Raw genomic sequence first — 72,089 nt, forward strand, 5'->3', positions numbered from 1 at the left:
ATACATGAGTGGGGAAAAAAATCCCAAACCCACAAAAAGTGAGAAAAAAAAAACATAATACAGTTTTTGAAGTGAAGTTTAGTTGCAAGGGAGCCAAAAGGGGGAAAAAATCTGTTAAAATAAGGAGTGAAATGAGGCTTGAGGGAAAGCTAATGCCGGGCTACTGAGGGATCTTCCCTGGAGGCTCAGAAATGCGCCATGTGTTGGAGCCACTCTGGAGCATCGCCTCTCACTCCATAAAACTGCCCGCCTGCACTGTCCGCTGCCTCCTCCTTCCCTCAGGTCCCACTCCAAGGGGAGCCAGTGGGCTCAGCTCGCCAGTTTGATAATTCCCGAGTACATCCTGCATGACAATTGCCTTGGGTTTTATTTACTTCAATATAAAAAGTTCCCCTGAGCTGTTTAAATATTAACTTGAAAGGCTATGAAAAAGGAAGCAGTAGCACAGGATGCCACAAAGGAGAGTTGTGAAACCCGAATAGACAGACGCAGTACCAAACAAATTCCTCTTCTGAGAAGTGTCATCACCGATGGAGGTTTCATTCTTGTTGACTATTTGAGGTTTTCTATCTAATGAAATGCTCTTCTGGAAGTGTGACATGAAAGACAGCTGCAGTATAACTGTATCATCAACACAAAATCACTTCCTTGGAATGGGGCAATTCAGGTAATTCCGGAACTTCCTAGCAGCTCTCCATTATAATTTTTCTGAATCATTTTGAGTAAAAGTCTATCTAGACAAATCTTTTCTTAGTCTGTAACTAAAAGTACAAACGCTTGCCTGCCTGCCTTCCTTCCTTCCTTTCTCTTTCTTTCTCTTTCTTTCTCTTTCTTTCTCTTTCTTTCTCTCTTCTTCCTTCCTTCCTTCCTTCCTTCCTTCCTTCCTTCCTTCCTTCCTTCCTTCCTTCCTTCCTTCCTTCCTTCCTTCCTTCCTTCCTTCCTTCCTTCCTTCCTTCCTTCCTTCCTTCCTTCCTTCCTTCCTTCCTTCCTTCCTTCCTTCCTTCCTTCCTTCCTTCCTTCCTTCCTTCCTTCCTTTCTCATTCAAATATTTATTTGCTAACATTCCACGGCACAGAACTCTGCCTGTTTTAGATGCAAGTTTTCTATTACAAGTATCTGAACTTCTCACAGACTGGTGGTGCACTTCTGAGGTAGTGAAATCTCATTCCCATTTTACAGATACAGAAAGAAGGAAGGTAAAATGAGATCCTATGATTTTCCCAGATCTGGAAGTCTATAGAAAAGTCAGAAGCTGCACTAGGCTCCCATGACTATCTTTTATCTCTGTCAGCTCAAGAGGGATTTGGAATAGGAGTTATCCTAGATTTACAAGAGGAACAGCCGTTGTTATCCTAAATTTGGATACTCCCTGTGGTACTATAGTTCCTGAGTTCAATCCTTATTCAAGACATGCAACAGAAAGCTAAGCCCCTTATTGAGAATCATTACAGCACACTAAAATAGACCATGTCTTTTCACACACTGATGTGCCCTGTTCTACAACCTCTACAACCTCATTTGCCCTTACCCTATACCCTTTTTAAATTCTACTTTAAACACAAAAAGAAGGTGCAAAAGGTGCACTGAACTGCAGTGAAGTAGCTGCACACTTGGCTTAAACTCTTGTGTGGTTGACGAGAAAGTCTGGGGATGCTACCTTTGCGCTGCTTATCTTAATAGTCTGATGAAACAAACTTAATACATAAGTCCACCGCGTCTCACAAACAGTTAAGTCTGGAGAAGTGTCCCTCAGACAGAAGAGGAAAGAGCTGCCCACTGTGTGGACACAGGCTTCAGCACACCACCTTCTGCAGTGTGTGCAATGTTGCGTCTGCAAAACATTTCATCCAGCTGGGAAAAAAAATCGAGATAGAGTGAGTGTAAACATATTCCCGTAACACATGAAGCAGGGACAAGTGGACAAGTACTTGACTACATGAGTTTCACAGCTCACTGGGTGTCATTCCAAAAAGCATCTGTCACTGCCGCTGGCAACGATTTTTGAAAACAACTGTATTTTGCATCTCAGAGTTTAACAGGATCACACAGCCGCCAACAAACTATCAAAGCCTAAAGACCTAGTAAATGTGTGCTTTACCTCTCCAGAACTTTTCCTTGGTTATATTATCAGTGACAGGAATGACAAAGTTGTTAGGATGGTGTTAGATGGGAAAGTCACACGTGTATCTGACTTGTCAAATCAGCACTTTCTGGCTGAACTTTTGCACAATTCACTTAAGAGCAATTTCTTTTTTTTTTTTTTTTTTTCCCTGCTAAATGTGCTCTCTCTGACATTTGTAAACTTTTATTCATTTTCAGAAGAGCAAGTACAGGTTTAGAAAATCTATGGTGACTCACAAGAAACACAGAAACTTCTTGCCACTCCCATGCTGAACTACAGGTATAAGAGAGGTGTATATAAGGACTAAAAATGTAGGGGGGCAAAGATGGCAATTTGGCTGTAGTAGAAGCAGTATTCACTATTATCTATATATTACATTTAGATAGGAGAAATTATTGTACAAGTGGTTGTATTAATGCATAGAAAGATAGAACCCCATATCCTAGAAAATGTAAGGTTTAAAAAGAAAGAGATGAGAAAAGAACAAAGTAACAGAGAGGTAAATTAACTGGCTTGAGCTCCATAAAGAGTCAGAAACAAAAACTAGATTTCTCTTTTCCATCATTTATTCTTCTAAAATATATTGTTCTTCCATAAAGACCCATTCAAAGGATGTAACTGAATTGTGAGAGGAGCTGTCCCTTAGCCAGAGATAAGGTGAATAGACAGAATTTAACCATGCACAAAATTACTGCTCTAGAATTGCTATAATCTATTATGAAAAGTTAAGAATAATAGTAATTTGTACAGTAATTTGAATAGCATCTAAGCCTGTCCTCACATGTGTACCTACAGGTGTTGTGGGGAAATAATCAAGGCTGGAGTTACTGTTCTCTGTCAGAACAGTTCCGTCAGTTCCAAAAAAGAGAACTAGGACAAATGCGCACAAGAGATTTTGCTGATAAGAACATATTAGCAAGGAGTGTAAAGTGATGTAATATCATCTTGGCCACACTGTAAAAAGCCTCCTGGCTTCACATCAGAACTAATTGCATCACTCCAAGACAAAATTTTAGTATGCCAGCACAAACAAAACTTTTAATGCTGTGCTCATGCTAATGTTAACACTTTGATAAGTGCAATAGATGCATATTCTTGTACTGGTAAAACATTCATGATGCCTCCTGAGAGAGAAGCAATAGTAAATGGTGGTCCTACCCTCATTGTTTTTTGCAGAAATATAGGGAGCATTGTTGTTGCTATCATCTGCCTGGTATTATCTGGTAACCTACAAAGCTACCAGAAAAGGACAGGGGTGAATGCACAAGCTCAGGTTCATCTCACAGATGGGGAAATCCAGACAAGATATCCTGTCCTTCTATATAATACCATTCAGCACTCAAATACAACATCTAAGAGTTTGAAGGAGCAGCATGGCACATTGGATTGATTCTTACTTGCATTTCCTTGCTGCAAGCAGAGCTGCTTGGTAACAAGACAAGGCTGGGTCATAGCTTGCAAGGGCTGCAAGCTGCATATTCAAGTACACACATTTTTGTCTAGGAGGTTTATTTAGGTTGCTAATGTTTTTTCTCTTACCCACAGCGTCTTCTATTTTGATTTTGGGCCCAGATGAGAATTCAAACTTGCTATTAGAGTGTATCTTCACAAGCACCATTGTATTAGCATCGGTTTTTACTCTACAAATAGGAAAAATATAAAACTTGAATCATCTTTCCACCACATGAGTCAGAAACACATCTCTTTAAATACAGAACAGAGAATATATCTGGCTTTGTTCAACACTCTTCTTTCTGGGCTGTGAGGCATTGTAGTCCATTTAAAATATGCAGATGTTAGAAATGAAAAAAAGATTGAAAAAGATTAAATTATCTATTGGAAATCACAAAGGTGGTTCTTTTTTTTTTCTTTCTTTTTTTTTCTTTTTTCTTTTTTCTTTTTTCCCTAGCAGCTGTATAGCAAGTTAACACTTCAGTTTTTCTAAGAATATGTCTACATTTATTAGTGGTCTTTGGCTAAACTGCTGCAGAAAAGCTGTGTTAAAAAAGAATAATCTGCAGAAAGGAAAGTAATGTCTGAAGTAATTGCCTAATGATTCTTTTTTTTCTACTTCTGTGCTATGATATGGAACTTGGATTATATACATGCTTTAGGTGGGGTAGTAAATTGTCATTCTCTCTGTGGATTTACAAGATCAATCTTGGTAATTTGTTAGTTACAGTGTATGTAATGTGATATTATTGCTCATATTACACAAGAGGATTACATGGCTTACTAAATAAAGCAGTGGTCTTTACATTAGGGACCATACTTCCTTCCAGACTGATGCCTAGGCAAGTAAAATTAGGTTGGTGATCTCAGCTTTAGGACTATCTCTGGTGACTATGGACTCAGAGTCCCAAATGACTAAACACAGCATAGCCAATCACTCATCTCCATATGCTCACTCCTAACACCTGGATTCCAGATTCTTTAACGTTCATCAGCTATTGAAACACACCAGTGCTTTTCAGTGCAAGATTTACCAAGTCCCAAATTTGTACCTATACTCTAGTGAGTTTATTAGTGGTCTGTGAAAATATATTCAGGTTGTACAAAGGCACATTCAACTAGCATGCTGAACAGGCTTCATATTTTGCAGTTTGGAAATCTGTCCATATTTCCCATGTGACTTTACAGGGGGAGAAGATATCACTGTTACTGTGTTGGATGGTTGATATAAATCAGAGAGAATATAAAGAAGAAAAAACTATTAAAATTTACAGCTTCGTTGCAGTTCAAGTTTGCTCTTTACAGTACTTCTGTTGTTGAAAGTTCTTTCTTTAATATTCTGATGTTCATCCTAAAAACCTTTTTGTGTAATTTTCTTCACATAGATTAAATCCTTTTCATCTGTCCATAAAGTTTACCCTTTTTATCATTTGTAGTCGTCTGTGCATAGATGTCTTACCACTCCATGATTAATTTTAACATAGCTTTGTGATCTCTGTCTTGCATTTCAATATATTTCAGGTGAAGTGGGTCCTACAATTGTGCACAATATCCCAGATGTAACTGATTAAAGTAGAATGATATTTTAGCCACTGAGGATCAGATTATTAATGTTTGTGTTCCTTTCATTGTTTTTCCCATCCTAAGACTTTCAAATAAATTTTGCCAGTCTCTGTTTATCCACAGAAGGGTAAAGCTCAGCATTGCTCTGTCAGTCAGAAATGAGAGATCACTATCTGCGACTGGGGGTCTTGTATTTAAGTGAACTCAGCCATTTTTGACACAGGTAACTTTTGATAACTCTCAAGAATACTCCATACTTTTGCATTGTAAAATCAGTGAAGAAATGAAAAAGTCAGATTTTCAAAACACTTATGTACTCCAAAATATATAGGGCACATTTAGAATAAGCAGTAGCCACGAGGACAAGCTAAATACCATACCCATCACCCATTTCTACAACAAGCCTCCTAAAATGGCTCCCAGCAGTAAGCTGCTGGTGGCCAGGCCTGGAGGGGTAGGTAAGAAGTCCATCCACCAGTACCAAAGACTCCCTCTTTTAATAGTTACACCTACCTCAGGCTGGTTGCTAAATTCCCAGCAAGTGGAATTTTTGATATAATTTGTTACGTTCATTTGAAAAAAGCCCACACATTTTTTCTGCAGGTCCACACATATTTCTGAAGAGTCTCATTACACACATAAATAACAATGGGCTCTCAGTCCCTTAAGGCCTTTTTGCTGAGAAGGGTAACTGGGTGCCATTTATTTATGCGGTTGATGCTTTTTCAAGGAGGCAGTTGAACTATGAGAAACAGAGCCATGACTGCCTATTCATTTTAAGTAGACAACTTTTAGTAAGTCACTAAGTTCTGGTTACTGCTGACCAAGACTACTTACACAAATAACCCGTAGGTGAAAGTATCTGCATCCCATTACCAAGCTCTGAAAGCCGCTAAATTGCTCCACCACAAATACTGCAGCTGCCATGCAATGTGGCACAGACAGCTCTAACGAGCAGTTTCAGAAGCTCTGGTTTGGCTTTGCCTTTTGCAAGGACACAGGCATGCTAATATGTGAGGGATGGATAACACGAGGGACATTTTCTGCAATTTTTGTTGCTGTTAAAATAGAACGAAGACTTGCTGTCATTCTAATCAGCAGAAGCAACACCAACACATTGGGCAGAGATACATGTGGCTGGGTTGCATCTCAAGAGTCGTGCTAGTTAATTGTGGCTGTGCCATCAAAATATGCCTCTATATTAGCCAACACATGAGGGGCAGAGGCCTGAATCCAAATGGGAGCTGAGGAGAAATTGGAGATCTCAAAGTGTACAGTGTGACTCTGAGTCAAAAGACCTATTGTGATGCCAGTGTAGCCCATGTCCCTTTTGCCTCTCCACCTGGGGATCTTCTACAGCAATGAGCAGCAAGGTTGCAGGGCCAGCAGCTATGGCTACGAGTGGCTGCTCTGATACAATCTCAGCCACAAGCACCACTGGCCATGGTTCCTGCCAAGTAGTGGTGAGGTCAGAAGCAGTGGAGCTAAACCCCTCTTGGATATTAGCAAGACTCTTGGTGATCCCCAAACAAAACAATTTTTGAGGCAAGATGTGGGTGAATAGAAACCCACTTTCCAAATCTAGAGGATAGGTAACAGAAGCAAGTGCTCAACATATACTGCAGATGGAGCTTTCTCCCAGAGTAGACCCCACGTACTTAAAGCGCACATAACAAACAGAAGAAGAGCAAGGCCACTCTCCTAAAATTGGCACTATAAAAGGATTATTGCTTTACACAGAAGATGCATGGCACTGAGAGCAACGGAGCTCTGCTTTTTCAGATTTTTATGAGGAAGTAATGGGCATATATAATTACTGGGCTGAAGCTCATAACATAACCTACATATACACTGTCAGTACAGTTGCATCCATTCCCAGATTTTTAACTCAAATTCAGTCTTTTCTCTCTGTTCACAGGTACAAATGCCTCTGGCTTTCTGGAAAGTGACTAGAGCAGAACTGACTTGCTAGTTTTTACCCTCAGAAACTGCTGGTAGCCTACAGGTAGAAATCAAAAGCGTGTCAGTTGAGATTTGGGTAAAATAGGACTTGCACAGCATTAAGGCAGTTTAAATGCTCAGATCTGCAAATTAGCCTGCTCTTTGTACTTTTCTTGCTTTACCAAAAAATTGAAGTGAAACTTGCCAGTCTGGGTTATTTCACCATCAGTCATAAATGAGGCCTTGGGCACATACCTTCCAGATTATTTGAGACTGTTACAAAATTTTTTGCAGAGAAAGAGGCAGCTACTGATCATTTAGAAAGTGTTAATAAAAAGCAGCGTTAAGAGATGCAGTTCAAATTTGCAGATAAACACAAAAATGTATTTTTTTTCTTTTTCTGTGGAGTTTTCGTGATTAATATTTTAGGAGAGGAAGTATATTTCATAGCTCATTCATAATATTTAAATATTATCTTGATTATGAATTGTTGAGGGAAGCTTACTATGAAATTATCCACTTTTTTTTTTTTTTAAATATAATTTTTCAGTGAATACTTTTGTAAAGGCTTGGCTTAACTTTCCCAGAAATTGTAGATTTTAATTTGCGCAGCAGCAAACTCAATTCATAATATCATAGAATCACAGAATCATAGAATCACAAGGTTGGAAAGGACCGACAAGATTATCTAGTCCAACCATCCTCCCGTCACCATTACTACTACAAGCACTAAACCGTATCTCATAGCTCCTCATCCAGACACCTCTTTGAACACTGCCAGGGATGGCGACTGACTCCACCACCTCCCTGGGCAGCCATTCCAGTGCCTGACCACTCTCTGATGGAAAAAGTTTTTCTTATGCCTAATCAAAATCTCTCCTGGTGCAACCTGTGGCCATTTCCTCGGGTCCTGTTTGTGTTGAACCAACAGAGAACTTTTGTAATTGTATATATTTTTGTTTGGCAGAAACAGTTTTGGCTGGCAGAAAAAGACAGAATATTTCCTTCATGTCAAAATCTCCAGTAGCATACATCCAATAAAAAAAGCATGAAACACAGTGAGTTTTTCATGGGGTTTTTTATCTTGTCTTCCCTTCACTTGCTTTTCTGAGAGGAAATTGGGGTTTCCTCTAGGTCCCATTCTGCCTGAAGCATGTGTTGGACAGCATATATCAGTGTGGCACTGCACCTGAGGAGCAATGAGTTCATACCTGCCATATGAGCTTGAAGGAAGGCCTGTGCCCTGGCACAGGCAGAACTAGGAAGTTTGCCCCCGGTTTTAAGGCTAAATGTAACCTCCAGAATGCATGATGACGGCCACCGGCTCACCCATCCACTAAGGAAAGGCAACCAAGCCATATATGTCTCAAAGCCTCTTCAGAGTCAGCAAGATTTTTTTTTTTTTTTGATGCTATAGAAGAATATAACGTAATGATATTATAATATATAAATGCTACCATGGCTGAATAACAAAAAGTAAAAAGTAGTTTGTACTGAACCAGTTGAACTAGTTGGAAGAACTTTACAAGGACCATGTAGCTTTAGCCTCATCTCAAAAATAACTGCCAGTTTTTGGAGTTATTTTGAGAGGCATCTCAATCAAACACACTTGAATAGGTGGAGGCTTCTACTATAAAGTCTATCCTCATTTATATTAATAACCAGTTGGCTTCCATAGTGGAAAAAAATGAAGGCAGCAAAACATATCACTTAAAAGCACACTTGATTATCCGAGACAGATTTTTATGCCTGCAGATTATTACTGATTCACTTGTAAGATATCTATCTTTACCAGCAACATGCTTTATGGTTTTATTAAGAATGTCACGTATTCTTTTCCTACTTAACTGCAAATAATTCAAACAAAATGTTGGAAGTTTTCCATTACTGCTTGTTAGAAAAAAATGTTATCTATCCAAAACAGTTATTTTAGGAAAAATCCTGAATGTTTCAGATCCAGTTTCCACATTCAAGCAAAGCCCAAACCAATATGAAAATGCACTTCCATAATACACAGGGACCTTGCCGTGACAAGTTTTTGTACAATAGTCCCCACTTTTTTCATCAAGGCTCCTTGGAAAAGTCTTGGCAACAAAGCAAGTTCAGTGCCATCTGGCTGGAGAGCCTACCCCCAGAGGTAATTCTCATGCCTACAGAGCAGCAGAGGACTTAAATTCCAATCCAAATATTATCCCTTTCAGGCAAGGAATTTTAACTTTTTTGACTATCATAAATAAATAAAATACCATAAAAAGCAAATACTTTTGTGAAAGAAAGTCCCCATCGTCAGAGCTGTGTAAATGACTGGATTTTTTTTTTTTTTTTTTGTACAGAAGTAAATGAAAATATAAGTAGTCATAAAAATAATGACTTTTCAATCTAGCAAACTATTTATTTATCGTGTTTATTTCTGGAAAATAAAACCAAAGAATGTCAACATCTCCTGTTCATTGAAAACTTTGTGTTTTGACCTGCTATCTCCATAACAATTTCCATCAGTCTATGCCATGTTTAAAAATGTTATCAGAGCTTAGAAGGGTTGATCACAGACCATGGTAATTAAAAAGCTATTGCTGAAGACACCTTTTAGGTGAACTCTAGTATTCCTGAGATGTGTCCACTGTGGTTATTTTCAAGACTACTGATTGAGAAAGAACTTCTCAAATCATGCCATTCATAAAAAATAAAAATCAACTCTAAATGAATCCAAGACAAATGTTTTTATATGCAAGCTCAGATCTAGATTTTGAAATCACATAAGGCTGTTAAGTTCAATCAGCATTTACTTCATCACAAACCCCATTTTTGAGCAAGAGTCCACTTTATAAGCCTCCCAACATTCCATGACATGACTCTCAAATTATACATTTAGATTATAAGAACAAAAGCTCTGAGCTTGTAGCTTGTACTAGATTATTTACATGGAATAATTCAAATGTAATGAAAGAATGCAAATTCCAAACCTAGAGGTCAGATCTCCTTAAAGAGATCACTCAGTACTTACAGAAGCCATCTTAAAAGTACACAAGGCATCTGAATTGTTTTGCTGTCTGGTCCTCAAATGAGGCAGTGGTGGCTGGTTATTTGTATTTTAGAAGTTAATCAAAGTTTTGTGTCAGTAACTCTGAAGTGTTACCTGGTGTGCCAGGAATGAATTGTTTTCTTTTGTGAGAACGCTGCCAAGATTCTACATTACCATCATTTGCCTTTCATAACCACTCACTATTATCAGCTTCTCAGTTTCATCTGTTGGATCAGCAGCAGTTTCTTAAAAGTATTTGTTTTCTTTGCTAGCCCAGCAAAAAGCTGTCACACCACATTACATTACAGCAGCAAATGGGCCTGCTGGAGCAGTGAGACAGCTCTGGCATCCCCAGCCTTCCACTCCATTGTGGAGGCATAGGGAGTGTACAGCTAGTGCACCTAGAGGAGGGTAAGGAAGATGGGATGCAGCTTTCCATGACATATGTAGGCTTCATCTCCCCTCTCTGGCAAACCACTGCTGTCAGGGATTGTGCCCATCCTTCAGTGTTTACGAAGATGCTGCCTAGGACAATAACTTCTCACTGAACTCTACTAGGTTGTGTCAAACCACATGCAGGTATATGACATTTCCTTCAAGGAAAGATGACATCATTACCTTATAAGAAAAAGTGAAATCCTTCCCCTTCCTCATTAAGCTACAAAAAGGACAAGAGAAGATCAAAGGGATCCTGCAAACTGTACCAGACTGGGGAAGCCTTTCCTGTCCCAGCTGCAATGTCATTAGAGAGAGCTAGACTTGGCTTGAGAAGAGCAAACTGTGAAACCTGAGTTATGTCTGCCAATGCCTGGGGCAGCCTCTGCAATAGACTGTGCTGCCTGGGTGGCTGTTGTAGCTAAAGCTGCAGACCAGGTATCTGTGTTGGCATGCTCATCTCTGCCATGTGGATATCATCTGCTGCTGCCAGAAGGTGCTCTTTTCTACCACCTCTATGATGCACGTGGTTGGAACATAGGCTTGAATTAACAATCCCCATCATCAGGGATCTCACCGATCAGCAACAGAGAGGACAAATGATCATTTTACACTTCTACATGGTTGTTCTGCTAGATAAATTTCTAAGTGAAAATAAAGTCTTGAGGAGGGGCACTGCATGTCATACCAAGAATATTTCTATAACTGATGAGAAAAATCTTGAGGTTGAGTGCCTTCACCATCCTCCCTCTCTTTAAAGGGTGAGATTAGTGCTACATGCAAAAGATGTCCCAAGGTCCACATCCTTAACGCTCCCAACAGAAGACCTGTGCAGGCACAGAGAAACTTTTTACACTTTCAATAGCTTCCACACATAACACTTCAAAGAAGGTCAGAAGTCCTTTGTCTCACCGCTTCAGACTGAAGTCTGTCCCCACTGTGTGCTCTCCGTGTAGAATCAATTAGTAATAGCCAAAGTCTCTGGTGTAGAAATGGATTTTCTTCCTCTTTTAAAATACCATCAAGGTATTCTCATCAAAGGATTATGCCTATGACAAAAAAGCAGTGTAATTTAAGATAAGCAGAGAGGGGAAATGGAAAACTCCCCCATCCAAGCCTAAAGCAGGGACTGTTGTATCTGGAAACACCACTCTATAATCTCCAAAACTATTTCTCACCTCTACCTCAAAAAAAGGTAGGAAGAAGAAGAAAGGGAGAAGGGGGAGAAGGGAGGGGAGAGGAGAGGGGAAGGAAAATGGGAGAAGAGGGGAGGGAAGAGGAGAGGGGAGGGGAGGGGAGGAGAAAAAAAAAAAAGAAAAAGAAAAGAAAAAGAAAAAAAGAAAAGAAAAGAAAAAGAAGAGAAAAAAAAGCACCCCTTTTAAAACAGACTTTCCAGGGCATACATACATGTGTAAGAGGGAGAAAATAAGGCTTATGTCAGTCACATGCCCTTTACAATTGGTAATTTCCATACCTCTATTTCAGATACAGTTTTTGTAGTTGTCCTGTATAGAAAGACAAAAGATGGTACATAAGGAATTAAGATTTTCAAGATCTGTTTAGACACATTCTAGACTGTTTCAAGTTACTATAAATTAGAAGTCAATGGATCTGTGCAATTTACAGCAGTAAATTTCTGACCCACAGAGTCTAAAACAGGAAACAGGTTTATAAGATAAATGACCACAAATTCCATATTACTTGCCATATTTTTTTAAGAATATGTATTCTTTTGGCAGCATACAACAGTTATTATGGGTGCCCACATTTCTGTCATGAATATTTTAGTAAAGTAGCCTTTTTAAAATATGGTATTATTTGTGGATGACCATGGATTAGTTGATGTATGTCCACTCCTTAAATTAGTCTGCCTGATGGCAATATGCTTTTTTTCCTTTTATTTTTTTCCCTTTTGCGATCACATATTCTATTCACCAAACTAGACTATGAGAGCTGGGGAAAAGGTACTTTCTGTGCTTTCCTAACAGAAAATGGATTCCAGAAGCATTGTAGAACTATTTAGAAAGAGAGCTTGGACAACCTTCCCCATCATGGTAATTCATGTAGGCTTAAGGCTACCACTCAGACAGAGAGAGAAAGCAAATAAAAGTAGAAGAACAATTTTCTGATTGTTTACTCTTTCTGTGTGAACTTATTTTGTCTCTTAACACGCTCTCATAGAATAAAGCATTCCAGCAGAGAAAATAGACCCAATGGTTGTTTCTAGTTGGGTGTTGTTTTCTCACAATGCCCACAGTTTCATGGAAAAGTGGTCATTTTTTCTTGCTTTGCTGACTGTATATGTCTTGTGAAGTGGCTCAGCCTTTTGCAATCTGGATTTGTATGAGTTTTGGGGCGATTAAAAGGCCAGCTTTCCATAAAGCAAGGAGTTTAAGACCTATGGGAAATGTTCCTAAGCTGAAGAACAAGAACTGTGAAGAGAAGCTGAGGAGAGAGGAGGAAAATGGTGTCATGACTACACTCACCTTGTAGCAGCACTCCTACCACAGTGGTAACAGTATGGGCAGGGAGGCCACCGCAGCACCAAGAAAACAAATAACGAGAAAAATGGAAGAGCTAGCTAGCACAGATTTACAAGAATGTAAATGGGTAATGGAAGTTTTTACTATGATCAGGCAGAAAAGCAGCAGGAACAGGCTTGCTTCTGCAGCACAACCATAGCCCTCCTTATAACTCAGGCTGCTAAACTGCTGTATTGGGTTTTAAATGCCTTGCTGTTCTGAGTTACCTGGTGTCAGTCCTTTATTTGGAGAAACAGTTGCTAATGATTTGGAGCTCCTGAAGGGCTGTATTGATTTTTTGCTCTTTTACAAGTGTCTCCAGAGGAGAGCAATAAGGAAATTCTTCAGGCATTATGTTCACCTTATCTATAAGAAGAAAATACTGCGGGCAAAACAACAACAACAAACCAATTAGAAAGCCTGAGAAAATAAGGATTTGTTTTTCTTTTTAGTTCAACCTGTTCTTTTTCATATTTCCACACAAAAATAACAGCAGGGAGTGGAAAGCTCTTTCCTAGTTAGCTCCCAGAGGACTGATAGAGTTGCCTATGGTAAGGGCAAACTTGCTTGGACAGGAGACACAATTTCCTTTCCAGCCTCTACTGAGTTACAAAAAAGTTGTGTTGAACATAGGAGCCACCAGCCTTACTGGCTTTCCACTCCAGGGGTAGGACACATTACTTCAATCACACATTCATTAAAAGAAAAAAAAAAAAAGCAAAATGGCACAAAAATCACACAATGCAACAGATATAAAATGGGTCAGGGGAAAATATAAACTTGAGTACAGAGGATCTGGTTTGTTGTCTGTGAGATTTGTAGAAGTGATCAGTCCTTAGAAAATATACAACTAAAAGGACTTGGTCTAAGGGACATTCATTACCTCAGGAGCACCACAGAAAGGAAGATATGGAAGGAAAAAAAAAATAGGACAGAAACAAAAGGGGTTACAAGGTTGGCTTCATTAGAGGGCAATATGTTATTCCCATCTGGTTGTTTCAGCTCTGGGTTTTCATATTTGAGAGGCTGGATAAGCCTTGGACAAGCTCTGTACTTTTAAATACTTAGCTGAATTTTGAATTCCAAAACTCTTGAAGCTGGCCCATCTCAAACACTAACATGCAAACAGCTTCCACAAAAATATTAAATGCAGAAGGCATCATTTATAAAAACGTCACTGTGCCAAGGAATACTACTGAACCTGTCCAAAGAAGATTTTTTACATGCACCACATACTGAAAAGTTGCTTGACTTGCTCAGGGATGCTTTTAAAAGTATTTGCTACAGCTATCACTGTTACATTGGATCCCAACAGTTACTTGAGAAGCAGCGTGCAAAACTCAGCTGTTTTACTTTGCATCAGACTGTATTGGCATCTTCTTCAAACGCCAGTTCTGAGATGATAGCTTAAACAAATAAGGAGAATTCTCCTGAGGTCAGGCTATTAATATTTACTATTTATATTCAGAAGCTTAGCTAAGCTGTCTTTGTGACAGACACTTTACAATAAAATAATTTGCCTCAGTTAATGTATGAAGGTTGTTCATAAAGTAATACTTCTTCTTCTACTTTGCTGGCCCATAACATTGGAGGTGGATGTTGGTGATATGGCAGGAGAGGCTGAACCTTCCCGTCAATATTCCATTACAGCTGCAGACAGTGATTCCAAGCTGGAGTCAAAATGGCAGTCTATGTGAAATCCCCATCAAAGAAAAAGTTCAGTCCTCTGCAGATGAAGTGCTCTGTTTTTTGGGACAGAAAAGAGGCGATTCTTCTGGATTACCTTGAATGGTTTGTCTGGACAAACCATCAGCTCTGACTGCTCATCACGATGCTGACTAAGCTGAAGGCTCAAACTTCCGGAGTCAGACCAGAGAAGAAGACAATCTTTCTCTTGCAACATGATAACACCAGGCCCATACCAGTTTGAAGACCATGGAGCACATTGCCAATCTTGGCTGCACTGTCCTACCTCACCCACTGAACTGTCCTGACTTCCATCTGTTTGGGCTGATGAAAGATGGACTGCATGGGCAACATTTTCCTAACAATGACACTATCACAACAGCCATGAAACAGTAGGTCACCTCTGTCGGTGCAGATTTTTATGAGCGTGACGTGCAGGTTCTTGTTCATTGCAGGTGAAAATGCTTAGCTAATGATAGTGAATACACTCAAAAATAGTGTTTTGTAACTGTGAATTTGCTCTATCAAAGAGTGCAATTTTGTTCTTCATATCTGCTGCCGTTTCCATGGAAATAAATAGGAGGCATTACTTTCAGAGTGACCAAATGCATTCCAGCTGCACACGAGTTCAAGGTGACTTACTAGATTCACACACAACATTCACAAGGTTTCTCATTCTTCATGATATAAGTGTACTTGTAAATTACATTTCAGATGTTCTTCAAACCACCCAAAACCTACATTCCATGGAAGTACCAATAAATACAACTTTACAGGTACACTTCACTTAAAAGAAGTAATAACCATCATTATCATTTAGCAGAATGAAGAAAAACGCCTTCTGTTTGCTTTCATTATAACATTATAATGGTCTCATTAGAAAATGCTAACATAATGGTGTGTAGAACTGTCTTTTTATGCATCTGCCTTTAAGTTCAAGCACTTCATGTGGACTTTTTGCTACCAAGGATTAGACAAATTGTTGACACGCATTTATCAGTTCATTTACTCCACATTTCAACAGAATTTTCATCAGACAGAAGTTCAGTCAGCAACTTAGAAACTACAGTGATTTGAGAAGGAGAAACGCAGTTGCTGGGAGAGAGTTTGGGAACACGTATTGGCAAGATTAGGAGAAGAGGTTTTCCTCTCATTTACTGACCAGTAAAATTAAGGCTATCATAATACATTAAAGCAGATTTGTGTTTAGTTTACAGTTCTTTCTACATGTAATTATGAAAGCTGATCTTGAGAAAAAAAGGATACAGTGTGTTGTTATCCTAGAAAAGTATGGGTGAAAGAACAAGGTTCATGAAATACAGATATACACTAACCAAAGCAATTATAACTATTCCATCTATTCCACTATTCTATCAGTATTCAAAAATTATTTTTATGCTGTCAAATCTTGACTGTATATCTGAGAAAAGTCATTTGTAGCAACAATAACAACATTTAAATGCTTCAGCAATAAATATTCATATTCAAACATATTCAGGTTATCTTGTGCTTATTTGGAAGAAAAGAACTATAACTGATTTCACATTGAAACACACTGCTAGTGCCTTTAGCTAAATGTAAGATAATTTCTAAGCCTATGTTCTTAGTTTTTGAAAAAGAAGACTCATATGCTGGAATAATGCAAGACATAGTGCCAGTTTGGCATCCATAACTCTCATCCCTATGGCTTCTTGTAGCAAATAAGTAAAGCCTGAATAGCTTGCATTTCTTTCAAGAAAATTTCAATATGTTCATTTTTCTGACTTGCTAACCAGAACATTGCACTTATTTTTCTCCAACCTGCTTCCTGCTTTAAGAGGAAAAAGGGTAACTTGGTTACTGTTCACATTGCCTCCTCTCAAATGGAGCTTTCCACGTGAGCTCAGGCATCAAGTCTTTGTAGAAAACAAAAATAGGGGGCAGGAAAGTCACAAGTGCATGGCAGTAACAGGAATAAGTTACAAATGGAGAAGGACACAAAGGAATGTCTTTGTGAGGGCAGCCATTAAGCAACGTTCCTCTCAAGTATGTACGTATTGCAAATGAATATAAGACTCCAGACTTCAGTAAATGGTTGAACAAATGTACTGACATGACTCATACTATTGCTATGTCTGAACCAAATCGATTTTAGTTATTCAGTTTTGATGAATGTTAAAGTCATAACAACCATAAAAAATAAGTATGACACCTGAAAACATTAGCAACATGGAAAAAATACAGTATTGAGCTGAAAATAAACAGAAGAAATTTCAAAACAAAGGGCAAGTTTATTTGTTCTTTCTCAGAAAGGTTTCCTTTTCTCATAAAAGAAGCTTATTATTAAAGTTCCTTTGCTTCCCCAGCAACGGCATCGTGGTTCTTTAACACTGTTAGTCTGGTTAAAGCCTATGTGGGCCACAGAAACCAAGGTAATGACAGTGTTTATGAGAGCTGGAAGCAGGAATAGGGTGAGAAAGATGAGGAGAGACAATATTAGTCATCTACAAAATGAAGAGCTAGGGCAAAACTGCTGAAGGGTAGACAGAACTAGCAGTGCAGAAACACAGTGAATTTCTCCTTAATAAAAAGAAATAGAAAATTGCATTTGCTCAAAGAAAACTCCTTGAAAGTACCTGACAGCAAATTCTGACTGAAGGGGAAATAGAGATTATTTTTTTAGCAACTTAGATCCACTAAAATCTTGTTCTGTTAATCTCTTTCACTTAGTAAACTCTGTGAGAAGTTTCTGAGCTGATAAGGAATTTTAGGGACCAGGGACACATTGAATCTTTTAGGATGAGGCTTTTTTTCTTGTGAGTTCTGCTGCTGAGCATTTTAGCTAGCTGAAACCACTGTAGCTGAAACTCATGAAGTACATCTATGCCTACACTCTTTATTTTCTCCTACTCTTAGTTCTAAGTTTAAGCTGGAGTTCCACACAGGAGGTCATAATTTGGGCACCAAATGCAGTATTTTCCATCCACCAGCTAGAACCTAACAAACATTGCCTTAAATAAATTTGTGCCCATGCCAAATTCTAAATTAACTTCCCTAGCTAAGCTAGAGTGGTGGGATGAGGCCAAGGGGCCCACAAGGTCTGCTGTTGAGCTAATGGAGCAGCCTCAAGCTGCCAATCCAACAAGGGAGACTTTTTTATTTAAAATATACATTACACAGTGTGTGCAATATTTTCCACATTCAATGTGAAGACTTTATTTATAAGCTGCTGATGTAGAAATGGTCTCCTATTACAAGGAAGCAGCAAGCCAGGTTGAGCCTGAAAATGAATTCTCAGTTTCTCCTTCAGTGCAATATTCAGCGATATGTTGCCCATTCCCTTCAGAAATATTTTGCAGATGGTTTTGGTCGTTCACTGAACACGAGCCCTAGAATAATGACATACACTACCCCAATTCTTGGTCTAATTCAGCCTTCATTAGCTGCTAGAAGAGTCAGTGAAATACTGAGCTCACAGATTTTAATTGACCTCTAGAGTCACTGTGATGAAAATATACAAAGTTTCATTTTCAGCCAGAAAAGTGTCTTTCATCTCATTGTCAACGTTTCAAAAGATCTGAATATCTGTAGGTTTCATACATCTTTCTGAATCTTTTCTGTTAAAGAACCAAGTCATTTGTACACCCTTGATCTCACATCAAGTATTATTTTTTCCTACATCTTAGAACTGCGAAACAGTTTTGGGAAGTAAATCCCAGGAGAATTTTCTGAAAGGTGAATTCTTGTTCTACAGAGGCACTGTCTACCAGCTTTGAGTTATATATATGTACATTACTGAGAAATGTATTTCCCAATTTCACTGTCTTCTCACTATTTTCTACTGTTTTGCTTAAATTATTTCCAGCTCAGAGAGTACTCACATCCACTGGTAGCTGTGACACTTATTTCAGATATCTGCCTTCATTCACATAATTTATAAGGAATTTATGGTGTGATTACATAAATGAATGCATTTTTCTGTGGAAATAACAGAGATATCTCTGAACAAATCTGTTGTGTGAGAAGCAAAATTCAGGTTAATAGTCTTTTCTCCAGCTCTGGTTTAACTTTCTCCACTCCAGGAGAGAGCAGCTTCCACCCTAACAGTTGAGGCATATATTTGTTTAACAGAAGACATGCACTGACCTAAGCAACTGGTACATAGTTATTGAAAAGTTCTATAAAACAGATTTTGGCTAACTAGTCTCTCTCTGTCTCTCTCTGACTGATCAGAAAAGAGGGACTAAAAATGAAAAGCATTAATTAGTAGCCTAGGACCCCTGGAAACAGACCTCTAGAGGAAAGTCTTTGTCAACACCAAACAAAATCACAGAGTAGGCATTTAAAGCTAGAAAGATTTCAGGGAAGCTTTAAAATGAAAGACTGTGGAAAGAGCATATATTGAAATGACTCACCCTATTCTGGGAAAGTTATAAAAAGTTGCTAACCTTTAAAAAAAACACAAACTAAGTCAGGAGACAATAACATTCTGATAGGAAACAATGACATCTCAACAGCACACAGAACAGGCGACAAGACCACAGTATTAGTAAATATTTCCTTCTTTCCATACAAATATTAGAAGTCTCACCTAGGATGTTTGAGTTTAAACCCTAGCAGCAAGACATCTCCAAAGCTTGGTAAAATAAAATGGGACAACCTCTTCAAGAGGTTGATGGTGACATGCTGAATGTGATCAGAGCATCCTGAGAGGTAGAAAACACAGAAATCACACATAGATGAGCAACAGTTGCTTCATGCAGTAACTATGCTTTTGTATGCTGCAATTCTTGAGGAAACTTGCCAGAGAACTTCCAAAAATAAAGACTGTTGATAGATTGATTTCTGAACCCAGCAGAGATTCTGACTCAAAATGCTACTTTTGAAAATAGTGATCATGATGTATTTATAATCTACCTTCTTGGCATAGTTAAAAAAGCCCAGACTGAAAAATCTAACCCAGGAAAACTTAACTGGTGGGTTAGAAAAGGGAAAAAAATGTTACATACAAGTGGTACAGAAATGTCTACAGATGACATTCTAGACACTCAGCAAATCGTATGTGACCGTTAAGAGGTTTTGAGGCAACTAAAATAAAAGTTGGCAGAATTAAGCATCAGAGTACAAAGGAATATTAGAAATGAGAAGGCACGATTCAAAAAGTGATCATCTACAATAAAAAAAAATAGAAAACTGTATAATCTAAAGTGAGTCAGAAATAACATTAGAATAAAAAGACAGAAGTGTCTGTGAAAAACAACTTTCTACAGGAAGAAAAAAAAAAAAAAAAAAATCTTCCTCAAAAACATCACAAGCAGAAAGCCTGCCAGAGAGTCTCTAAGGCTGATAAAATATCACAGCCTAATTGGAGCATTTGCAGAAGATAGACTTATAGAAAAGTAGCTACTTGATTCTAGTGAGAAACTTATTGAGCATTTGTCCTTTTCAAGGGGGAGCTGGAAGAACTTTCTCAATCTGAAATGTCAGGAGAAAAAGCTGTAGAATAAATCACTAAAACAGAAACAAATTGTCAGGGGGAGGTGACTTTCACTCAGAGATACTAAAGAAACTCAGACAAGAAATTTTCAAACAAGTGTCACTTATATGACTTATACTGCTTGAATCTCTGTCAGTACAATCCAAGGAAGATGCATGACATGACTGGGTTTTTTTGTTTGTTTGTTTGTTTTTGAGGAGGTGGAATAGCAGCTCGGGAAAGTATTGATCAGGAAGTCTGACTTGTTTATCACACAGCTCAGTTGAAACCTGTTTGGAATGCTAGCAAGGAGTTGTACACGTATAGTTTAATGGGAGGTCAGCCTAGGTCCCTTTGGCAGATGAAAGCCACACAGCACAAATCTATTCAGATTGTTTGAAAAACAAAATGAGCTGGAACCTGTGTTATCTGATTGATTTACAGAAGTAAGTAATAAAGTTATGAGGCTTGGTGATGACAGCAAAATATTCATCAAGTCAAGATTGCAAAGAATTGCAAAAGAATCATGCAAAAAAAATGCCAGCTAAAATTCAATAAGAATAAACATAAATGAATCTATGAAGAAGGAAAAAAACATCTACATTTATGGCTGTTGATTACTCACCACAACACAGGAAATGATTCTGGAGTTTTTGTGGATACATCCATCAGACAGTGTTGCTCAATATGGGCAAAACAAGTAAATGGAATTTTTAGAATGACTAAGAAATAAACAGAGAACAATGTAGTGACACAATATCAAGCTGTGGCTCAATCTCTTGGCCCACCTCTATTTTGTGTGTTGTGCACACCTTTACTTCCTACATCTCAGAAATCAGCAGAGCAGAAAGAGAGAAAAACAAGAGGAGGGAAGAGTATGGAATGATATTTAGAAAAGAAAAGGAGAAATAAACTCTGATTCTTCAGCTTTGAAAAGAAATGATTAATGGAAGATAAAGACTTCAAACTGTGACTGAAATATAGAAAGGTTAATATTTGCTAATTACTTGTTATTTCTTCTGAAATAAGACCCCCGGCATACCAAAGCAAACTTTTAGGCAGCAGCTGTAAAGCAAATGAAAAGAAGCATTTTTTTTTTACCCAATGGATTTATAGTAAACCGATTACCATGCAATGTTGTGAATGAAAAAAAATGTATTACTCTATAAATACGTTCAAAAAACAATTTGACATAATAGAAGGGGGGAAACAAAAGTACACCAAGGATGAATATGGATGTAGGCTTGAGCAAATTATGGATAAAGACTTCAGCAAACTACAGAATCAGTCTTCAGGTCAGAAAGAACATTGGAGTATATGACATGACTCTGGTGGAGAGACCTGTAATAGGTAAGCTAAGATTGGAAGGATGGAAAACAGAGGTATACTCAAGTGTGAAAGTGCCAGAAAAAAGAGTAGAAGACAGTGCATAAAAATGGCAGGCATTGATGACACCCAGATTAGCAGGCACACAAGTTCCCAGCACATCTACTAGCAACTCCCCATGAGAAAACAAGGAAGAGCTGAGAAGAAGGGACAGACCACAAAGACAAGGCAGACTCATATCACTTAGAAATGATGGCAGGGAGATAAAGAGCTGGAGCTTTAAGACACCAGATGAGGAGGAAAGTGGATAAATACAGAGAAAGGTGGGATAGAATGGAGGGATGAAAGATCATAGTCATGGTCAAAGCTAGCATTTAGTTAGTAACCTAAGTATAACAGTAGAGATGATAAGGTCTCAATAGTTTTTCAGGTTGAACAGTGCCAATTCTCTCAGCTGCTACACGTAAGTTAGATGCCCCAGTCATTTAATCACTGCTCTTTTGACAAGGTTTCACACTGAACTTTGGTGCATCATTCTTAAAATGATATCAGAGCTGAATTTTCTCTGGGTTTACCTAATTCTTACACTCTTTCCTGCAGTGTCTGCTTCCAGACCCAGATCTAGCTTTGTCCAGATCCAGTAGAGCTGCTCATAGGTGCTTTCGCCTTTCTGCATGTTTAGATTACTTCTCTACTGCTCACAATCCCTATGCTGGTCAAACAGGTGTCTTAAGTACAATGGACTCACCATATCACAGCTTTCCACACCCCTAAGAGCAAACACAGTTGAGTTCAACATAAATACTATTACAAAGAAAGGCTTGCAGACCTTTTTCTGAACTAATTGTGAAATACATTGGTACTGCCTCCCAGGATACAATCCTGCATTCCAACGGTGGAAGCCATGGGGGCTCAACTAGGAAAAGCAGAAAGGTCTAACCATGTTATATTTATTGCAGCCCACACAAGAGCAGCAAATAGAAGATCCAGCAATGGGGAACTGTGACTGAACATCAAGTTCCAGTGACATGGCTGGATAATTGATTCCCTACTTTTGTAGTAGGGAAACAGTCTTCATAAATCTCTCATTTTGATGCCAGAAGTTTGTTTCTCATAATGGTTTACCCCATTATATGGAGCCATATAACTAAGAATACAGAATGAATTATTTGCAACATCACGGAATGAGTTTTTTTACACTTGGACAGTAGGAGGTTTTAAATTCACACTGCAATTTGGTCATGAGTTATTTACACTGGGAAAATCTTTTCAAACTTCAGACAAAAAGTGAGATTTGTTATATATTGTGCAAAAGCTACCAACCCATATACATGACATCAAATCATATATTACAGATTTGAAGCCTTTCACGTTTTACTGAATGTCATAAGGTTTGCAGTTCCCACATTGTGTTTTAGTATTTCTGCCAAAATTGCCAGCAAAGAACGTGTCTTTAACTTTTCTGACCCTATTGTGTCAAAAACATCTCTCATGCACCCCATACTGAATCTTTTAGACCTACTCAGTGCTCATTTCTGAAATTTCAGAAATTCTCAATAGGAAAACCTCAGAACATACAATACAGCTTCCTTACTCACATCTGGAACTATACATCAAAAATTATGCCTACGAACAAATGTTCTGCAACGTTTTTCTTACAGCATTAATGAAAGGACTACTAATATTTCCAACAAAATAAGCTGGGTCTTGTAAAAGCCTGAAGAGTAGCAACTGAGCTGATATAAAATGAAATTATTTTTGCCATTTAACTCTTCAGTAGGCATTAAATATGTAGCAAAAATAAAAGACAGAACTCAAATTCTAATAGAAAAATAAGATACATAGTTTTAAAAATTGTTATTTCATATTGATTAGCGAATCATTCACCACATTTTCTATTTTGATCCAATTTTACAGCTTTTCTTATGACACTTTCCTCTCATTTAGCAAGCATGATTAAAAATACGTGATTTACTCTATGTATGTAAAAGCTCACTAATGTTTAACCTTTACCTCACCTCAGTAAAATAAAGTATTAACCAAGTTCTTCCCTCAACTTGTTAGTTGATGTTAGTTAATGCATTTTCCCACTCCTATTTTCTTAGATCAGTCTTGTGTCTTCTTGAGGATGAACAATACTGACTGTTTCCTTTAGGCAGTCTTCCACTGGTTGGATCTCCCAAGGTTGACTTCTCCATATACGTACCTATCAACACAAAAACTCCATTGAGAAGGTACATGCTTGTCTTTAATTCACAGGTTAGCTGTGAAAAAGGCATAGAAATAGGGAATATTAGCTATAGTTTGTACAGTGCACTGAAGGTTGAACACATGGATTGTTATTGCTACTGTGTAGTTAAGAAATGAATTTCTATAATCTAGAGATTTTTAAAATACACTATAGCAGTTAGTTTTTTTTCCTGTTTTGTTTTGATTTGCTTTTTTGTTTGTTTGTTTTGCTTTGTTTGTTTGTTGTGGCAAAATACCACATACATAATTTTCAGAAATGGAAATCGGTGAGTTACAGTGAGTTGCCTTTGCTCCCATCAAAAAAGGCTTATGGGGTGGTGGTTACTTTTGTTTTGTTTTCCTGGACCTTGAATTTCAAATATCTGTTTAATTCATTTACAGTAAGCCACTGTTCTTGTAGTTCTTAAACCATTATTTCTCAGCTGTAAATTTCTTGCAGACTATATCTCCATAGATTCCAGCTTGTCTTTTCTTGAATTTTATTGACATGGGCTATATAGTTAGTATGAGTAATCTGTAAAGACTGAAACCTCATTACTTTCTCACAAACCCTTAGAGCTTATAAATTACCCAAATTAAATATTACTCAACCAGTATCAAAGCTTTGGCCAGCTTATGTAAAACAATCATAAACCCCACTATTCTGTAAGCCAGAAAAAGAAATAATGGTGAATATAGCAAAAAGGAAGAATTATCCAGAGTGAGCAAGGTAGAGAGGAGGTAAAGAATAAAACCTCATGTAAGATAAGTGCCTCAGTAAATCAGGCAAAGAGGAAAGAACAGAAGATACCTAGCCCTTCTGATAGGGACAGAATCAGTACTATGGAAGAACATGATTATCTTAGCATAACACTGAGATTGCCTAAACCCAATATCCCCAGAACATCATTTGTGCTGAACACAGGCTTTTCTGAAGTTTATTGAGCCATAGGTAGTACCAATAGATGGAGGAATTCCTCCATGGTTAAACAGAAAAAGAGGATGCTGAAGAAACACTGCTTGCAGAAATAAAGTACTGAAGAAAGTTCTCTTTTATTCCTTTCACCAACAAAGAGTCTGTGGAAGAATAAGAGATCTGATGTAGAAGTTGGCACTTCTGTTTGCTTATTCCTCGGTACATGTGTTGAAACACGTTAACAATTTAGGAAACCTTAAGCAGTAAATGGCAAGGACACTGCTTTATGTTAACCAGAGCTTAACAGTCCAGAGCACTTTGTGCCACTAACAACTTGCTAAGGCGTGCAATGACTATTCAGTGAATCTGATCATATAATGAACACTGGCTGAGGAGCCTTTAGACACCTGTAAATGTATTTTCCTTAGCAGCTGATAAGACAGAGAACATCAACCATTTGTGGGCACAAAAATCTCTCATCCAGAATGTCAGCCCCAACCATGTCAGACCAATTTCTTTGCCTCTGTGGTGCAGTACACAGTGTTGTAGAGATAGTTCTGGTTAGAGGCAGACATGACGTGACAATCACAACCCATCAGCAGTACTTACTGTATTCTACTGCATTGAAGAAAAGAGTATGTACACAAATAATGAACTTCTGCATTAACAAAAGAACATTATACAGTGCAACCTGGCATAGCTCAGAAGAAAATTCATGGTTCAACTGTGCACAGTTGTTCGATATCAAGCAGTGCAGCTATTTAATCCTTGACAGTGAACCAAATTCAATCAATTTTTCAAATGCAATGCATTTAGACAACCTGTGTTTCAATTCCTGTTTACACAGTAGCAACAGCACTTAAGCCCATTAACAGAAAAAATTCAAGACACAAGGATGACTTGCCTAGCAGTTTTCTAACTTCTTCCTTCATGGGGTCACAGGTGCAATGCCAAGAGTGAAATTTGTTTCAGAGTCTATTTCTGTGACAAATTTGTGCATCCAGGTTTTATAACCTTCATTGGATCCTACGCACTCCCAGGAAGAACTTCTTCCTAGGTATTCAACAAAGCAGCTGAAGACAACATTTTGATTACCCACAGAAGCCAAGAGCTAAATGAGCTTAAACACTTGAAGAAATATTTTGGCTTTTGCACAAAGAATTCACTAATAAATGAACTAGTATATAAACCAGCTCATTCTCTGTACCAATGTTGTCTATGCTATCCAAGCTGAATCAAACATTCCTTAGTATTTAAGCTGTCTGTGAATCTTTTTCCACTATTTCCACGAGTTAGCCCAAGACCTGTCATGGAAATGCAATTACAGTGAATGCACCAATACTCAAGCCTTGGTAAGTAAGTTTATAATATAGTAATTATTAATAATCCTAAAAAAGAGACTATAGCAAGCAGGCATTTCTGGTTGTAATACATACTTGTATGTAAACTTTCAAATTTAACACAGAAATAAAGACTGGTTTGCCTTCTGTTAGGAGTTTCTCTGCTCGTATACTGACGATCTTCATTTAATAAAACCCTGGTTATTCCTCACACAAATGAAGATGGGTATGCAAAACATCTGCTGATCATCATCAGGCAGAGAAAATTAAATCCCACTGTATTAGTGAGAAGCTTTTCTAACAGTTCTGTGTTCAGGAATTTTCCTTCTCTATTGGAAGTCCCACTGTACAGTCCTACACATGTGATAGTGTCAGACAATATGCTGGATGAGCCTGAACAAGTATGTTCCTGGATGTAGCTCCTGAGTACCAGCTACTGTATGTGCTCTGGTGGACAGGGAGAAAAAGAACACTCCTGTCTATCAGACAGGCAATACAATTTTGTTTGTTATACTAAATAAAAGGCTCTGTATTATGGGAGGGAGACTGAACCTCTCTGCAAATAGTGCTGTAGCTGTCCACCTGGGCTCTGTCTCATGTTGCATGCAAGCAGGGTTCCCAGCATCTGAACAATCATAAAATTTACCCTCTACCTACATTTTTGTCTTCCTATTTTTATAATCTTTAAAGCAATTTAATTTCATTATTTGTAGTTGTATGCCTTTTTTACTGAGATCCATAAAGAATCATACATCCCCTCTGGTGCAGATCATGTCATGGCCCAACAAACTGGCAACTATTGGGATACTACATAATTTCTTATGGAGTCTTAGCTGAGGCATACCTTGGAAAATGCTTTTTCTGAAATCTGAGTCCAAATTGCTAAACCTCTCTACCTCAACCACCTAGATGTGGAGATAAGATAAAAATGTCTCTCTCTGTGAAACATCTTTGAGATATTTCAGTACAAGTCCCTGTATAAATGTATGGCATTAGACTATAGGTATAATTTCTGATGGGGCTTTTGTCTTCCATTTTATTCTGAAATCAGTAAGCATAATACTTCTCATTTTCCACTGTGTGGTTTGCTTTGTCGGCTGAAACCTGATATCTGCCTCCCTATTAATATCATCACACTGTCTGAATATATTTTAAGAGCTTACGAAACTTTGCACTGAGTGGATTTGATTTTGTTATTGTTGGGTCAGAATGCAGTGTATTTTATTTAAACGTTAGCACAAGATAGGTTTTATCTGATCAAGAAACCAAGCAATTGTAGGAAGGGGCATATTTCCTTTAAAAAACAGACACCACTGCATATATTTTCAATGCCAAAGATTTTCATCTATTTGAATGACAGCCACATATTCCCATTGCACTAACTAGAAACCAATAATGAGAAAAGGGAAGCTGGACAATGATACAAAAGCAGATTTTTTGGCAGCTGTATATAGCGCATTTGAACTTGTGAATGAAAGATTGTGACATGCCTACAGCTCAACTCAAAAGTACTTTCAAAGGCAAAAGAGTTGTTAAAACATACTTGCAGAACAATGTCAAGAAAACAATCGAAAATTATCCTTGTATTTTTACTGTGACACCAAGAAGAAATGTGGGACTTTCCTTGCCCATGTTACTAGTTAATGGAATAGGTCTATTGGAAACCAGCTGCTCTGATCAGTAGTCACCATCATGTCAGCCCACAGAAGCATTCCCAGCATCCACCAGTGCCCAAACTTACCATGGCTATGTGGGGCTACCGACTGCTTTGCTCCTGCCCAAACACTGCTTACATGCTCCTGAAAGCAGGGCCCAACCTTCCTTTTACATCTGATTATATTTGACATTTCATTCAGTAAAGGAAAGAGCATATGCAATAACTTCACCAAAAGTTGGAAGTTTGTAACAGTTTTATTGATAGTGACAGCAGCATCTGGGTTTTCAGAATGTACACCTCAATGTGGTCACATATTTCTGTGAAAAGTCACCATTGCGGAATTAAAGCTCTTATGTTTAATGCTAACCTTTGAATTGTTCTATGCCTGACATGGTTACCTGGACATGGCTTGTTTATTTAAAAAGAAAAAAATTAAATATGCATTTCCTTCTTTCATTTCTTTTTTCCCTCCATGACAAGTGGCATATGTTGACTCACCCAAGCTTTAACAGCAATGTTATATATACTGAGATTCTATCTCGATGAGAAATGAACAGAAATATTATACACAGCTAAATAAGAAAACACAGATTATTGCATGAGCCCCCGAAGGCCTACTTTGTCTGTGCAACAGTTTGTTTTACTTTTCATAAAATTTATTTTGGCTGCAGTCAGATTGATGGTGATTATATTTGAAATCCCTCCCACAAATCTGTCACATAAACACATCATTAATTTAAGATTTTTTAACTTATTTGGATAATGAAAGTGTTTTCCTATTCATTAGTAAATACCGGCCATCTCTATCACATCAGCAAACAATCAGATGCCCCTTGTGCTGGCCACTTTCATTTGCTGCAGCATGCTACTCCTCTAAATGCATTCACAGGAGTTAGAAACCTACACAGATTTGGAAAAAAAGCACCCAGCCCAACTTCAAGTAATATCAGATGTCTTATTAGCCTAGAAAGATCAATCTATATGACCTGGGTGATGGCAACATTTCCAGGTTTTACTTTTGCTGAAGAAAAATATATAGCATCAACAAAAAAAAGCCCTTAATAAGATTTTTGAAGTTTGATCCAAAGTAAATCCTGAGCTTCCTCGGCATTTCTATTGATAATACCGCTAGATTTGATATCTTCCAGTATTAAAAGAAAAAAAAAAAGAAAAGAAAAAAGGAAAAGCAATCTTGAACCACTGTAGAAAATGGGGCAGGAAGTGCCCACTGCAGGGTCTGTGGTCCGCACAGCTTTTATTTCATGGAGACACACAGACAGCCTATTCCCTGGTGACAACTCTCTGTACTTTCCAATCCTACACAGGATTTCCTTCTGTCTGAAAGTGTAAGAGTTGCTCCAGTAAACACTCTGCATATGCGTTCCAGCTGCTGCACTCATTCTGCCAATGTAGCCTGGTGACAAGAAAAGTATTATTTCCTATTAAAACCTTCTAATCACTAGACCATACTATTTTCATCTGGCTGCTTCAGGCATCAATAGCTTGTGTTGCTTTCAGTAACTTTATCATTATTAAGAAATAAGCTTTTGTACACTAGCACGTTAGTTTTCATCTCTAGATTCTACAATAAAAATTTGTGGGCGGGTTGAATGCAGTTCCCTGGAATGCTTGCACTGATTACATAGTCTATAGGACTTATATTTTTAAAAATATTATGTACACAAATTCATATAAATGCATGAACATACATATATACTCTATGCATGTGTATTCATAATACATAAAACATACACCCACACTTGAAAGAAATGACCATCTGTACCATTTGCTGCAGTCCCTATTTATTTTGGCAGGGTCTTGCCTTTACAGGAAGAAGTTTGTTCATCGTGAAGCCTTGCACAGCTTTGCTATTCCTTTCCAGAACAACTGCATGGAACTCAGCGGAGAAAAACTATCTCAACCTGCAGTAAAGAAAATAAGACTTAAGAACAAGATTAAGGCATATCCTATTACTACCATAACAATGACTTTTTTAAAAAAAACTGGACTATCCTGTCCTTAGGGAAACTTTAGCAGATTTCTTTTTAACCCTTTATTTGGTTTTGACATCTAATCTTTCAAGTACTGCCCAAAGAACACATTTTCTGTTTAGTACGAAGACTTTTTTTGCTTTCCTTTGAGGGGAACCAGCGACAACATCCCTGCTATACTTCATGTCCATAAATTTTCTTGAAAGGTAAAACAAAACACAAGGCCCGTTTCTCATCAATTTTAATTTTTATGTTTACATATTCTATCCCTCTTCAACAAAACCAAATACCCATAAACCCCTATGCATCCACCACAGGAAGGATTCACATTGTTCAGCCCATGTGTACTTGAGCAAACAGACAGGAGAATCTTGATTCTCCAAATGAAAATTGGAGTACAGCTTCAAATAAAGGGTAAAGCTTTTCTGAACACGGAACAAAATCATCAAATGTCACCTAAGTTCAAATTCCGCAGAACATTCTTTTCTATACAGCATAGAGCAATTATATTTTGAGTCATAGCAAATATTATCATCTCTCATTTACATTTTGATTCTTATTTGGGTGTATTAGTGTAGATAAAGGAAGTGAAAGAAAAACATTTGCAAACCTGTAAACATGAAGAACAAGTTACCAGCATTCACGTTGGCATTCAATTTCTCCACTTGGTTTTGTGTTAATATGCCACTGAACATTTAAAAATGTGCATACTTACCTTTTCTGGGGGAAAAACCATGTCTTCCATAGAATATTTCATGTGAAAATATCCAAGTTTTACATCCTTCCTTTAATATTAATCAAAATATTTTGGTAGATCAATAGGTCAACTAAGTAGCTTGGCAATCTAATATCTAATGAACTGTGTTTTAATTCCCAGAACTGCTAGCTGAAATAAATGTGGAGAATGCACCACTGAACTTCACACACAGTATGAATGCACTCTTCTTCCAGAGAACTGCCTCTCTTTGAGAGCAGAGCACCAGGCAAAGGCACCTATATTTGTAGAATGCCACATAATGGCTTTTCCTATAGGACTTTTCTGCCATGGATGTGTATGCAGCAGCACTACTGTATCGTTTGCCATTAAAGCTTTTATCCAGCTCTATTGCTTAGATAAACTCATCCAGTTTAAAATCCAAATGTAAAAAGTAAATATTTTATGCCAAGATTTTGCTTCTCATTAAAAATTATTCCTTCTGGTGTCTTTAATGAGAAAAATTTGACTCAAATATTGTTTTTGAGTATCTGTCAGTGATGCTAGAACCATATTAACGTTCATGCCTAGTGCATTCACCAGTCTGTTGGTTCCTCTTAATACTTTTCCTAAATTCCTTTTTGCTAATTCTCTCCAGACAGTACCTATCAAGGGGATTACTGCACTTAATGGGTGATTAAAGCCACTCGCCCTTCAAGCCTCATGCCTGTGATGCCACCTTAGGCATACAATAATAACCTTGAGATGACTAGCTGTCATGTCTTTTGGCTTAATTATATTGTCATAAAGGAGTCCTCCTCAGAAAACATTTTAGAAACTCCAGAAGAAATAGTCTTTGGCAGTAGTTCTCTTTTCTTCAAAGGTTTTTAAAATTATTATTTTAATAATTAAAAAAAAAAAAGAAGAAGAACTTAAAGCAAACACCAACAGTCTTAAGCAAGCAAATCCAAAACTGCAGAAAGTCCCAGACCACAGACTGATCTGAGATGTCTCCCAAAAGACAGGAATCCTGTCCAGGCAGGCACATGCTGCAGCAAGGCTCAGCCCTGTGGTTGTTACAGCCTGTAATACCTGCTGTTCAGCACTGCTTTTTGAGGATACTATTTTCAGTTTAAGTGAAGGATGCAGACATAAAAGCCAGAGATTTTCCACACAGCCATATTCAATGTTTCTCACACTTTGGACACTGGGTGCCTCTCAGAGACAGCTCATAGGTTTCTCTATGGCCATAGTTTTAAGGAATTTATTGTCATCTTGTTTCACCTCGATTGATTCATGTGATTTGTAACACTGCATCAGCAGCAGCCACAGCTGTTCCAAGGAAAAGCCTTCATGTGAAAACACTGATAGAGTTTGCAGGGATTAAATGATCTCTGTCACCCCCAAGTTCAACCATATACAAATCAGTGATAACTCATTTTCATTCTTTTTTTTCTTCTTTTAACCCCAGTTCTTTCTAGTGATATTATTCACTACTGTTGGGAAAAACACCTCAGGCATTGAGTTACGTTGATCTACCTTAGCACAAGTCTTTAATAGTGCTTTCAGCCCTACTTCTTCACCAGCCCAGGGGCATGATGAAAGGAAGGATGCATGGAGCGGTTCCTTCCTCTGCACAAAGCCAGTGCCTAGAACTATTTCCTTCTCTCAGTGCTTTTTGCACATTTAGATACATACACACGCAGAGTCAAAGCTCACTTTAAATAAATATTACCAATCCCACTTCCAGTTTAAAAAAACGCCACCGGCAACAGAATAAAGGAGGAAATCTCTCTGAGTGTATTAATCATGAAATTACAAGAGTTTGACAGCTGCTCACGATAAAACATTGAAAAGTTTAACAGAGCTGTGATTTGATAGCTTCTTATTATGACAAGCTAGTCCTGTCTGTTCGTGTTTCAGTGATTAGCTCCCATCACTCTCTGTCTAGCTTTGCGCACTAATAGCAGTTTCAGCTGGGGAAACTTTCTTTGCCCTCCTGCCTGTTCGTCTGAGTGGCTGTGATGTGTCTGAGTTTGTCGTGGCAGAATCAGCAAGAGATGTAAATCTGAGAATGCAGCTTAGACTGGGCAAACCCCAAGAACACCCGCCTGCAGTGTTACTCCTCTAATCAGCTTCTACTTGCGCACTGGTCACGATGAATTTAATGTGGGTCCTTGGCTGAGTGTTCATACGCATTAGGCGCTGAAGACCTCAATTATTCTGCACTGCTGTGGGGCAACATAAGTTGCTGTTATATAGTGGTACATACACGTGATGCCAGATCGACTGTGTTTTTAGAAACTAGCAAACTGCTAATAGAAAGTACAGAGCAGATACATAAATAAGCAATATTATGCTTTAAAAGAATCATCAGACTTTCAAACACACTTTTATAGTTCAGCATTTTGAAGTGTGCAGCTGAATCATAAAAGGATGGAAATTTTAATCTGTTAAAAAATGATCCTGTTCTTTGTAATTTCCATGTGTGGAGTCAACCCAGTCCATTACAATTCAATTCACTGATTCCAACGGCAAAGAAAAGAGCCATTAGCTAGCAATCTATAAAGATTTCCTTTCTTCACATGGTTCAGAGCCTTTAATCTTTTAGCAAGCACAAGTAGCTGCTGAAGAGCATTTGTTCAGAGCTCAGTTTAACATGTGGATTAATGGAGTTGTAATACTACAGAAAATGAGGATCTTTAGCATTCTTCCTAAATGTTACAGCTTGTCTGCATTAGGGTAGATTCTTTTAAAACAGAACTACAGACATTTCTGAGAGTTGAGTGTCCAGTTATGCATCCTTTTTAGAAAAAGAATCAAAAGGCAGTTTAGCTGTAATTGCAATTTTGCTATGTAGCAACTGCTGTAATTAGAAAGTCTCAGTTTTTCAAACCTCTCATAATAACATAGAATAGCAACCATTAATGGAAATATTTTAAAAAAAATAAAAATAAAGAAAAAAAGAATAAAGAAAAATAACCACTACATCAAAAGGGAATATAGTTCTTCTTTTGGAAAAATGACTCTTAAAAAATGTCCTGAAATGGGTAACAGACCATCAGTCATTTTCAGTAATGACAACATGTAATTTATTGTCATGAGCACGCCACACAGTTAACAAAGGGGTCAGCTCTAGGTGTGTTAGCAGCAGGAATTTTTGAAATAGATGTGCAAGGAACAGTCACAGTAGTCTAAAATTTGGCAAAGATTTTCTACTTTTTGTTTTAAGCCATTCTTTATTAGAACAGCAAAACTTAGGTATTATATACACCTACACCTATAACAACAGACATTATACACATTAACAAATTACTCCCTGATGGGAATACAGAGCCTAGGCAGGATGATTAAAAAAAAAACCATGCCAAAACAACGAAAGCAAGAACAAAAAAGTCTGATAGGTTACATTCTTAAAAATTGAGTCATTTTAAGTATTCAAGAGGAGATAATCTATTAATATAGCCAGATTATCACAATTTGGGTTCAGCATTCTGTGGGAACAAGACTTTGTGAGGGGTTTCAGGAAATTCCGACAAAGGCAGGGCTTCAGGAAACGTACCTGTTGGTTCTTGTGCAGATATGTTGTGAGCCCATAAACAGGTACTGAAGTGGTCAGGTTCACGCAGTGATCAGCCCTCAGCAGGTTCCTGCGCTGCTGGAGTTCTGCATGTGAGTGTTTGTGCAACCAATGTGTCTGCTCTGCAGGCTTCCTGCCTACTTTGAGAGAAGGATCCTTTAACGACATTATTACACAGAAAACCCACAGTATGGTCATATTCAGTCTTAAAGTACAACTGCACTATTTCCACCAAAGCTGAATTGCTCTCCAAGTGAAACTAATACAGAAAGTACCTGGAAACCCAGCCGTCAGAACAATGCTTCTCATTATTATCATGAATAAAGTCATTGGAATGAATCTGGATGATTCCTAGTGGAAACCAGTTGCCAGTGTTCCCCAAAGCCTTCACTCACCTTGTGAACACCAGCTGGGATGCATAAGAAGCTGAGACTTGCTGCCTTCATAATTTCACCAGCTTGGTGACATGTTATGAATAGGAGAAATATTAGGAATAATTTTAAGCATTCCTTCTCTGATTCTCCAAATCCCTTGTTTACTTTATTGCCTGAGAGCTGTCAGATTGACCCGTGAATTGACGAGACTTGAATTTGAGTGAAGCTGTCAAACAGTGATTTGCAGTAGGCAGCCATCTCTGAAGGGTTTCAGTACACAGGAATTCTAAGAGAAATGATGATAACCTTTCAAACTCTCCCAGCTTTCTTCTGTTTGACATGCACAGAGTTTGAAGCAATGCCATTTAACACAAAGACATCAGACTTAAAGTAATTACTCAGCTGCACGGGAAGAGGTAGGAAAATACTTTCCTTTTTTTAAACAAGATTCCAGGTGGTGCTGATCTGATCGTGAAATTCAGAAAGTTTTATCAGATTTTATCAGCACTAAAGCCTGGAAAAATACAGCCATAAACAAGCTTCTATTGCAAAAACAATACAATTATAGACATCAGTCCAAATTATTAAATTCAAATCCAAGTATGAACTGACCGAAAAGTTTGAATTTGTTTGGGTCTGGAACTTTGATGAAATTTAAGCTCTCTCTCTTCCTGTATATGAACCTAGAAAACATCTACACAGTTTAGATGCTTCTTATTTACACAGAGAGAATGGTTAAACTTGATCTGGAACTTATCCACAACTTCTTACCCAGGAAGGGTCCTTCAGAATCCTCTCTGGACGTTGCATGGACTATTTCATTTTTGAACTCTGTTCTTTAAACAGCATTTTTAAGAGGGTCTTGAAGTTTGGTTAGTATTTCAGAAAAGTGCATACACTTTTCAATAATAAATCCATCATTAAATTTGGCCTCGTGGCCTGCATCTCTTAACACCTTGTGCCATTTGTATGTGCTCTGAAAGGATGCTGTGGGTTGACAGGGTTTTGTTAGCAGCTCCACATTCAAAAAGGTATAGCAAGCTTTTTTTAGTAAGCTTTGCACACACTGCTGAGTAGATATAAAAAGAAATGTATTTAGCAAGAAAGTGCTTAATCTCAATTTAGAGTCTGAGAGAGCAAAATAGCCTTGTTTGAATATACTCATGCTTACAGCAAGCATATTTGTACATACATAACAAAATTGTGTTTATGTATAAAGGCATGAATAGAGAGGAACTCCTAGTGCTTTATGAAGGTGGAAGTGTCTTTTGTAGAATATTGTACCTTTGCATGTTGTTAATTTTTAATAAAATGCACATGTGATTTATGGTCTCTGTAAAAATTTCACAAAAACAACTGTGCAGGTAATGCCTCTTTTACTAAATTAATTAAATCATCAGACAGTCTTTCTCCTTCAGGCCATAAAGAAGAGAGCAGAATTCCTTGTTACACGATTTTCTTTAAAACTGGTCTAATAGAAGGAAATTATGTTTTCAGAGTGATTGCGTGGAAGCTATAGATTCATGGTGTCCTTTCAGTTTGCAGCACTGTTATCCTCTGTGGCCTTTGGCATGATGCTGAGCCGTCTTCAGCTTACTCATAGGGGTAAAAGGGGATTCAAGTACCATTAGACATTTCAACTATATACATCTTGTTCTTTTATTTTATACAGTGCTTACAGAAGTCCACTTTAAATGAAAAGGTTTCTGGCAACACCTGATGCTACACAAATAGCAATAGCAAACCCTAATCCCTTACAGGAGAAAATCTAGTTAAAGGTAGTCCAAGCAACGTGCACTGGATGAGAACTAACACCATTCCTAGCCAGAGGAAAAGATGCAACAAAAAGTGACAGATGCTTAATATCAGTCCAGTCAGCCGGCAGGTGACTGCAAACCACTCAAGGATTGTCCCGACACAAGAATGCAGAACACAGACTACACTCCTGGCACTGTGAAAAGCAAAAATTATCAAAAGGCAGCCAAACAAAGCCAAACAAAGCACCTGCAGCATGAATTTCTGGGCTTTGGCATGAGAATTAGATCATAGGACAATTAGGAAGGGAGTTTCTAGGCTCATAATTAAAGAGTTAAGGGCTTACCAAGCCCTGAGTTGCAGATACATTACGTGCCATAAAAGGTGTCAAGAAAAGTTCAGGATAGTTGCAAAGAAGTTCTGCCAAAACTCATGCCTGAACACATTTAATAACAAAATATGTGTACATGACAAGCATGTCTGACAGTTTGGTTTTCTAGACACTACATCGTGTTTTGAAGAAACATTACATGCTGATAGATCAGCTTTTTAAATTTAGTAGTACAGATTGAAAGGAAAGAAGTGATAAACATTGCAGAACCAAACCAAAACCAAAAGTGTAGTTTCTTTCCCATAAAATCTTGGCAGCAAAACTTTTTCTTTTTTTCAAAGTAACTGACACGCAGATATTGTTATCCTGTTGTAAGAACCATGTTAGGTTGGTGAAAATTAACAGTATTCATTTCAGTTTTGGATACTGTGCTGCTTCTCCTCCAGCTCCATATTTGTTACTTGTCGAAACAAGTGATGAACTTTCAGTCCACCACAGCTGCTAAAAATGTCATGTTTTTAGTGTGCTTCATCCCATACTGTTTGTGGTGATGGTAAGCAGAGGGGATCCACTCCTTCCAATGCGCATGCATAAAGGTCTCTGTACCCCAGCAGCAACCCTGAAACATGAGAATCTTTGGTGTGAGTGCTGGGATTGTTCAACAATCTGCTGAACAATCAACTGCTTGAAATCCATGTATACATACTTGCAGACATACTTGCGGATATTATACAAACAAGCCTGTGGCATTTAGTCTCAGTGCTGGTGGTGCTCTCACATGCAAGCCCAGGGCCTCTTACAATATGACACATACCATAGGCATAATATAATCTTGTATCCCCAGCTGGAGTAACTGGTTTGAAGGGAGCAAAGCTATACTTGTGATTTGGTGAGCGCAGCGTTGGGAAAAGGTTAACACTGAGAGCACACTAAGAAGGCTAACAGGATTGAGTTGTGAGCATATTTTCCCAAGAAAAGCAAAGTAAAAATGACATGATGTTAGAATAAGTCAGTCCAGAAAGAAAAACAGAAAATTCACCTGTAAGTAATCTCAGGAGAATGGTCAACGCTGTCTCACAAATTGCCCCATGTTTAACTTGAAGTCCATTTGTTAATTTTGTAAACACCGCTGCTTCCATTTTGCACTGACATGCTATTGACAGTGCAACTCTAATCCTGCCAGGAAGGAAGTATCAGGTTTCGGGCAGCTTCAGGGCACTTCTCAAGTCTATCTTCACCTGGAGGACCTTGCCAAAAGTTACTGACAGAAGGAAACTTCACGCAGCATAGGCTCCATGTGAATGAAAGCCACCTAACATTTTCAAGTAGGAGTTAGCAAATGTTGTGCAGTCACTGCCTGTAGTCAGCTCAAGTGGCCTTCGTGGCAGCAGGTTTGTGTCAGTCATCGTGGCATTGCCAGCATCCATGACCTGCTACGGCTTCAAGCAGGTTGGCTGGGAGACCTTCATGTCGCCCCAAGGGCTGGCACCTTCAGAATTTGCACTATGCTGCTGCCAACCACCTGCACAAGTTTGCCAGTATGATTCATAGAATCACAGAACGGCTAAGGTTGGAAGGGATCTTAAAAGATCATCAAGCTCCAACTCTGTGCAATGGGCAGGGTTGCCAATCACTAGATCAGACTGCCAAGGGCCACATCTAAACCGGCCACTTCCTCTCCTGTTTAGTGTAATGAAATGCTGGCTGAACCTGAACTGTCCTCAGTAATGCAGACACCCTGGCTTAGAGGTCGTGTGGGAGGCTATGACATCACACTTTGCTTGTTTTAAGCAAAAAGATTTCAAAGAGAAGGCCCAGTGTCATGACTTTTAAATATCTTCCCACTGGAGGATTATATTCAGATCGCTCAGGATCTGAGAAAAGAAATTCCACATCTATGATACTGGAAAACATAGGCCTATATTACATTAATAATGCAGACAGGAAGGTACCCTAGGCAACTGGTACTGAATATATACTAAATAAAGAATAAACTGGCTTCTAGCCTAAGCACTGGCAATGCTAGTCAGATCATTTAGAATTACAAATAGAAACGATTGCACACTGTTTGATTAAATACAGGCTCTTGCGAGCTTTAGTCTAGTAGGTCCATATGTTGACTTTGAAAGTTAAAATAAATGTTTTGTTCTAAAATACAGCACACAGCAATTTGACAAGAGATGGGAAACTCTTCAGACTAACGGTGTTTAGCAGGTTCTGGGCATCACTGCAAACTGTGAGCTGGCTCCAGGAGGTCTCCCATTTTGGGACAGTGATCATCCCTAACTGAATGCCTCAGACATGCAGGTGGACAGGGTTACCCAGGTCTGGGACATGGCCACAGTCACATCACAGTCAAGTCACACCAGCTGCTGAAGACAAACCTCCCATCACAGCCACCCTCTGCATTTCTCACTTCATCTTAGTGATTAGGACACGTTCTTTGAGGACTGACACACACAGCTTCTCTGTGGATTCAGCTCCAGAAAGGGGGGCCATGTGGTACATATGTCTGTGCCATGAAAATCTTTCAAGCTAGTTGGTGGCTTGCAGTCAATTTCTGAGTGTAACACAGAGGACCACATTTTCATTTCAGTACACATTTTTAAGACACAACCCCTCTTCCCTCCATTTATGTTATTTTTCTTTTAAGCCTTCCTTCTTTCCTTATTTGTACCTCAGGTATATATGGCATGAAGGACTAATCTTAAACATTTACAGCCTGAGGTTGGTTTGTGGTATTTATTTCAACTTATTATATATTATAGTATGTTTTTGATTATCTTTGACAATCAATTTGCTGGAATTTATAGCTCTCTGACTAATACGCTTTCATGTTGTACTTGCCCTTAATTTGTGGATTTTATGGAGAGTTTACTGAGGTTGTATTTCCTGCTTCTCTTCCCATTTGCATTTTCTTTTTAAATTTCTCTATGTGTGAATATATGACAGAGAGAAAAACAAAGTATATGAAAGCTTAATGGTCATAAAAAGTGCTAGATAAATGATCTCACAGAATAAAGTTCACAGAACAGCCACATAGCAGTTTTCTCTGCTCTGGTGCCATTCAGACCCTGGTTAGTGGCAATCCAATTTACCTTTGAGTTTGGACTCCTGGGCAGACATCTCTTGAACACGTGCTGGACCCAAGACAGCATCAGCAGAGGAGAAGAGGCCAAGGGCAAGAGTGGCCTTGATCCAGTCCAGCAAGGTACACAGATGAATTTAACCCTTCCTGGCATAGCACCCTCAGAGATAGCATCAGTCCTCCTTTCTGCATGCTTTCTTATTTTGACAGGTTTTAGGTAACCTCCAAGCAGTTCCTGTTTGATGTTTCAGACAAGAGAAAAAAATGTTCAAGATTTTCCACAAACAGGATTTGACATAGTTCATGTCGGTGTGCTAAGACAACGAGCATCCAAAATACAGTAAATAGGCTACAAGCAGAAGAAAACTAGTGAAAGAAAGAGGCAAGAATCCTACTGTGAATGGGGCATAGAAGAAAATGCAGGGCTCTCAGACAGTCTACCCACAGGCAGTGTTTACAGAAGTGAATAACTTTGAGAAGCATGTAACAACCATGGTGTCAGAGTCTGCCTGGGGTATCCTTCTGCACAGAGATGCCTGACCTGGCTGCATGCCTTCCCCAAGCTGTCTGTCTGTGCACATCAAAGGGAGAGCAGCACAGTTACTGCTGTGAGCTCTAGCAAGGGAACGATAGGAGATGACACCTGGTAGGAGAGAGGGTGAGAGCTACTAGAGCCTGAGGCTGCACTCTGTTTCATTGCCAAAGGGTCAAGCAGACATGGAGAAGCCAAATGAGATCAAGACACAATGCATGTCCTACTCACCAGAGCAGGGGATGCTGTATCTAGCTAGATATGGAGTATGAACACTGACTTCTGCTGATCTCTCCTAAATTCTCAATTCAGAAAGCCTGGGAGCTGTACCCAAAGCCTGGCCAACAGAGGAGAAAAAAAAAAAAAAAAAAAAAAAAAAAGGAGGAGGAGGTGTAGAAGTAATCAGAAAAGGGAAAATGTAGTCACCAAGAAGTCCAAGTCACAATAAAACTTAATGGTACTGAAATTTCATTGTTACTGAAATGCTTATTAAAACTTGACAACAAATATCTTCTGACCACAGATAGGACCCAAAATGTAAAACAGCTTAGAATTTAGCAAAGAAAACAGCCTTACTGAAGAACTCTCTAAGGGATCTCTAAAGTTAAAAATACCTTACAGGAAAAGATATGAGCTTTTTAAAAAACACATATGGATTTTTTTTTTTTTTAATTACATTTAATTAATTACGTTTCTGAAGATCTTTGCAATGGCACCAAACATGATTGGGCTTTTCCCACAGCCTTTCCAGTGCCCAGCCTCTCTGTCCAGGTTCTGCCCCTCTTTCAGGGTAATTCTGGTTTGGGATGTTGGTGTTTCGCACTAAAACACTGTGAGCTTTCTGAATAATTCATTTTTAGCATCATTCTAATTCAAACTGCATCACCTGTTCAGAGGGAGGAGGGAAAGCATTCTGATGAGGGAATTTCCAGGGGTGAACACCAATTGCTAAATGCCTTTTGGGTGTGCAGTGTGACAAGAAAAGGGAAAGCATACAGTCATTGCCCAGTATCACGGACCTTGCTTTTCCTTTTTTGATATCCTCACTGAAAAGATTATAGAAAATTACTAGACTCCACAAGGACTGTAAAATGCTTTACTTCACTCAAAAGAGGGATTAAGTGTATTTTACCTTATGACACTACAGATCTCATGACACCACAGACTGGGTGAATATTTTGGGACATCTGCACTTCTGAGCTCCTGCCTCAAGCTATTTCTCATTATTTACTGCTAACTAATGAGCAGTCAGGTGGCTGATTCTTTTAACAGAGGGCACCGTTTAGACTGCTGTATACCCTCGAGCGCCATTTACCATCTCACACTTTGGTCTGGGCTTTTCATTTAGGCAATATCTCTCTTCCCTGAAACACTGCTTGATATAACAGATAGAGAGGCAGCCATGTACCAAAATAGACATATTTCTAAACATTTCCAGCTGCCTTTAGGGCCCATATAGTATATGAGGTGAGATACTGTGAGGTTTCACCACACAGTAAAGAGCAGCCAAAGGGCATTTTCTAAACTTTTTTTCCTACTGTCTTCCATTTGATGAAAGACTTGTGGTTAAACCTTTATCTTCTATAAACATTTAAAAGTAGGTAACCTTTATTTTCACATCTCACTTTTGTTTCATTGTAAGACAGGTTATACTGCAGTAATTGAGGTGATTGATACTTTGGATCACCTTCAGAAAAGAGATGTTAATGATCTGTATCTCTGTATCCCAGCACAGATGTGCGCACAGATGTATTTGCATGCAAGATGCCCACAAAGCTGTGTTTCTTTCCAATGGCATTTTTTCCTTGCTTTTACAGAAGTTAGCTCTTGTGCATATGATATGCGTGCCTCTAGGAGCAGTGTTTCTGTGAAATAGCTCTCACTTTCCCTCCTATGTCCCACTCCTCAGCAAGAATCTCCATGTCAACTACCTAATTTTTTTAATGCTGAACTGTTGCTGTTTCTGTGGCACACATGCCGATGTGGTTTCCTATCAAGAAGTTCCACAAATGAAAAAAAAGGCTTTTCCTCTGCCTCCTTGGAGTGATTTGGCTGTAGCAGCTGTTATTCCTAAATTTTCTCCCCCGGTTCCTGCTGCAGTCTCACCACTGAGGAAAAGTAGTAGCAGGTAGCCCACAGGTAGGCAGGCATTTCCTGGCATTTTAAAAGAACAATTAACCCGTGTTTAGCACCAACCCACACCACGCAGCAGCCCAAGCAGCAGCTGTGGCTGACACCAGTAATGTCACCCTAAGCAGGGGGTGATTACATAGGGCCTCTGGAAATCATCAAATGTGAATGGCTCATGTTAGGTATTTACTATCAATAACATTGTCTCCCTTCTCCCAAAGAAGAAACCACAATGGCTGCACTTACAACACATTGAACACATGGGCTGAACAGGAAGGAGTTATCAATAACGAAGAAATGCCTAAAAAGTTTCAAAAATCAACACTGAATAAAACTGCACATCTGCATGAACATTATTTCTTCAGTAGATGATGCATAACAACTTGATAAGAAAACTGTTAATAAAACAGAAGCTCACACAGGAGAGCTGGAAATAGTAAAAAAAAAAAAAAAAAAAAAAAAAAGCCAAACAGAAAGCAACAACAGATTTCAAACCTCTCTTGTCTTCAAGTTTCATTTTTCCTTAGCAACAAGACTCAGAAGTCTAGAGATGCCAGAAAACTATGAGCTTATTTTAAATGAGCTGTGGAAATCTCCTGCTGTCCTGTGTGTCTCTGTCTGAAGTTATGACCTTCCTGTCTTAATGTCATGTGTCTGATGATATAAAGAAATAATTCATAGCACACTTCTCACATTTTACATGTTAATCAAAAGATTGAAATTACATTACATTATATCTCATTTTTGTTTAATTCTAGTCAACGCCCAATGTTGAAAAAGTTTGGGATTTTTTAAAAATGTTTGTTTGATTGTTTAGTTTTTTTCATCAGTTTTTGCACATTTGCAAAACATCAAGATGCTGACCTGGAGAAAAAGAGTTGTTGGTGCCTTCAGGAGAGAATACGTAATTAATTGGTTAAAGGAAAAGAGATAGTGCAAGCTCAAAGCTTACAGAAGTGTAGGTATTACAGAACTGTCTGAAGTATGCTTTAAACAAGAATGTCTGCTAGAAGTGTATCAAAAGAAAAAAGCAAACAAACCCCTAAGTCCTCTTGAAACCGAAGATCTGTGACTGAAATAGGTGCTTTTGTTTACAAATATTTTTCCTCAAATGAAAAAGCTTTTACATAAAAGCCATTTCCTAACCCAGGTAGTTAGGTCTGTTACAGTAACAGTTTTAACTTAAAAAGAGATTCTGTTTTGAATATATATCCTTACAACTGTGAGAAACAGATGAGCTCTTTCTTCTCAGCAATCCCCACCTCCCTTTCAGATGTTCCCTTCAGTAACACTGATGCCAGAGTAATAATTCAAATGATGGTTGATCTATAGTTAGAGAACACAGGGAAAAAATAGATGAAAAAATTAAACAGCAGCAGACAGGTGCTTCCGTGAAAGCAGCCCAGGATTTCAAACATCAGCCCTGAGAGCTGTGGCATCTTACACGAGAACATCAGTGTGTGATTAATTGATAGCACTTCAGCCTCATGAGCTTTAGTTTGAAAGTTTTTAAAAAGGGCTCTTGAGGGAAATACAGATTTCTCTACTGAAAGAAAAGGAAACTGCAGATTGTCTTCTCTGTTGCTCTTTAACTTAGTCAGTCAACTTTCTATGTTTATTAATTGATTCAGTTCATCAGCAAAATAAGTCAGGAGGGGTTTTTCCATTCATTTGAACAACATGTGAACATTGGATCTACGGGACTGCTGCTCAGGAGGGACTGAACTTGTCTTGTCATAGTTTGTAGAATGACTTGGCAGAAATAATACACTTCACAGGAATACTGTCAGGACCTTTTCCATAGCAAACAGGAAATCTTGCTATTTCAAGAAGAAAAACACCCAGGAAAAATAACACATATTTTGCTAAAGCATATGCAATAAAATGAAAGCCTGGCAATTTTAATTTCATTAGTCTGGCAGTTTATTTCTATCTGAGATAAGACAGTTTGCAAATAATTAAAAAAAGAAGAAGAAGAAGAAGAAAAGCTACCTAGTGATCTGTATCATTCACCACCAACAAAACAACAATCTTGCTACTCAACTGTATGAGTCTTGAGACATGTTGGATGAGGCCAGTGAAGAAATGCCTCCATTAACACACTCCCACATGTCTAATCCCCAACTCCCTCCCTCCTATGCTTAAGGAACACTTAAAAGTCTCCTAGCTTTACTGTGAGCACAAAGTTCCTCTCTCTCTTTTATATTTTTTTTTGGTCTCTCTCTTGGTGCTGATAACCAGTCTTGCCTCCAGATCACACATGTGAACACAGAATTATGAGTACTAGCAGCTTCCAGGCTTGGCTTTTCAATCCAAGCTTCATGGGAAGGCAGAGGAGTGTTTCTGAGCATTCCCAAACCTGCCTGGAGGAGCCAGATCACCAAGGCCCAGCCAGAGGAGAGGGGCCAGCAGTGGCTTATAAAGTTTGCTTATAAAACTGTTAGTCACTCACATTTTCTTTCTCTTGCTGTCAAATACGGATTCATAGAATCATTAAGGTGAGAAAAAGCCTCTAAGATCATCTAGTCCAACATATATTGAGTCCAGAATACATGTCCCACTCAAACACGTGATCACAGCACACTTCTGCCTAACTAAATTTGATCTTATTCTGTAGATTGTGCTGCTGTACCATCCTGAACACAAAAGCTTCACATTCAGAAGCTGTCAGACACACAGCAGTGCTGGTTCCATGCACACAGATATGAAAGTACAAAAATCTCAAATAGTTGGCCTGTCTGGTCATTACTCTTTAGCTTTAGCTTTGCTTCAGTGGCTCCCAGTGAGTTCATTCCCACAGCCATCCTAGTGCTGTTAAATGTCCAATTTCTGGTGTCAAGTAATTAATCAAATCTAAGAAGTAGTTAGTTTCCCCCCCCCCAAAAAAAGGCTTCTGCTTGGGGTCACGCTTGATCTTCTTTAATGGATAGTCTTTCTCTTTCAGCTCCCTCATTGTCATCTATCTCCTTTAAAAACAACCCGTCAAAGAAACATTTTACTAAAATAATGCAGCCTTCCTCTTTCTGCCTGTGGCTGCAGCTGAGGTTGCTGATCTTTGTTGGCTCCATGGTATGACTAGGAATTAATACTTTCTTTTCCGTGCTAAAGGAGCACATCTATAATTTTGGGGCACAGAGAAGGGAGGCTGTCACCCATGAGTAGGAAAAGCTGTTGGCAGTGGCAAGGTCAAGCAAAGGCTCCACACTGTCAGTAGGATAAGTGTTAATATTAGTCTGTTGCAAGTTATTAAACTAATTCCTTGTTTCAGACTGATATTCTGATGAAAGGCTGAATCAGCTCAATTATTAGGCCTGACAAAACTCAGAACAGTAAAGAATGCCTTGCACTGAGGAAAAGCTCTGCCACCTATTGCTGCCTTCCAGGAATAAAATATTAACTCACTGAAGGAAAACACAGATGTTGCTGCTAAGGAGATGACCCAAGTCAGACAGGCAACTGTATCCACATCTTGGGGCCAAGACTGAGGAAGAAAGTTTCCAAACTACATCACCTCTCCCCTTTAGCAATGACCCCAAGCTACATGTTACACTATTACACACTTCATATCATCTCCACTGCAAGCTGCAGCACTAAAACCCAGACACTAGAACCATGTGGCAGACATCAGTTCCTACTGTTACTCCTGTATAACCATAGACAGATTGGATGCTCTAAGACATTTGTCCTATGGCTTTGAACTTTGCCCCAGCTTACGGTGAACAGTAGTGCTGTCATTTGCTAGATAGCTAGGTAGACAGAGGACATCAGAGAACCAATCCATATTTGTGCCAAGGCAAGCTATCCTTTGTAAATTCTTAATTCAATCTAGAGCTTAAACAGCCTCCTTACAAGGCAAAGCCACCCTTGCAGGATGTGGCTGCAAGGAGATGTAGATGACATTGCTCAATAGACAGAATCCCAACCACAGCACAGCACAAATGTTCAGTCATTGCTGTCCTGGTCTACAGCCTCCTGAAGCCAAGGGGTGTTTAGGCTGCAAGTTAAATGCAAACTGTTTTATGATTTTCTAATCAAGAGAGCTTAAAGTCAGAAACAGTTTACTAAAATCACCTGAAGAAATTTCCCAATCAATTATTGATTACTGCTCATAAAATTATAAGCAGAAACATACTGTGGTCCCATGAAGCCATTCTTACGTTTTAAGACAGACTTTGACATTGAGGCTAGGAAAAATTTGTCTCATTTTGAATCAAGATTTCAAAGATTTATGCACCAACTTGCTTCCTGGAAAAAATCACATACACAAATGAAGCCATTACTTACATTCTTGCAACTGCCTGATTTTCACTCTCCTTACCTGCAGAGACAAGCACACAAGTTTTCATGTTTCTGAATGAAACCACTTGACATAATCCTTTCTGGCAAAGCTCCATCCACATACAAATAAAAAGCTCAGACTCATTATAAAGGGAGAAAAATATTGATTTTTAAGTGATTAGTAGCTTACACTACATTTAAAAGCACAAGTTCGGATTACATTTGTAAGATGTTATATCTGCAGCGTAATGAGGTGCACCCATGCTAGCCAATAATACAACTCTTTTTTAAGGCCTAAGACACCTTTGAAAACTTCAGGAACTCTCTCCTCTCAACCACTGCTTCCTGGGAGACAGCAGCAGGAACCAACAGATCTGACACTTCCAAATGCACCACCTCAAGGAAAGCAACACATCCAAGCCTGGCTATCTACTCTGTTCTGCTTTGTAGCTTTGCTGCAGGAAGGGGCTGTTTAATCAGCACTTGTCAAGTCCTGACCTCCTGTAACAGGGGCCCAGAGTGCTAGTACAATAAAAGTAATAAATTTGTACATCTGGACAAATGAGTTCGCCTTTTTTCTTCAGCATTGTCACCTTGACTTGTGCTCTCCCTTCAGAGATGTGAACAACTGGCAGCTCTGCTCAGGGAGATCACTGATCTAATTTATTTTTCCCTCTCCCTTTAGGGAATGCTATCACAATGCTCTAAGATCATTGCCTCGTACGTCTCACTCCCCTCCCCTGATGAAATGGCTCTGAAATGTCACTACCTGATGTGCGGGGGAAGCTGCACCCTCACAAGCCCTTCCATTAACTATTCCTGTTGACAGCTTGTAGTTTCGTTGGTGAGCTGTCTGTCCTCACCCAAGGGAGTGCTTTTGCAGGACCTTCACAGCTGGCTTTTAACAGCCCCATAATCACAGCTCACAACACACTGGTTGACACAATCCTGTGTTATTAATATTTTATGCTTGACACTAGCTTTTCTGTGATGTGGCTCAGCTTTAACTCAGAGATGTTACTTCCATGCCACCTCTCGAATTGTCCAATGCTTAACAGCAAGAGACATGTCTCATGTTCAACTCCTCTGAAATCTCAGATTATGCTATTTTTTCTCATTCAAATTTGAAGCATGCAAAATACTTTCAAGAAGGAGAGGAATTTTACAAGTTTGTGCATGTTCACACAGTGCATTTGTTCTGAAAAAGCTTCTTCTAAATGGCTGATTTTGGGTTGTATTTAAAGCGGAAAGCATCTTGGAACAGTTGGATAGGAAACGTGTTACAAGTGAATGCAAACAGTCATCTGGAGGAGTCGTTCCCTGGGGGTCACCAGCCTGTACCGACAGAGGAATGTCAGTGTTGGTTGGAAAGCCGTAATAATGAAACACAGGAAGCCCTTTTTCTACAAAGTGATAATTTTCAGTGCCCGTGCAATACCTCCCTGCCTTGTATTCTTGCATTCTTCCAGTCTGGTCCCTTTCTTTGAGATGACTTTTCTACTCCAGCTCAGAGAAGGAAAATTTTTAAAAATAAATATTATATATTTTTTCTTTATCAACAAAGAAGTTTCTGCATGACTTTCAACCATGCACATGATCTCTCATGGCAGCATATTTTAGTAGTACACAAGTTATACATCAACTTAGCTGCTGGGCATCAAGAGCTTCAATGAATAATAGAGCTGGTGCTTTTACAGCTCTCGATGTTACGAAGTATATCTTTTTTATTCTAGCACTAGAACTAGGAAACTGGGAGCTTGTTCTCCATCTTCACTCAGAGCATTCATTTTAAAAAGCAATTCACAAAAGCACCTTTTTTTGATCTATGAGAATTCACTAGAGCTTACCCTGTGCAGGTTTTAACATGCTCAGTCCTGCATTTTTCCATCTTTATCTCCAATTCTGTAACGTCAAGTAGAAATCAGACATTAACAAAATAATACTTCAAGACAAAAATATTTAATTGATGCAGAAAAATTTGTTCATTTGTCATTATTAAAGTCTTATCTTACTCCTACAAATTTATAGCCAGATTCTACATAATGGAAGTAAATACTCTGGTCATTTAAAAAAAAAAATATATATAATAAATTAACTTAAAATTCTTTACAATTGTACCTAAAAATAGAACTCAGAGCACATGTCCTACAGAAACATAGGCAATTATTCATTAATCATAGAATCTTAGAATCATAGAATGGCCTGGGGTTGAAAAGACCACAGTGATCATAGAATGGCCTGGGTTGAAAAGAACCTCAATGATCACCTAGTTTCAACCCCCCTGCTATGTGCAGGGTCACCAACCACCAGACCAGGCTGCCCAGAGCCACATCCAGCCTGGCCTTGAATGCCTCCAGGGATGGGGCATCCACAGCCTCCTTGGGCAACCTGTTCCATTGCTTCACCACCCTCTGAGTGGAAAACTTCCTCCTAATATCTAACCTAAACCTCCCTTGTCTCAGTTTAAAACCATTCCCACTTGTCCTGTCACTATCCATCCTTTTAAAAGCCGTTCCCCCTTCTGTTTATATGCTCCCCTAAAGTATTGGAAGGCCACAATGAGGTCTCCCCGGAGCCTTCTCTTCTCTAAGCTAAACAAGCCCAGTTCTCTCAACCTTTCTTCTTAGTGGTTCTCCTCTGGACTCATTCCAAGATCTCTGCATCTTTCTTGTACTGGGAGCTGTAGGCCTGGATGCAGTACTCCAGAAATCTCCCATCGCTCATTAAAATGCATGAAGATATTTCTAAATATCATTGAAAACAACAAATTTATATAAATTCACTATATGAAATTACTGAAAGTAGAGACTTTAAATGTATTAGCTCTTTTCATTCAGCTGCCAGAATCTCTTTACATATATATGCACGTATACCTATATATAGATATATATGTACTTCTATATGTATGCATATATAAAAGATAAGCACAGTGCAGAGAAAAGAACTTGGCAACCACAGAAGGCAGGTGTTTCCCATGGCTTTTTGCTAAAGAACATACTGCAGCTAATGATGCTGTGAAAGTCTGTCTGTAGAATAGAAACATATGCATCAACAGAAGACTAGAGCCATGAAAGACCTGCAGATGTACTGGTAAGAAAACAAAGCCAAACATCAGCACACTCAATATCTCAATCCTATGTCAAAAGCATCTTTAAACAAAGCCGATGCCATCTAGAATGATATACACACTGGTAATGTGGGAGTTAAAAACATTGCTACTTCTGCTCTGGAATAAAATCAAAGGCTAAGGGCCAGATTCCTTTAAAATAATGTTCAGTATCCCACTTTCCCTCTTAGCTTACATATAAGTACTGCATAGGGTCAATTCTAGTCTTTCAGCAGTACGGAAGACCTTATTGAAGATGCTATGTAAAAATAAGCAGCTCCCTACCATGCCATTTTCTATACAACATTTCTGTCATTTCTAACTGGAATGAACTGTGGGCCTGAAAGCTGTCAGCTTTCTGGGCTTTAGACCAAACACTGGACTGCAGAGGGAGTCAGAAGGGCAGGAGGTCCTGCCACACTCAGTTCTCCTCCTGGCAAAGTCCCCAGCCCACTCTGTGGTGTTAGTTACAACACATCTTGATATGCAGCAGAAGTTACCACTCAAGAAATAAAGGTAATTAGATAGATAAAAGAAAATTTGGAAATGCACACCTTGGTTAATGCCCTGATTAAATGTTCTTAGCATGTCTGGCCCACGGCAAAGAACTGGGCAGTAAACCTTCCAGGCAAACACAGGTCTGAGGAGTGGTCCAGCCTTACAGCCTAATCCATCTGCCCAGGGTTATTTCTACCTTTCAAAGCCAATCATTGCCCCTCCTTAGACCTAGCCTGGCCTTTTTATAGTCAGAGTTCCAATAATGCACATCAAAAATGATTCACAATACAACTGGCTTTCCAAATCTGGTAGCCAGCAATGGCTTATTTCTAGCTGTAAGTATTGTTCTTCCTGGAAAAAAAAAACAACTCACAAACCCATATATCTATATATCTATATATATTTTCCTTCAGTTATAAAAAATAAAATAAAAAAATCTGGCTTTCTCTATAAAAGACAACATTAAGACTCAAGCATCTCCCTCAGGAAATGGTTTTCAACCCAAGAAAATAGCAAACGCGAGGTATTTTCAGATGGGTGGAGTTCATGTTGGTCTCTCATAATGTAACCCAAAGCTGGAAACCCCAGCCATATCATAACCCACATAGTTTCTTTGTCTTTACCTGTGTAGGCTCTAATCACCTGTGGAACATCTGTTGGTACTCTAGCGCTACTGGCAAGACACCAAAATAACTGTATTCTGTACAACAAACAGTTGTTTTCATTTCTCTCCTGGTAAGCCTGTTCTGGTTTACGAATCTAGAATAAAATCTTCCTGTCTGCCAGGACGGGAGATGTCCCTTTAAGGGTGTGATAGAAACCAGAATCTCATGATTACGGTATTTCTTTAAAAATATGTCTTTGGGTAATTTTCAATTCCTGTTTGAAAGAGTAGAATTGGATGACAAAATATAATCCACAATCTGAACAGCAAAGTCAAATTCCAGGCCTCTCTGGGTGAGAACTCAGAAGCACTAAAAGGGACAACTAGCTACATCCTTCAGACCTCTACAGTCCATCAGCAGCCACGATTCCACTTTTGAAAAACACATGCACAGATATGTTACCAGGTTTGGGGGTACCTCTTGTACCTCACATCTTAGGAAACACAACCACTGCGTGAAACATTTCCATATGTGCAGTGTTCCTCTCTTAAAGGGTGTGCAATCAAAGCAGACAATGGAGAAGAGCACAGGGAAAAAGTCAAGATCTTGCTCAGGTTTGCAGGGCAGGCCAGAGCTGTGAAGGAGACAATGTCTTCTTTCCTAGGTCTGTGTATTTTCCAGAGACCATGGCCAAAATGACATCAGTACTGTTGAGGCTCTCAGGGTCTTCCTTTTCATTCATCTTTTCCCATCCCCCCAATTCCCTCCAGCAGACATTTCACAAGATCTGAAGGGCCACAGTCCTGTCCAGCAAATCGCAGAGCAAGTAAGTACTCCACCCCTCAGGAAGAACATAAATCCTTCTACCGTTCACCATCCAGCTCCATCAGCCTCACATCCTCCCCACAGGCAGGGATCAAAGAGAGAACCTTCCAGCTACGACCCAAGTGTGAGACCCAGCTGCGATGACGGAAGTGTCCAGGCGCACAAAAAACTGCAGTTGTCATATCCGCTGCTTACAGTTCTAGGAAAAACAAAACAAAGCTATAGAATTACATGAACACTGAAGGATTACAGGGGGCCACAACACAACACTGATTTAGATCAGTAAAGTTAACTGAAGAAAACACAGATAAAGAAGGTCGCATGTGCTTATATTTTCAATTTATAGCTTACTCTCTCCTCTTGATTTCCTTCTCAGATCGTCCAAGGTGAAAACAAAAAGATGAACAACTCCCGAAGGGGAGAGGCAAGAAGCACTGTACATGTGGCTGAGGAAAATAACATGCTCGTCTGCTTCTGAAAAATATTTCACACACTTGAATTACTTCAGGTTTTCCTCAAAATTTACACAGATGTTGCCAACCGTTTCCCTTTTATATTGATTAACTTTTTCCAGGAAACATTTTCCAAAAACACTCCTTTCCTTCCTGAAGAGGTATGTTTCATGATAAAAGATGTTTCTGTCAGAGTTAGATAGAGTTATTTTTAAGATGAAAATCTTGTGTAGAAAGTGACCATCCAAGACTTGTGAAAAAAGTAGGTTGGGAAAAAGAAAAAGTGTTTTTAAACTATCAGTTTTATTTTATGAAGAAGGCCATTTTTAATTGGTTTTGAATAAATATAATTTCATCTGTTCATCTCACGCAGAAAACGTTCATATCAAATATTCTAAAAATATTTTGATAGGTTAAGAGTACATAGGAGTAGAAAGGATCTTTTATCAGAGACAAGAGAACTGTCATACGCTATAAGTGTGGTGATTCCTGCTAAGGACTAAGATTAGCGTGACATGTATTTGGTAGTTCTGGGTTGGGAAGCAGTGCAAAATATTTAGAACTCATGGGACTATTTCTGACTTTTCTCTGCTTCCTAATACCATTATCAAAATTGCTAAAACAGTACAAAAAGAAAAATCACATATATAAAACATAGAACTGGCTTGAAAAAAATCATAAACTCAGTGGAGGTTGTTAGTGTAAGCCATTTCCGTTTCAGAATGACTATTTTACAAAACTTGAAGCAGCCAAAAATTCAGCTCTGAAGTTTAGGAAAATCACCACTTGATCCATAAAACTACTAAAAGACCACAGCCTACAGGCCATGCTAGTGGTCAGGTTTTTTTCATTCTATTCAACATAAGTTTCAGTTCTCTCACTGCCCCCATCATGCTCAAAAGGAAAAGCCCCACTGACACTGAGGAACTAGGGGACTGAGGAGGTTATCAGCTACTTGCCAGTTCAAGTCATAAACCTGACTCACGTGCTCAGATGTGATTGAAATCTTGCAGATTACCAGACACCACCATGCAGCAGTTTGCAGCAGTCCAGGGCAGAACTCTGGCATTTACTCCTTCAGTTGCCAATTATTCTCTTCTTTTTGGTAACGTCTTCCTTGACAACACACCTTGTCTGGCTTGAAATGGGAGGGATCTGTCAGCTCTTGTAAGTCCCTAAAGAAACATATAACAACTTGTGAGTCAGCGTGGGCCAGTTAGGCTAGCTGGTCCTTGTAGGGTCTTTTTGCTCACTGGCAATTTATAGCCTTTAGTTTCCTGTACTGACACCTTCCCTGTTAATCTCATTCACCAGTGATATGATACAGCCATAAAAATAATACTCAATTGACACTCTCTTGGTTTGGGGTTTCTTACCCAAGTGATGCTAGCAATGCAAAAATCACATTTCCTGGTATGTTCCAATGGCTGTGAGCGAGCGCATGCTCACATCTACCATGGGCACACGAAACCACACATTGGAGCCATCTGTCATAATCAGTTTCGAAAATATAAAAACATTATTAGCACAGAGACAGGAAGGAGCCTCGGGAACAAGGGGAAAAATTGCTCAGATAATGACTTTCCCCTAAATAACCTGACAATCTCGCCTTCTTTGGCATTTTTTAATCATTTAGAAAGACAGAACGTGACTAGGCAACTCACGTGACCAGTGCCACTGGTTTAGGGTTTCTTCAAGCAGCTGAATTTATACTGCTGTAGGATAGAATAACTTTACTTTTTATGCTTAGCTTATAACTATAGAAAATCCTTTATAAGCATACTTCCTCTTAACACACAGTATCTATCCAATCTATCACGAAGCATGAACACTGACCCATATTCTTCCTTTCAAAAATGGCTGCAATCCAAGGAATTTTTCCACTCCTGAGTTTTTGGGACTTCATTTTGTGTTTAGGGGCTCCTTTCTTCTTACTTGCTGGGCTCTACAAAACCAAAACAAGTCTTTTGAAAGCAGACAGTCCTGAGTAAAAGACACTGTCATGAGGCATTTCTTGCCTGAACATTCCTTGGGAACGTGGTGGGAAAAATACAAGAAGTTTATCATCAGTGCAAAACACCCGTCATGTGGCAATGCTATAATGCAGTGCCAGGCTGGTACGGGTAGAACCACTGTAGAGCTCTAGTGGAGCTAAGGGGCCCATTCAAAGACAAGCATAGCAGGGAAATAAGAGAGCAGAGTGAAAATGCAAGAGGTTTGTTTATTCAGCATGTAAGCACGGCACAGCAGAGCTGCACAAACACACCAGATGACGTGGTCAGCGGGGAAGGAAATACCCAGCATATAGTCCTAGGTGAGCAAAGATAATCCATCAGTCTAAGGCTGAAGAAAATGGAAAATATGATCACAAATCTAATTTAAAAGGGGAAAGGCGCTCTGATAATTTCACTCCATTCAATGAACCTTCAATTTTTCACTTAACCATTGAAATAAAGAAGGGAGCTTGCTGTTGATGTCTGTTTGGCTGTTCTTAATGTAAGACATTAAGTGGATTTCTTATGGATGTTACACAGTGAATGCTGCAGTGAAAACACTAAATTAGATCGTAAGCAGCCAGCAACATGATAAGCAGATAGAGATCATTCTGCATGTATTTTACTTCCTTTTCACTTAAAAAATACCTCAGCATTTTCTTCTACCCTCTGGGAATCTTATTAATTGTACTGACATTGAAAAAGTTAACAAAATCTTCCTTTAAGTTTTATGGAGAGAATAGATTTCATTTACAGATATGCAAATAAAAACTGAAAGCACTGTTATGGCTAAGGAGTATCTCAGAGCCACATTTTGTTGTTGCAATAGCCAGTTGCCACACAGTGTTGAGTTCTTTTAACCATGGTGAGCCTGTGAGCAGCTTAGCCCAGAGGGGACTGAGGATGCTCTGCACATTTCCAGCAAATTATTCACACTCTTTTAGGGCTTTTGTATTTGTAGCAACTTGAATCAAAGATGAACTACTAGAACAGGGAGAAATACTTTTCATAGACAGATCTGAGCTGCAGGCTTCATCCCAGCATCTTGTTACAGGTATCCCTCTAGCTGCCTCAATAAATTTGAAGGAGCTTTCACTGCAGGACAGTTCTATTTGAAGGAAGACATCTATCTTAAGATCAGTGTGCAATTATGCTTTATGTTAAACAGTCTTTTCTTCTCCAATAACTCTGACAGTATGAAGTAGTGCATAAATGCTTCACAGAAAAACTTTAGTTGACTTATAATGAAGGAAAAGATATTTATTAAAAAAAGAGTCACAATCTATTTGGCTCTGTAAATACTGTAAAATTATTTTATGTGAATATGAGACCAACAAAAATTGTTCCAACACTTACCCTTCAGTTTCTATTACTTATTCTATAATAAATTAATATAGGCAGCAAGATTCTCGCATTAACAAAAACATTCTGCGAACTGTTCTTACAATGTTCATAATCAGGTGCATAAACTTGTTTTTATTATTCTCACACTCTTTTATACTCTCTTTGGAAGCAGTGTGCTACTTAGCTAAATTAATTTGCCTGTGCAGAAGGCTCAATATGAGCTCTTCGCTGCTGGCAGCTGAGCCAAAGTCTGGTCTAAACAGCACAGTTGAGCCACTCATGTAAGCTTGTGGGAGTTCTATCAGGGAAACTGGTTTAATGTTCTCTGTTTCCACCAGGCAAGGTGAGAGCAGACTTTGGCTTTGTGTAGACTTAGCCCATAACAGATAGAGGCCATCTTGGTATCTCAGTACTTTCTGATATCAAAAGCCTCCTCCCCTCTGTAAGGCTATGTCTCTTTTCAGAATTACGATCTGCATAGATTCCCATCAGGCCCCCATGGAGACAGCTGCCAGATGCAGCCAGTAACACAGGGAATCAGGAGGCAGTGCTGGTGTTTGCACCAACTGAGTTGACTGCTTTTGAGACATAACAGACTTCAGAATTGCAGTTGTCCTTTGTTTTTCTTCTTTTTTTTTTCCCCTTAATTATTTCATTATTTTATTTTATTTATTTATTCAGGATGGCTGTTATCTTGAAAAGTGTACTGGGTTGCTGAAGGCTCCATTGACTACGGAAAGATAAAACTTAGGTTCAGCAACAGAAGCCTTTTGGAACCAGCTCCTTATATTTTTATTATTACAAGAAATTCCGAAGAACACGAAGTCGAGCATGGAAATCAAAGTAAAAAAAAGCACAAAAACCAACAAGTTAAACAGATGAGCATGTGTTAAAACTGACTTCTCTCAGTAGAAGAACTTTTTTACAAGTAATACAAAAAGCAATGAAAAGGTTCTCACCAGATTTATAGAAATATCTCTAGGGAAAATCCATTAGAAATACATTTTCAATCAGGCCAGTATCAAATTTCTACTGTAAATGTGGCAATTAAGGAGGTTGAATTACCTGAGATTGTATAAGAGCATGATGAGCAGTTAAAAAGGAATTTACGTTGCGAGAAGTTTGTATACGCTTTATGTCTTTTATTCCCTATTAAAATAAGTCACACTTTCTCTTATTTGTTACATGCCACGTTCACAATAGTAGGCTACTAATATAATGACCCATTGCTGGTTTGCTTATCTCATTGCAGATGCTTCAAAATTGTGCTTGAATCTGATGCGCTGATTAGCTGTGAGCTGAACTCACGCCAATAAGAGAACGGCTATAAATTGTTGGATGAGTGTAAATCATACCCACACCGGTGGTGTAGCAGGGAAAAATATGTAACTTGAGATTATGAATGTCCTGCTGTGACATAAATGGAGAGAAAAGACACTTAGTCCAAAGAAGACCGTAAAGGGAGGGTTTAAATCCAAAAGCGTTCAACTAATGTATATGGGCAGAAGACTGATTAAGGAAGTGACAAAAGTTATCTATCCTCTGGTGCACTGCGGTTTTTCAACAAAAAGGTATCCAGGAGCAATCCTCCCTTCACTCACACACCACTATGCATCATAGTCATTGTTGTGTTCATAGATCCATCTGGGAAAATGCACAGTGAACTACAGATCTACAAACACACCTGCGTGTAAACCACCTTCCTCACACATCAGAAATAATTTTAAACCAGGATCTGTTCATCCCTACAATTCTCACCCACAGGAGTAGCCTGTATGTAACATGCAGCTAATCCAGAAGACAGGTGCAATGAATATGTTCACAACTACAAACTCATGCAATGTTTACAGCTCTTGGAAAAGTGACTGCTTGAACCTAAGATGGCAAGGAGATCCAGCAGCTCACCAATCCCATCACTCAATGACACAGATCCAGCACTGCAGCAGAGCCACTGCCCAAGGCAGCAAGCGGTGACAAGCACATGAGCAGATTTGTTCTATCCCTTTATTAGCAGCATGTGGGTGGAAAAAAAGATAGAATCAGAAGCATAAAAAGAGATGGTGGTGGAAATAATAATCTGTAGCCTCCAAAAAACCTCTTGGAAGATTGCAGGGAGTAAACAGTAACCATCTCCAAAAGGACAGACTCTAAGAATGAAATCAGAGGGTGCAGTATGAAGGCAGCACCAAAATCCCCACCCACTGCGTCCAGAACATGGTCACCAGACTGGAGAGTTTTGATTATGTGCGGGGAGACCAATCCTTACTGTGAATGAGTCAAGACTAGAGAATAGCACGGATGTGGCTCCTTCAGGTGTTTAATGTGTTCACTTGTTCCCCCTCAATGCATTGTCAAAGTACTTCATAGTCATTGAAGATTTTTTCCACAAGACATCTCTCTGGAGACAACATGTTATTCCCATCCTGCAGGAAGGAAGGTGAAGAGGGTCAGTGTTACTTGCCCATGTAACAGAGGACACCTGGAGGTGTCCTGCAAGGAAGTGAAATCAGGTTTCCTAAGTTCCCCTGTCATATCCTGCTTTATCCTTTTCTCCTTCTTTCTCATCTCTTTTGAATGGACAATGATCAAATTTCCCAAGAAATTTGCCCTGGAGAGAAAACAACTTCAGCTAAACAGTGCATACATTCAGTCAACAGCAAACCAAAGGTAATAATTAGAGAATGAAAATTTATAGATAAATCACAATAAGAAAGAATAGATAGCAATTCATTCTAATTTAGTTATGATTTTTAACAAAACATATATGTAAAAGAAAATTAAGACTTCAGGAATCGTATGAGACAAACAGATTTCAGCCAGAAGAATAAAGATGAAGGCCTTTTGTTTATAAACAAAAAATTAGTCCATGTATCCTTGCTTTCTGTAGAGAAAAAAAAAAAGTAAATGTGCTGACAGTGTATAAAAGACTAAGAGAAAGTATTTATTATCTTTTTTTTCTTGTTTAGTACCCAAAAAGAAGGATGATTTAAATGCAAAGATGAGGGAATACTTCTCAAGCAAGTGGTTAGCCAAATATTTAACTGGTAGGTGATGGATATTCTAATAGAATATATCTGAGTCAAACAACAGCTAGAAATAAATATTTTAAAACCTTCTGTCCTGAACAAACTGCACCTCTTAAATCTATGAGAGTGCTGGCCAATGAGAGCTTGGCTCCAGTCTTCACAGCAAAATAAAGTTTCAGGAGCTCATGTAGGCTGATATTCAATGAATAGGACATTAAACCTAAGCAAAATAATGGTAAAGATAACAAAATTACAGTAAATAAAGCCTGCTCACGAAGCATGCTTTCACTTTTTATTAGCATTATATATGTGATTGATAAAAGTTCTGTGAAATTTTGCAAAGGATTTGAACCAGCTCTACGAATACCCTAATTAGCACTATGCATGGTAAATGGCAAACAGCTTTCAGAAATAAGGTGTTGATGAGGAGCTGCCATTCACTGGTTCAAGAAGTCAGCACTAAAACACATAATATTCAAATTTTCATTAATAAACTCCTAGTAAATATAAAATCTCTGCTGTTTTAATGTGTGGGCAACAGAAAATTGATACTGTAAAGAAACGATGAGAATGATTTTTCCAGTTTTATCCAATTGTTTGGATCATTTGATGACCAAAAAGGTTACAAACAATAGAAAGCAATGTCTGAGGACTAGGAAAAAAGGGAAAGGAATTCACTCAAATACTGAAGGAATATTCTTACAGACTGAAAATGACATTTCTTAGTCTTATCTTTAAAATCTTCAAAACTTATTTTAAGATATTTCCCCTCCCCCCCTTTTTTTGTGCCTTTCTTTTCCTTCAACCTTTTCACTTTTTTTTTTATTTTTTACTTTTTGTCCCATTAAGATAAATGCAAAAAAAAAAAAATCTTTTTTTTTCTACTTCTAGGACTTTTCCGACAGCGCAGAAATAGCCTCCAAAGATTAAAAACTCTTCATGCAAAAGTAAGTTTAATTCACAAACTTTAAAATCAGCTTTGTTCACACTGTTCATGCACTTTTATATCAGTTGCAATGGAATTTTCCTCTGGCCTTAGGATTTCAAGGAACTCTGCTCCTATGTTTGATCCACACGCTGCATTGAATATGTGGGCTTTTAACGTCCCATAGATCTAGCCTTATGGTTTTGACTGGAAATAGAATGTTATGGCTGACTTTCCACATTTCTGTGAGGAATTCACTTCCAGCTGTCATATTCCTTCTCGTTTCCCTGGTCATTCACACAAATCGTTTTGCCAACAGAAAGATCACACATAGATTCAAAAAATTCACAAAACTTGGGAAATTACTGATTGTTGTAATCCTGAAACAAAAGCGTTTCCATTTCAATTTCCAGTAGTTTTCATTTTCCTGAGAACAAGAAAATTCACAAGGTTCTTACTTCCTCTGAAAAAGATTCTGTTGGCAGCCAGCAAGTTTGCAATTCCACACTGGTTTTAAACTACAGCCATATCAATCTGTATCAATATACATAAATAACCTCTTTGCTATACACAATTATGCCCATATGTTTAGATAAGATTTCCTTCAAACTCAAGTCCTTACCTTGTAGGATACAGACAAACACTGCATGAGATGAGAGTAACACCTTAATTAGCAGTGTCACTGACACATTTTCTGCAAGAAAATCTTCCACTGAACCAGAAATTTCCCATATGCTTCTTTATCTTGATTTGCACCTGCTGTTGCTTCATTGCCAACAAAGTACCTGAATAGAGTACGAAGCTAATACACAGGTCTTGTGTGAAACCAGGTCCCTAAACTGGAGTCATTCACAGCCACCAGGCTATTGGAGACCCAAGGCAAACTCTAGCAGGATGAAAAGATGAAACTTGCCCAGTGCCAACTCAGCACCCTGAGTAAGTAGACATTAGTGTTCATCTAAACGCCTCCAGAGAGAGCAAGTCCAGCCAGGCACTTCCATCAGGGGAAGTGCTTATAGTCAAATACAAATGGAACAAAGTGCACAACAGTCCATGTCACCCAACACATACCACATTCCATCTCTTCCTGCTCAGGTACCTGATCCTACTACTCTAACCCTTGCTTTCCTCCCTCAGGGTGCTGGGCATAGTATTTTGGAGCCATAGTGGACATCACTTTTCAAAAAAGTGTCAATTCAATATATTGTTGGAGCTTGATTATCCTGGATGTCTCTTCCAACCCAAGCCATTTTATGATTCTATCACTGACACTAACATTCACTTCAAACACTTTGTATATATACTTTTTTTTTTTAATGTCAGTGGAGACAACCGCCTGTCTCACAGGCTCCACTCTGCACTTCTGCAATGGCAGATACACACACCAGAATCTGATTCTGCAGTTCTTTATGGTAAATATTTTATTATTTTGGCACCTCCTTGTACCAGCCCGGAGACAGGGTGTAATGTGGAGTAATGCTTCTCTACATATTTAAGCAATGACCAAAGTGGGGCTCAGTCTGATTATGCTGTATCTACTATATTCATTGAAAAATGCAACTAGTATACACAGTCCTCTGACCAGAAGTGTCTTCTAGTAAAGCCATCACATAAATGAGAGAATTATATTCTAGGACATTTATATAGTTACTCTTAGCCAAACAATCCCATCCACTCTGCTTCAAGGGCCAGTTTTTCCTTTACCATCAACATAGACTAGTTCATTCACTTGGTTTGTATTTTTGGCACAAGAGACAGACCTGAACTTCTTCCATGTGACTACTATTTGAGGCCAGTAAAAAGCATTTCTGGCCTTTCTCTGAGGTTTTCCAATCCCTAAATGACCTTCATATGTCTTTTCTTATACACTTTTCAGTAACACCTTAGGAATTACCATCCTACTGCTTTTAAGCAAAATTCCATACAGAGCTAAGAGCTCTTCCTTCACTTTCTAACAGGTTCCAGTAGTATGCTACCTAGCAAACAGCTTGCCAAAAATTTGATTGCAAAGAAAAATTGAAAGCCCCATCTTCTGCAGGTACAACACCAGTCCTCCTCTTACTTGAAGCTGAACAATAAGTAACAGATATTTGTTTATCTGTGTGTGTAGCACTTATCTAGCACAAATCTTTAGGAACACAAAAACTTTCCCTTATTTTTTGTTCAATGCGCTAATTACACATATATAGCTGAAAAAAGAACCTCATGAAGAAAAGAGATGATAGAAAATTGTGCAAGTGCACATCATCTACTTGAGCCCTTTGACTTTGTTTTTCTGGTTACGCATACACCAAATCTCCTATTTTTACTATAATTTTAAAAAAAGTGTAGCATATACCAACTGGAGGCATAGGTCTTGCCCATCTTATCTAATACCCAGCTCATTTTATCATCACTGCAGTGTTCCCTCTTTTACAAAGAAAAGGAAATCCTCACATCTTAGATAACATCTCAGTGTCCAACACAGTCCAGAAGGCTGATGAAGAAACCATATTCCATAATATTGCATTGATGGAACCTGTTCTGTGAAAGAAAACCTTGGACGTATGTTCAACGTCTAAAGTATTTTCCTGGTTCTCTTTTTCTAAAATGCAGTTTTCCAAACTGTTATTCAACCCGGGTCTCTATTACCTAAACAAGACTGCCATGTGAGACTAGCTTTTCTCTTAAAGATAAATCCCATTTCTCCCAGTATTGTACAGGGGCAATCTTGACACAAGTCTGAGTGTTCAACAGAAGATTTTAAACAGTCTTTTTTGCTTTCAGATAAAAGTTCTGTTTTACTGCAACACTGCCTGTTACTCCTATGAAGAGTTCCTTTTGTGCTGCATGCATTTTGTCATCAGCCATGTGCTATGCTGAGCTTATTCCAGTATCTTTTGCTTTCTGCTGCCTTTGGAATCTACGGCTCCTCACTTCAGATACACTTCTATAATCCTATAAATTTTTTATTTCATCCAAGTTATCTCACATCTTACCAAGGATACACCCTGCACGTACAGGAAGAAAACCAGGCATCAAGATTAGATCAGCCCCCCATGTGAGTACAGACATCATTCAGTTTAAACGTAGCCTTAACTTCCTAAATGTAGCTCTTAATCTTAGATCACTTACATGGATTTTTCGCTTTTGTTTTCATAATCGCAATTTAAAACACATAATTCACATGCTGGGAGGAGGGGTATAGTGGAATGCAGTACTTCCCAAATGTGTGCTGTATAGAGTAATAGTCTCTGTTGCCCAAGTTAGATTAAACCTAGGAAAAACAAGAGGAATGATAGAAATAAGGGCATCTTATAATTGCATTCCCTTAGCAGAACACCTGCTTCCTACAGCTCCAGAGAAGTGTTGGAAAAGCTGCCTTCAGCTGTCTCTACATCTCTGGAGAGTTTCAATTTCTGATGGATTTTAAGATCTTCACAACTTCACCCTGATATTTTGTGGGCTTGTTTTACATCTGGAATGTGTGCAGGTAAACACACAGCAACACTGTAAAGAGACAGAACCCACTTAGGTCTGACAAATCAACAACCTGCAGCTCCAGCTCCTGCACAGCATCATGAGCAAAGCACAGCAACAGCTCTGCGGGTCTTCACCAAGTGGGCCAGCTCCAGCTGCCTTTCACCTTCCTACAGTTTTGGTTGGGATTGAGAGTCCCTAGTTTCCTGATAACTGGAAATTAAACTGCATAAAGCCTCAGAACTGGGTTAGCAAATAAGATCAGGCCAGTACTATTTACATTTAAAAACTGCACCTGAAAAGATTGCCAGCATTACCTACCACTTGTCCTTGCCCAGATTGCAGTGCCTGCTCCACTGAACTAGGATTCCTGGGGTTAATTCCATTGTCTGGGAGGCCAATCAGTGGTTTACTTAAAACTCGATTTTATTTTTAAAGGTTTATTTTAAGTGCCCCCTGTAAACGAATTCTAATTTGGCCTCTAATTTGAACTAATGATCAGTACTAATATGTACATGAACCAGACACGGGACAGTTCATAAACCTGGGATCAATTCTTTTTTAATTATTTGCTCACTGGGACTTACACATAAACTATAATACACCACAGACTGTTAACAAACATCCTCTCCCCTTATGGATCAAAAGTCAAAGTGTTCCGCACACTCCTACTCATTTCTTGGTCTTCTCCAAATGCATTCAAACTTTATCCAATAAGTGTCAGTAAGTGACAGTCATATTGAATAAATGCAGAATTAGTAAACCCTCTAATTCCAAAGTGTTTAGCTTTGGAGAACAAGAAGTTAAACACTTTCCTGCAACACATTGTAAACATGTCAATGTGTTTAACACTTTAAATGTGTTCTGTTCCCTTGTGCATGTGTTTAGAAAAGAAACAGGTTATGATATTTAACTAGTGAATGGATATATGTGCTCATTCCTACCAACACTTTTTAAACACTTGTGGACGCTTAAAATTATGACGTGTTTAAGATTTGAACACGTTTGCTTTTCTACACTCCTAATCCAATGAACGTTTGATGCGCTTATTTAGAACAGCAAGGTTTTATCAGGCAAGCAAAACATACAACTTGTAAACAGCAGCACTTCATTTTTTTTTTCTTCCCTAATTATTTTTTCATTCTGCTCAAAACTAGAGACAAAGCAGGTAAGGTTTTAACACAGGATAAGAAGATTTTTCTGACCAGAATGATATTATTGTGCAAAGCTGGAGCTGCTTTCTGTTGTGAGATGCAAAAGTAGTGACAGTTTTTAGAACAGGCATCTTTTCTCAAAAAGATGCATGGGAAACACAGGGATTTTGAAACTGGAATGAAAAATGCAAAAAGAGAACATCTGCATACATTTGAGGGCTTTTTATTATGCGCTCCATAGTTGGATAAAAGCATAAATTATCAGGGAATAAACCGGCTGTGCTACTCATGTACACGCATCTGTGAGGAAATGGCTATGCCCCATGCCTTACACTGTTGCTCCACCTGTATTCTGCTCACCCATCTAGCTTTGCTTGGGCTATTTCTAATACTCCAAACCACAAAACAGCTGCTAACAGCTGTCAAAAAAAAAAAAAAAAAGGAAAGAAACAAATGCCAGCAATAAAATTTTATCTATCATTCCTCTAAATTAGCTTAACCTGAGGCCAAGCACAAGCAATGCTCAGCACTTACATCCATGACATGCTATTTCAGGACTCACAAATGATAAAAATGGGTTCTATTTTAGTGTGATAATTCCAATTTCCCTGTAAAATCCAATTGCAGTGGTTGTCAACCATTTCCAAACATGATCCTGTTACAACAAAAGAATAGTTTTATGTCCCCTCTCCTGCTTTTCTTCCCATCTTCCACTCTTAAATGTATATACAGCAAAAACAGGGCCACTAGAGATTCCCTGAAAGACCTTTATAAGCCAGAAAACCAACATTTAAAGTCTTTCCAGGATTAGGAGTAGACACATTCCAATATGTAGAAAGTCAAAATTAAATCTTTTCTGTCTAATGTGTCTAAACCACTTTCTTCTTCAACAGCCAACAAACATGGATAATTCTGGAAAACAGAGGCTATTTTCAATTTTATTTGTGTCCCAGACACACCATGGATAAGTCTTTGTTATTCAGTAGTGCAAGTAAATTCAGAAACCAAGATGCCACTGTCCTGGGAGCTGCTGGGGAACAGCAGGCATCCATGAAGAGTCAAAGCACAGAGCACCAACTTTTCCAGTTCCCATCAAGGACAGGTGAAAAAGAGCTCAGCTCCTTCATCACCTTATGTGGCAGGTTACATCACCATACTGCAGAGCCACAATGCAGAAAGGGAATGAATGGGTGGCCAGCTTAACACGGTCAAAGAAACCAAACTGCTCACATGACCCTTTGTCAGCCTGGGAGAGGGTGAGATCATTACTGAATTGTCAGCAGGGGTTTCAGCTCACCATTTTATAGAGTTAATGTCGGAAAATGACCACGAAGATCAGCTAGTTCAACTGTCAACCCACCCACCCCCACCATGCGCAGTAACCACGTCCCTCAGTGCCATGCCTACACGTTTCTTGAACACCTGCAGGAACTGTGACTCTACCGCTTCCCTGGGTAGCCTGTGCCTATGCATCATTAATCTTTCTGAGAAGAAATTTCTCAGTGACCATCTGAGCACAGACCTTCTAGAGCTCTGTCCTGGAGAGAGGGAGCCTTGGACTGCTGCAGGACCTAGACATCTCTGTCTGGGGGCAAGACTGTACCCAGGGCACTTGCACTTGTCTGCATCATAATTATCTGTTTCTTGCAGTTTGTTTTTAATGACAAGGAAATGAAGGAGATTTGATCACATGGTAGGTACAAGTTTACCATGGAGCAGGACTCAGAGGCACGTTCTGAAAACTTTCAGTCTTTGCCTAAGTAACAGCAGTGTAAAAGCTCAGCAGCGGAGCCCTTTAAACCTAGCATGCCAGCTGCATTTTTATTGGCAGTCTGCAACTTCAAAGGCCTTTCCTGCCTGGCTGCTCAGACAGGTAGCCTGCACTGAAATCCCTCTGCCATGCTGACATACTGATTTTGAACTGATTTTATCTGCAGGCGTGCCGGTTTCCACGCATGCCTGAAAATGTACCTTAAACATATTGGAGCTGAAATGAATTTCAGCATCTTATAGTTCAGCTAGAGCACTGACACTTAATCAGGCAGGGGAAGGTTCATCTAAAACATATAGTAAAGATGTTCTTTGTACTCATGTAACCCTTCATTGCTTATCCAAGAATTTAAGACAAGAACTTCAGAAAAGCAGACATGCTGCTGCTGCGCCAAGATTTTATTTGTAAGAACAGGGAACAATGAGAAAATTCAGTTGGATGCTTAATGTATTTTTCAGTTTCAACAAACTGGTCTTTACTATACCACTTTATAAGAGCATCTAAAGTCCTCATCCCAGATCAGGACTCCATGTGACTGCTTGCTTTGGTATAATAAGAGACAGACCTTGCTATAGAGAGCTTGCAGTCTAACTGGCAGAACTGCACACCAGTACAGTATTCCAGATACCGTCTACCCATAGGAGTACTGAAAGGAAATTTTGTCACCATATAGTGACATTTGCCTTAACGTGTGGAAATGGAAGGATTATTTGAGATGCACGGGGCCATTTTCCTTCTGGTGCCACAACTAGCCTGACGCATCTCTAAACCCTGTTTCACTGCATGACTGGAACAAGCTAGAAGACTCCAAACTGTTGCAGACACTTAGTCATGATTGAACATATAAAACTCTGATCTTGAGATGCTGCTTACCCAATAAGGAACTCCACAGAAACCAGTTTTATAATAAAACGTTGGTTGTATGGCAAAGATACTATTAAGAAAAAGTCATTTACATTTCTAAATGACAACTTCAAAATGCAGTGAGCTTACTTATTTCACGACTACCAGTAGAATATTAAATTTTGATCTTATTAAAATACCGGGATTCAGTGGTCTGAAATAGCATTCATTATTCATTATGCTGAATATCTGATATCAGAACCAAGTACCTCAGTATAACAGTGATTTTAACATACAGATGAATTTTTCAAATGAATTTTAAAACCTACCTGCTGTGCTTGATTTCCAGGAGTACAGCAGGTATCTCAGTGATTCTTCCTTAGCTATATGGAGTAACACATTCAAGCAGATGAGCAGATCTCATCTTCAGTGATACTCAGAGCCCAGTATTTCTTTCTGGTCATACAAAGAACCTTGACACAGAATATCTGTTAAAAAAGAGGGAAGATTGAGATCCTCCATTTGTGAGCAGGGAGGGAGAATTTTTTTTTTTTTCCAGCAAGGCACGTGCCAAAGTAATAACATTAAAGATAATTTTCAAGTGGGAGAGGGAAGAGGAAAAATGGGGCTCTCGCACATTTGGGGCAAATCTCTTTTTACTGTCTGCTTGTCATCACATGAGTTTAATGCTGGAAGCAGAAACAAACACCCTGTCAAAATACTTCAGGCATCTGCTACTTAAATAGATCTCTTTGACAGGTGAAACAACAGACAGAGTTGGAGAAGGGGGGAAACAGTAATGCGTATTTATTAACGACGTAAGCATTTTAAAAATCTTCAGCAGGTCAATAGGAATGTACTTCCAGGATGATTTCTCATTGAAAAGAAATCCGCAGACTTGTAGGTAAAGCCATGTTGAGAATCAATAAGTCAGCAAAGGAGAGTTTGGGGCAGTCAGCAGTACCTGTCTGGACTTTAGAGCAGGAAAGCCTTTGAAGTTGCAGACGGCCAATAAAAATGCAGCTGGCATGCAAGGCTTATACATCTCAGCATAGTATTTATATTAGTAATGTTTAAGCCAAAGTTGACCGGCTTGAAAATATGTGGCTAGCTTTAGCGCACGTACAATTGGTAATCGGGCTGGACACCGCTTCAACACATACAATCTAAACAGCACAGACAGCATATTTATTGTGTGTTCACACTTTCAAGGAAAGCTCAATTGCCCATCTTTACATCTCCCTGCTTAACAGTGTTTTCTAAACTGTCCAGTTTTGGCTTTACTATGAATACATTTATGAGTAAATTATATTTTATGTTAAACATGCAGAATATACTTTACAATTCTTTGATTATAATACCACAGGAAACTCTCTTACTCTTTTTTTTTTTTTTTTTTGCTAACACTTTTATAGAATGTATATTATTTTTGAGAAGTACTTCTATTTTGGATTAGATTTTATTGTATCATTTATCAGATAGGCATTCCGCTAGCAATGACGAACTACAAATCCTATCTGTATCTTAATAAATTTATTCAGACGTATGTATGCTGGAAGGAAAGGAGGTGCTTCTTCAGCATTTCATTGGTAGAACGGCCTCCCAGTGAAAGCACAACTGGTCCAGTAAAATAACAATGTCTGCTATATTGACTTTCATCTTTACGTGTACAGATCTCAGGGTTTCCAACTGATCTGACAGAACACTTCCTGCTCAGGAAATAAATGTGTCAAATCATTTCTTGATTTAAAGTGATGGATCACAGTAGCTCTCTGTACTGCAGGGGTGCTATTCTCATAAAACATATGCAACCTTTATTACTGAAATGAAGGGGAATTACTCCAATATCACTTAGGGCAATTTCCTCAGCAGTCATCACATATCTCCAATGCTACAAATCCCAAAAGGAACAGAAGGAGGAGTGGGAGTTGGAGGTAGTTTGAATCCTCTGCTTATTTTGATGGGGGAGAAAGGAAAACCAATATGTTATATTTGGAATTGGTGTAGTTCAATTTAAAAGAAGAAATTGAAGACCTTCTTGAAAATAAAAGAAACACAGACAGAGTTAAAGTTCTATGTCTTACACAAGCTTTATGATGTTTATTTCTAGAATCTCTGTAATGCTTATAAAGTTCAACACAAAGTTGATACAGTGGTAAATGAGGGTAACGATAGGTCTTTCATACAATATGATCCAAGTTGCCTAATGAAGAGAGAGAAAAATCATATTTTTTAATAATATTCATCACAACCTTAGAACTCAGAAAAAAGAACTAGGTCTTTCACATACGATTGAAAACAAGAGGACAGTGTCTTGAAAAAGGACTAAATGGGAAAAAAGAGTTACCAGGTATGTAACTAAGCAGGTCAATGAGTCTAGGTCAACCAAGCAGAAGAATATTTAGTAGGACTAGTGAGGGCTTACTTCCCATCATTTATAGCAAAAGTGACGTTCTCATCACTGTAGACCAACAGAAAGCAAGAAAAAACTTTCCAAGCAGGCCTTAATGCATAATACTGGAAAAGAAGATGAAAATGAGAAATAGCTTGAAAATACTAAAAATGCTATGTATGCCCTAATGGAAATCTACTAATCTGGACTACGTCCAGGTGTGAAGAGAACTTGGTCATAGTCTGCACATACTCAAAGGGCAGCAGATATATGAAAGTAGAGGGCACTTTCATACGCTATATAGAAATAAAATTTCATATTTGATATAGGAATTTAACTGAATTTGTATGACCTGTCCCTCACACATTTCTGCAGATAAAGTGATCACAGTGACCACCTCTTTTCTTACTGTTAGAGTACAGCTTTTTGCTGGTTCCCCACAAAAAGCAAGATCAGTACTTCCAGCAGGAAGGGAACAAATTGACTTGTGTCACCACTCACAGTAAATTACAGAAATGTTCAATGAGAATTGCATAAGATGAAAAATTGAGTAAATATCTCAGAAATCCTACATTATTCCCTTAAAACAACCTGCTTTTCTTTGAGTAACCAAATAATCCACAGCATTAGCATTCAAAGAATCACTGACACAAACGCTCATCTGCAATTTGTAATACCCTTCCTGTGCTAATGAGATGTGTAGCATTAGAAAGGATCTCATTTTATCTTATTTCCTTGCAGCACCATTTCTGAATCAAAGTGCTGAAGTCAATTCCTTCCAGGTTCTTTTCTAGGCCAGATCTGGGCTGCTCCATTTGCTCCATGGTTGTTGAAACAGACTTCTCAAGCTTGATTCCTACAGCTTACCTACAATTCATGAAATTAGTTGGAATTTAAAAGGTAAAGTCACCTACTGTATGACTGACATTAGCATTCACATGCTTATATGAAGACAGCTGAGGCCTCGGTCTTTTGACTCAGTGTTTACCCTGATACTCATCACACAAGCACAGCAAGAAAGCACATCTGTTCTAGTCTCTTATTTAGTGAGTACAACAGTATGCAGTCTACTTGACTACAACAAAATTGCTAAAATAACACAGGCACTCCTTACCAGTAATACAGGAAGAGGGAGGAATGTAATTTAGAGGGATATTCATTCCTGGTTATGTAAAAACTAGCAACCACCATGTGAATTTGGTTTGGGACGTCTCCTGTAATTGCATCCTATCCTTGCTAGGCAGGTCTTTGTTGAAAAGATGAGCAATTTACCACAGAAAAAGGAACAGGGTTCTCTTGTTCTCTTGCCTTCTTCCTGAAAGAGTAGATACTAAAAAAATTTACTGAAGGAAAACATGAATTTATTCTACAAATAACACAACCCCAGTAAACTGGCTTTGAAATGTATCAACTACAATTGAAAAAGGGAGGGATTTATTGCTATTTTGGAAGAATATCAGTTAGAAAGAAATTGATTGTAAGGTATTGCCTTAACACACAGGGCATGTGACTATTCAAAAAAAATTACTGCATGGAAATCCACCAGACTACTAAGTCATCTTGCATTTTATATCATCTAGAAATATATTCAGTAAAATACAAGACTAGACAAAGGAGGCATCATGTTAATTTTGAAGGAGAAAACATCAAGAAAAATACCACATTTTAGAAGCAAGAGAGGAAACAAATTGCTTTTTAATTTCCTACTCAAATTACCTCAGCACTTCAACTCACTGAAATCAGAAGCCCTTGAGACTTGACACTGTAAAACACTTCTTCCTGAGGAGCTTCTCATTAAGTGCTGGAGACAGAGTTGGCAGAATACCCAGAGTGATTTATCCATCTTCAATCCATAGGACAGTGGCAAAAGCAAGTTTAGGAAGCCCCTTCATTGACTTACAGCCCGTGTCCTTCTTTTGGTTTCCCAGACGTGATGTTAACACTGGTAGTAAGTGGCTCTTAAGAAACAATCAGATTTCATAACAGGGAAGAAGCTGTGAAAAATACTTACTAGAAGGAGGGAGTGGAAAAGGACTCAAATTAGCAACAAGTCAGTCTGTTTTAGCAAGTGAATACTTTAGCCTGCTAAATAGGAGGCTAAAGTACAAATGACAGCACAGCTACCAACTACAGCTCCTCTTTCTATGAAACATGAGTTTTAGTTTAATTTTTTCTCATGAAGAACATTAAAAGCCACAAACTTATATTTGTATCTTAAGCAAAGTTGCACTTTTCATTTTAGCAAATAGAAATAATCCTCTCATTGATATCTGCAACACCATAAGAGTATGAATTATTGATACTCTTTGACTTTAATATTTTATGCTGCTGTGAAAATAGATAGCAGAGCCAAATTGCAGTCTGCAACTAAATTATGAAGGTCATCTAAAAGAACGCCAAGCAACCAATGTCTGCTTCTCTAGATCAAAGGAAGGTCTGCAAATTTTCAGTTGAGTTATACTTTCCTCTATTACTTATCAGCCATAAAGCTGAGCAATTTTGAAATAAAACACTAGAATATGAAATGCATTCCAGGAAAAAAAGGCTTGCTGTCATCAGCACATGCTATTGGCTGCAGCATTTTCTAATGACCTGTAATTTTCTGTGACAAACATTTACTTTTTTGACAGAATTCAAACCAACTTCTTACAAAATACACTGAAGTAACATCCAAGTGGCAATGCTAATTGCAAGTTTACTAGGTAAAAACAAAAAGTGTAGCTGAAGATGGTGACCAAAAGGTCACTAACTGCTGACGTTTCAGATTTCTCAGAGATCTTTACAATTAGGGATTATATTCAATAGCTTACTACACCATCTTACGATACTTGAGAAAAAATAACATCTGTAGCACAGCTGGAACAGCTGTGTTGGAAAATCAATCATTGCCTGGCAACTGAACAACTGATTTTCCATCAATCAATACACAAGGCATTCTGTTAGGTTTATAAAACACATAAATTTGTTGCAGTATCTGCAAATGCAATATGTGGGTTAGAAATGTAAGAGCAATTGATAGAAGACAGGTTTAAAGCAACTATCAAGCTTAATATGAAAAGAGCAGTATTTATGCATGCTGTATATACAATATTATGGTAACGAACAGATGAACTGCTCAGTGTGATTAACTCTGACAACAGATAGAGCTGAGAGTAATCCAGAAACAAGGACTTATTCCACCAGAGCAAACATCTTGTGCTATAGAACTCTGTAATTTTTCTTTTTGATAAAATGGACATTCATGGAAACAGTTACTCCTACTTGTGCCAAGAACTC

This window comes from Phasianus colchicus, chromosome 2, assembly GCF_987193195.1.
Source record: "Phasianus colchicus chromosome 2, bPhaCol1.hap1.1, whole genome shotgun sequence".
In the NCBI taxonomy this organism is placed as follows: domain Eukaryota; kingdom Metazoa; phylum Chordata; class Aves; order Galliformes; family Phasianidae; genus Phasianus; species Phasianus colchicus.